This window comes from Pantherophis guttatus, chromosome 1, assembly GCF_059756535.1.
Source record: "Pantherophis guttatus breed Tessera chromosome 1, ASM5975653v1, whole genome shotgun sequence".
In the NCBI taxonomy this organism is placed as follows: Eukaryota; Metazoa; Chordata; class Lepidosauria; order Squamata; family Colubridae; genus Pantherophis; species Pantherophis guttatus.
In genome coordinates, this window is record NC_142063.1 from 305,433,705 (window position 1) to 305,505,581 (window position 71,877).

At 38.2% G+C, this 71,877-nt stretch overlaps 4 protein-coding genes across 12 annotated transcripts in view; 2 read left to right on the plus strand and 2 right to left on the minus strand.

The window, feature by feature from the left end:
• The first annotated feature begins 662 nt into the window (after nt 1-662).
• Nucleotides 663-30,278, plus strand: RHOQ (ras homolog family member Q). 3 transcript variants are annotated; one of them, XM_034427642.3, is made up of 5 exons: nt 663-1,465; nt 2,505-2,563; nt 23,393-23,557; nt 26,184-26,279; nt 28,265-30,278. In XM_034427642.3, the coding sequence occupies exons 1-5, from the start codon at nt 1,315-1,317 to the stop codon at nt 28,418-28,420; spliced, it is 627 nt and encodes a 208-aa protein (XP_034283533.2). In that variant the 5' UTR covers nt 663-1,314; the 3' UTR covers nt 28,421-30,278. The 3 variants fall into 3 exon arrangements, with proteins under 3 accessions (XP_034283533.2, XP_087739369.1, XP_034283534.2); XM_087883243.1 differs by having other exon boundaries at nt 805-1,465; nt 2,444-2,563; XM_034427643.3 differs by lacking the exon at nt 663-1,465 and adding an exon at nt 1,947-2,076.
• On the minus strand, nt 28,598-50,550 carry PIGF (phosphatidylinositol glycan anchor biosynthesis class F). 7 transcript variants are annotated; one of them, XM_034427640.3, is made up of 7 exons: nt 50,304-50,427; nt 49,371-49,457; nt 48,745-48,995; nt 47,158-47,249; nt 43,840-43,956; nt 36,735-36,843; nt 28,598-28,961 (listed from the first exon to the last, which is right to left on the minus strand). In XM_034427640.3, the coding sequence occupies exons 3-7, from the start codon at nt 48,970-48,972 to the stop codon at nt 28,848-28,850; spliced, it is 660 nt and encodes a 219-aa protein (XP_034283531.1). In that variant the 5' UTR covers nt 48,973-48,995; nt 49,371-49,457; nt 50,304-50,427; the 3' UTR covers nt 28,598-28,847. The 7 variants fall into 7 exon arrangements, with proteins under 7 accessions (XP_034283531.1, XP_034283528.1, XP_087739368.1 ...); XM_034427637.3 differs by having other exon boundaries at nt 50,182-50,404; XM_087883242.1 differs by lacking the exon at nt 50,304-50,427 and adding an exon at nt 50,090-50,248.
• CRIPT (CXXC repeat containing interactor of PDZ3 domain) lies at nt 50,435-57,374 on the plus strand. The gene is made up of 5 exons (XM_034427644.2): nt 50,435-50,685; nt 52,795-52,860; nt 54,711-54,765; nt 55,339-55,442; nt 55,560-57,374. Exons 1-5 carry the CDS (start codon nt 50,670-50,672, stop codon nt 55,622-55,624), a joined length of 306 nt encoding a protein of 101 aa, XP_034283535.1. The 5' UTR covers nt 50,435-50,669; the 3' UTR covers nt 55,625-57,374.
• A 4,588-nt stretch (nt 57,375-61,962) lies between these two features.
• The window catches only part of LOC117671618 (GTP cyclohydrolase 1-like), an 11,432-nt gene continuing 1,517 nt past the window's right edge, over nt 61,963-71,877 (minus strand). Inside the window, exons 1-6 of the mRNA XM_034427634.3 lie at nt 69,972-71,877; nt 66,221-66,330; nt 65,785-65,840; nt 64,567-64,598; nt 63,829-63,913; nt 61,963-62,538 (exon numbers count right to left, since the gene is read on the minus strand). The exon at nt 69,972-71,877 is cut by the window's right edge and continues 1,517 nt beyond it. Of these exons, the coding sequence (XP_034283525.1) occupies nt 62,412-62,538; nt 63,829-63,913; nt 64,567-64,598; nt 65,785-65,840; nt 66,221-66,330; nt 69,972-70,284 (723 nt within the window). The 5' untranslated portion in view covers nt 70,285-71,877 and the 3' untranslated portion in view covers nt 61,963-62,411. The remainder of the gene's footprint in view (nt 62,539-63,828; nt 63,914-64,566; nt 64,599-65,784; nt 65,841-66,220; nt 66,331-69,971) is intronic.

Consider the following 71,877-nt stretch of genomic DNA (forward strand, 5'->3'; position numbering starts at 1 on the left):
GTGCTGTTATGAAAATAAATATGTTTGAGTTGGCATAAAATATGAAAAGTTAATACAGTATACAAAAATAGAACAACTTTGCTAACATCAATTCCATTTTGCTGATGTTGCTAGCTAAAGGATTTTAAATTGACATTGATAGATATTTTCCCGATGGTACAGTTTATAACCCAGCGTTCAATTTTTAAAAAGGGCTTCCAAATTCATATAAATATACATGACACCCCCCTCCTCTCCCCTCCCGCACTTAACCAATGGGAGGAAAGACTCTGAGGAGCAATTCCTCACTCGCAATCAAGAACGATTTCTAAAACATTTTACCAATAGAAAAGTGCAAAAAAATAATACTCTGTTGTGGGAATTGCGGGGAGGGAACCCTGAATCACATTCAATTGTTAGTATGTCTTGATTATTGACATCATCGCTCAAACCAGGCAGGCACTTTGCAAAGAGGCGTCGACGTTTCTCGGCGCTGCGGGCTCTTTGGAGAGGAGCCCTCAACTCTCCTGTAGCTACAGTACAGTATTTGGCTTCCCTCCTCCTTTCTCCTCCCGAGCGAGGCCGAGGCGGAGGCGGCCTGCTCTCTGCGCGCGTTGGAAAAGTGGTGCCTGAAGCCAAGGGAGGGGAGGGGAGCAGGGGAGGGAGCAGAAGGAAAGTAAAGCGGGGATCCCACTCCCACCCTCGCTCTGGAAGGGAGTCTGGGCCTTCCTCTCTCCCTCCTCCCTTCGGAAAAGCGACGGAGGGAGGGCGGGAGGAGGAGGAGGAGGAGGGCTTACCCGGCACATGCGAAGCAGTTTGGATTCTAAGAGGCGGGGGAAGAGGAGGAGGAGCCGGACGAAAGTGGTGCCCGTCTCGGTGCGGGTTTTGCTGCTCTAAGTTCCTCTTCCAAGCCTGCTGCTGGTCTTATGAAAGCCTGTGTCATCGCGCCTAACTGGGGCGAGCGCAGGGGAGGAAAATCCCTGTCAGCCAAATTTGGTAGAGGGGGAGGAGGAGGAGGAGGAGGAGGACTCCGACCACGGCGAGGGACAGAAGAAATGCCACCTTCGGTGATTTGTGGCGCCTGCTGAAACGGGCGAGCGAGCGAGCCAAGCCCTGCTTGCCAGGCGCAGTCTAAGGCTGCCCAACTCCGGAGTGGCTGAGCTGGAAATGCCACCGAAGGAGCGGAGACTTTCCCGGCTCGGCGCGTGAACGGCTCCCCGGTCCTCTTCTTCTTCTCCTCCTCCTTCTTTTCCCGCACCTCCCCGGCCCCTCCCCGCCTTTTCCCTGCTCGGCTCTCCCTCTCTCTAAAATGACGATCGGCTCGGAAACCTTATCATGGCCAACGGGACGGGGGCGGCGGCGACAGTCATGCTGAAGTGCGTGGTGATCGGCGACGGAGCGGTGGGCAAAACTTGCCTGCTCATGAGCTATGCCAACGACGCCTTCCCGGAGGAGTACGTGCCCACCGTCTTTGACCATTACGCAGGTAAAAAGGGGACGGATTGTGTCTTGTTGGCAAGTGCTGAGTAAGTGTGTCCCTACCACCTTTTCCCGAACCCACCCACCCCCTCCACCCAGCCACCCATTGCCTCTCCCCGGCTGCCTCGGTCGCTCTCTCCCGCCCCTTAGCAGGAAAAGCAGCAAAGCAGGAACTTCAGCAAAAACTTTGCTCTCCCCCTCCGCGTCTTCCTCTCTCCCCCTTTCTCTGCTCATTTCTTCCCATCAGCCGTCCTTCAACGAAAACGCGAGTCAGCCTTCCCCGACTGGGGACTCTTCCAGAATGTGTCAAACGAGTTTTGAGAATAGCTGGGGGTGCACCGAGTTAGGGAACGTCAAGCTGGAATTTATAATGGCTTGAATTGTCTTTTGCTCCTGGGACAGTTTGTGGCAGCTCCTCAAAATGGCTTATTTACAGCGTCCCCCACCCCCACCTCCCTTGGAGGGCTTCCTTTCTCTACATGACTGTGTTAGTTATGGCAGGTGGGAAAGGGAAAAGTGATGGGATCTTTCAACTGTACTCTGGTTTGTTATGAACCAAAAGTACCCCGCCTGCCCCCTCTCCAATGACAAAGCCCCCCTGGAAGAAAGAGCAAAGTGGTAAAAGTTATTTTATTAGCAGAAAAGATCTTTAGTCATACCAAGTGAGACCCGACATACAATAACAAAAACCTTTAGGATAAATATTTCTTTAGAAGCACTTTGATAAGTTGCAGTAGTTTGGTCTTGTTTGAGCACATGCCTGTTAATGGGGGCTGAGAAACATGCACTCTGGACATCTTTACTGATGATGCTGTGACGTTGAAAAAGTGTTAATGTAGTCTTTCATGCTATCAAAGAACCAGCAGTGCATGTGTATTTTTGTATTTTCAATGCCTGATTCCCCCCTTCCCTCCTCCCCCTTCCCGTTTTTTCCACCGAATTGTGATGAGTGATTGAAATAGATCCTTTGCTTGTCCTCTTCTAGAGAGAAGAGACCAAATATGTTGATCCCCCTTCCCCAGTTCATCTTCTCTTTCTTTTTGCAGTCAGTGTGACAGTTGGGGGCAAACAATACCTTCTTGGGCTTTATGACACTGCCGGACAGGTAAGTACCTTTCTGATCTAGTTAGAACCAGACAAGGGTTGTGCTGAAGAAAAAATAAATAAATCCATCTTAGAGTGTGGACTTAAAAATAAATCCAGTTTAGAGTCTAAAGCTTTAGTTGTTTTTATGCTCACTTGCACATGTTGAATTATTCAAAGGTTCTGTTTGTTGAGAAGTCTCACTACAGCAGCTTCTACTAATCGCCTCATTTGCTGTCTTGCTACAGAGCTTTCAAAATGAACCTGCTTCCCCTCTTGTTTTCTCTGCACAGCTAAAAGACATTACAAACAGCTCTATTAATGTGACCGTCCAACTCTGGCCTTACAGTGGAAAAAAATGTAGCTGTTTGCACTGCCCGATGCCTGGGCTGACTTTTGAGTTGCCTGTTAGTTCTCATTGGTGAATGGGCAACCAGAACTGCTGCCTCTGATTGGGGAATAATGGCATCATCTAATTTGGTAGGAAGGCATCCTGTCTGTTTATTGCAGGCCATTGCTTTCTGCCTTGAAAGAAGTCCTTTGAACTGAAACATTTGCAAGGAAGGACTGAATAATTTGAGAGCATAGGAGCCTAGGAAGATTGTGCCTTTCCCCCTCCTTGGGGCACATCTACATGGAGGCAAGGGAAGCAAAATAAGAAGGAAATTCTAAACTATCCCTTTTGCATCCAGAACTATGAATTGCCACTGATCCTTGCAGTTTGTATGTAATGCTCTGGGCCCCTAAGTGATATCGCTCAGAGAATTAATCTAGTATTTATTGTGCCAGAATGCTTTAAATGAAGGAATTCACAGTCATGATGCTTCTAGGATCAAAAAAGATTTAGCCAAAGTATACTTGGGAAATGGTTATGCAGTCTATGACTCACTTCCTTAATGACTGGACATCTGAGAAGCATCAAATACAATTCATTAAAAAGAATTCTGCCTCATCATATACAAAGTCTGTCTTATTCTGCCTTCTCTAATCTGGGTGGGTCTATTAAATTCCCAACTTCCATAGTTCCCTAGGCAGCATAACTGTGTGAATGTTGAGGCTCCAGTGCTTTAGAAAACACTGGCTTTGAAAGGGCTAAAGCTAACCTTTAACTTTTTGTCTCACAGTGGCCAGTCAATAGCAGGATTTAACTATTTAGTCCCCTTCTACCCATATTTTCCATAGATTGGTACTAAAAGGCAAGATGCTTCTGGTTTAATGTCCAGTAAACATTGAGAAGCTTACTCCTTTTTAAAGCCATTTAAGTCAGGTCCTCCTCTCTTCCTAAAGTGGAGACTTATTTATTAATTTAGAAAGGTGGCCACCCAATTTATTTACAGTAAGCTCATGAAGATACAACCCCAGTAAAAAACAAACAAACAATAAATCCCCACATCCTGGTGACACCAATCAGATCAGCTACTTGATGGGTTCCATATCACTCGGGAGTCCCCAGGCCCATTTGCAGAATCTGTGTGGAAATTGATTCATTGTACTTCCGGTAAATAGTTTAAGAATGTTTGAATACATAGAATTAGGCCTGTAATCTGAACTTTTGTGCTTCAAAGATTTATGTGAAGATCTAATACATGAACCATGACAATTTATGGTTTGGGTAATAAAATTTTATTCTTAAAGTCACAGAGAATCAAGGTATGACATATGTAGAACTGGACATTTGGCTGGTAACTCCATATTAATATATCAAATCAATCTGTTATTTAAAGTTCTTTAGAACATGTTGCAATCATACGATCAACCTTTCTCTAGAGCTGTTCTGACTCCAAAGGCTTTCTTTTAACAGCTAAAGCATTAATTAAATGTCTAAAAAATAGCAGGGCTTGATAAAATTTCAAGGACCCAGACTTTAACTAGAATTAAATATAGTATCCTGTTTCTCCCCAAATAAGACATCCCCTGATAATAAGCCCAATTGGGCTTTTGAGTGCATGACAATAAGGCCAAGCACTTATTTCAGGGTTCAAAAAAATATAAGACAGGGTCTTATTTTGGGGGAAACACAGTAAATTCTATAATTCGATTTATATCAACCCTTTCGAATTCCCTCCTTTTTTACAAGAAAGGCAGCAGAGTCTTAGTAATCGACATAAAACATCCCAAATGCCAATTGGAGATTTGCAGTGCTGGATTTGTGTTTGTTTTTGGGGCTCTTAGGGGCCTAGTGGCTCAATGAAGCAATACAATGCAATAGTGGAATATTTATCTGAAATGTTTGTAGCCGCAATAGCTATTGATTTAGGATTTCATATGGGGTTCAAGTAGTTGGCATACTTGGTGGCAGTCATAAAAAACAATAAAGATTCCTGTAGCATCTTAAAAACGAAGGCTTTCGTTGTGATAGATTTCAGCAGGTGGGAGCAACTGGCTCATCTTCTTTGGGTTCAGAAACTAAACAGGTTTGGGTCTGATTAATACTTTAATGGGAGAATCCCAAAGAATCCTAAGCCTATAGGCATTCTGGAAATAAAACAAAAAAAACCAATGTCCTGGAAAAAAATAATTGTATTTGTGGCAAGGAAATTTCATCTATATATCCACGTAGAGACAAAGAGTTAAGCTTGACTAGAAGACATCTCTATTTTCCTTTGTTACTATAACATGTAATGAGGAAATTTAATGCTATAATAAATCTCTTAGTCTTAAAGTTGCTGCAAGTTTCATTTTCTTGCAATGATTAATATGTAAATTGATGTTTCAGAAATTATACATGAAATGTGATAAATATCTCCAGAGGGCTGAAAAAATAAACCCATCTGGGTGATAGTTTATTCTTAATTTTACTTTTAAAATCTAAACTTAAATAGTCCTATAAAGTAGATATTTGGTGGCTCTCTCTACAGTTGAGACATCCCAGAGTTGGGAGACTCCCACAGAAGAAGCCTGTTCCTGAGGAACGATAGCCCTGATTCTAGAAATTGATTAGGCACTTCTCTTAAGAGGCATTCCTTCTCACATTGTAGCCCAAAGCTACAAAGGGTTTTAAAGGTAAAAAATCACAGGTGCTGCTAGTCAGAGCATTATCAAGTTATTAATAATGATCTTATTCAATGTTGTTTCATAAGAACATTGCAAAGGGTTTTTTGGGTTAGTATTTGAGTATGTAATATTTGGAGAGTGTGAAATAATATAGGTGGGTATCCCACAGGGCAGCCCCCTTCAACATCATGCCCTCTAGATGTATTGGGAGAATTCTCAGGTAGCGTTGCCAATAGCCATGCAGTAGCATAGTATATAGTACTTATCTTTGCAGTCCAAGACTTTGAATTCTGAAGTAGTTACAGCATACCTGTAAAATAAACCAGGTGGACAAATTCTACATTACAAATGGGAACAGAGAAAACATTGCTTGTAAAATAAACACCCACTGAACCCAGGCCAAAAAGTTGAACTAGAAAATTATGAAACATTTCACCACTAAGCCAGGACTGATTTCAAAATTTTGTGCTTTATCAACATATGAGAAATGTAAAAGAAATAAATTGAACATTTTTATAGTTGAACTTTTTAGGAGTTGCATGTATAATATCAGAGCATTTGTCAGGAACAATTGTGCTAAGGAAACTATATTGTAAGTTGGCTGTCTTGCAAAAGAAAGGAAATTTAAACCATTGAGGTCAAACAATATGATCTGTAAAATCACAAGTCAGTCTTTTGATGACCAAGACTTCCTTTACAGTTCTAGACTACAGCTGAGAAGCGACCAGCCACTGATTTGTCATAAGGTTTTTTTGGCTTGAGACCAGATGACATTTTCATAGCCTGATGGACATCTTTTACTAACTGTTTTCATGACAAAAGTAGGGATTTTTCAGTATCAACTCATGTAGTTGGAAAACAGAAATATCTGCACTTAATTGCATACCTCAGAAAAGTAATTGTTTTAGGGTATCAAACTTTATTAGACCTTCTGCTAAAGCTACTTTGTGGCATATATGATGCCAGACTTCTCAGTCTGATGACCATTGGAGGCCATAGACTACATATTGAGGAAGGCTGTAAGCAGAAGGATTCCTAACATGTTGAATACGCTGTTTGTCTTACTGCAAGACATCCAAGACAGGAAACATGTGTATGCTTAAGGTAGATATTGAGGACTTATGGCCTTTCAGTAATAAATATTTCTTTGCATGAGTGTGCATAATAAATGGGAATCAGAACAGTTTCTGAGGAAGATGCATGTATTTAAGTGTGCCATAATGTAATTTATTTGATTTTGGCTTAGTGTAGTTTAAGATACTGCAAATGTTTTACAGGTACAATCCCATTATCTCTCTCTATTGGCCACACTGACACGGGATGTTGGAAATTGTAATTTAGCTATCTCTGGATGGCCAGAGTTTGCTTTATCAATGCTTTAAGTTGAAATGAGTATTTGGCCTTATCTACGGTAAGCGAAACTCATTATCTGATGTTTAAATTAGGAATCAGTAGTAAATATTTATTTATTTAATTAATTAATTAATTAATTAATTAATTAATTAATTAATGTATTTATATGCCGCCCTTCTCCAGAAGGACGCAGGGCGGTGAACACAAGTTAAAAACATGTACAACAAAATCCCATTTTAAACCAAATTAACTAATAAATAATAAGTAATAAAACCCAGAATCAGAGTCAGCCTATTTGCTTGAACAGCCAAGTCTTCAGGTCCCGGCGGAAGGAGTGGAGATCAGGAGCCGTCTGGAGCTCAGTAGGCAACTCATTCCAGAGGGTGGGAGCACCCATAGAGAACGCCCTACCCCTGGGTGCCGCCAGAAGACATTGGCTCGCCGTCGGAACCCTGAGGAGAGAAGCCCTATGTGAGCGAACAGGATGGTGAGAGGCAGGCAGGAGAAGGTCCTGCAAATATCCCGGACCTAAGTCATGTAGGACCTTATAGGTGAGAACCAGCACCTTGAAGCGGACCCGGAAAACCACTGGTAACCAGTGCAGCTCACGCAGGAGAGGTGTTATATGGGAGTAACGAGGGGCTCCCATAACAACCTGTGCGGCTGCATTCTGGATCAGCTGGAGTCTCCGGGTGCATCTCAGGGGCAGGGCCATGTAGAGGGAATTGCAGTAATCCAAGCGGGAAGTAACCAGGGCATGAGTGACAGTGCAAAGGTCATCTCAGTCCAGGAAAAGGCGCAACTGGCGCACCAGGCGAACCTGTGCGAAGGTCCCCTGGTCACGGCCGTCAGGTGGTCTTCTAGGGACAGCCGAGCATCCAGGAGGACACCCAAGTTGCGAGCCCTATCAATGGGGGCAAGTTTTTCCCCACCCATCAAAAGTGATGGGGTCTCTGAAACCCGAGATGCTGGCATCCACAGCCACTCAGTCTTGGAGGGGTTGAGTCTGAGTCTGTTTCTACCCATCTAGGCCCGCACCACCTCCAGGCAACGGGACATCACGGAAAGGGCATCTCTGGGGTGGTCTGGGGTGGAGATGTATAACTGGGTATCATCAGCATATTGATGATATCTCACCCTGAAGCCACAAATGATCTCACCTAGCAGCTTCATATAGATGTTAAATATGCTCTTCCTAATTTTCAAATAAAAGCAATGCTTGTAAAAGAGTAAATTCTCCCTCTCCCTTCAAATCTTTAGTGTATAAACAATTCACAATGTTGATGTTTTCTGCGGTGCTGTTTATGTATTGTTTTCCCAAGAATATCTGTTTTTCATCTCGTCGGATATCATGAATTTCACAGTGAAGTAATGTTTTAATTGCTTACGGCTGTACAATGATTCCTGATCACTGATGTCAACACGACCGATTGAAACTGAAGATACTATTTCCTGGACTCTTCACATGGAAGCTTAACCAATGAGAGGGGGGATGGTCATATAATGAACCCCATCAGGTTATTGAGAGCAAATGAAATTTATTCAGAGTAACTCTACTTGAATAGGTGTAGACTTTCAGTTTTTTGCATGGTAATTTAGAACAATGTTTTCTATTCTCCTTTTGATGCTGAGAAATATTTTTGTAGTTTACCATCATTTTCTTTTTACCGTCTGACAATGGAATGTGGCAATTGAATATGTTCAATCCTCTTTGGAATGTTCTGCCCCTCCAACCACATTTGTAGAAGTTCTGTTTGTTATGTCTTTTGATAGTTTTTCAGTTTCCCCCAGCTGTTGATACCTTTGTCCGATGAATGGAAGGTACTGTTTCAGTTGTTTAAAAATTGTAATTCAACAGATTCATGTCTTGAGTCATGTTTGCTTCTGATTTTATATATTGATTCAATAGGGCTGCCCCTTCTTTTCCATAATGTTGGATCCCATATATTTCTTTAGAGGAATCCATAATTCCTTAGAGTGGATTTAGGGAAGGTGCTGAAAAAGAGAGGTGAGATCTACAGAATAAAACTCTTCCACTGCTTTTTTAAGCACACACAATAGGTTATGGGTGATTTAGCAGGTACATTGAAAGAATAGTAGTGTTTGTGTGTATGAGTGCACCCATATATAGATGCACATCCAAAAACAGCAAACTATTGACTCTAAAATGCCCCAAATATTCTAATGTTTTAGACTGAAGAAAACTAGAAAATAAAGAATATGAAGCTGAAATTATTAATGTTGTAGCAAATAAAATGTACCTTTGCTTATTTGAATATTGAAACATCTAGAAGAAAACATTTAAAAATGTTCAGGGACAACTAGATCAGGGGTCTCCAACCTTGGTAACTTTAAGCCTGGAGGACTTCAACTCCCAGAATTCCCCAGCCAGCAAAGCAAATCTGACTGGGGAATTCTGGGAGTTGAAGTCCTCCAGGCTTAAAGTTGCCAAGGTTGGAGACCCCTGAACTAGATGACAGCGGACTCTATAAGAACCTAGCTTGTGTTTTTTTTTTTTAAAAAAAATTATCATAAAAAGAAATGTCTCTCTAGAAGAGAGAAGAATTGGTTTTGAATAAGAGTGTGATTTCCTAATTCTGTATAATTCTTTCTCGCATAATTACAAAACATTTTTAACGGAATACACTTCTATTAACACAATTATTTGGGATACTGTCTTGAGGATATTATTCCATATTCTGAAAGAAGAATGATGCCTATGGAGATTCTTGGTCATCCAAATCATAGTTGTCCCAAAAGTGCTTTTTCAAGAGGCAACTGGACTTTCTTGTTTTTCTTTGAAGACGTTTTACTTCTCATCCAAGAAGCTTCTTCAGCTCTGAAGAAGCTTCTTAGATGAGAAGTGAAACGTCTTCAAAGAAAAAGTCCAGTTGCCTCTTGAAAAAGCACCTTTGAAAGCAGAGGGATCTTCTACTGGAATAGAATCGAAAGGAGGGGATTCAAGAATGGGTGGATAGGAAGAAAAACACCTGTAATCTCCCAAATAGGTTTCTCTTAGGTCTTAACATTTTTCTGAGGCTTTTTTCTTTAATGTTTAATGAAATCAAATAATAACTAGTATTAGTGATGAAATCCCAAATTTTTCCCTACTGGTTCTGTGGGCGTGGCTTGGTCATGTGACTGGGTGGGTAGGTGTGACCAACTCAATGTCACTCCCACCCAGTCACATGACACACATTCACAGCCTGTATGATCAAGCTGCATCATTGTCCCCTCCTGTATCTTTTCCCCCAGGAAGAAGCTATAAAAAGTCTTGGGAAACTCCAGGAAGTATCAGCTGATCACAGAAGTGTTACTTAATACTCTTTATAATGAAAATGTTTGTAATCTTGCCTTTCTTCCTGGAAAAGGTTAATCCCATCCCTAGATGGGTGATTGATGGGTTTCCCTGCCCTAATCCTGTCAGTTTCTGTTATTTATTGACTTGATTCAGCGTATATCGGCTGCATTCCAGCTCCAACTGTTAAGTGGAGCTATTAACTGAACGGAGAGAGAGGGAAAAAAAACCTCTCTTGCACTTTATTTTTAACTGGTTCTCCGAACTGCCTAAGCAATTTATTAACGGTTCAGGCGAACCGGTGAAAACCAACTGGATTTCACCTGTGACTAGTATATATTATAAATTGTAAGTATTGTGTTCGCAGCTTCCAACTTTGCTCAATTGTCCATCTGTAATGTGTTCTATTTAGTTTGAACTTTGTAAAATGCTTTAGGACCGATTTGCAGAAGATTTTTAAAACACGCAAGAGAAATCACGTATTTCATGCTTTGTTTGCTTTGTAAATGTTTTTGTAACATCAGTTCAGAAGATATTATGAAAATATGTAAGAATATAAATCCATATCACCAACCAGCAATGTGAGTGGGTGGATAAATATGTGTGTGCATACACATGTACGCACAAAAGTTCATTTTGTTGCTAGCTCAGCCACCTTATCAGTTGAAATATTCAAGGCTCTGTGGAGCAAAAAATAGCCACTTGTACATACACTTGCCGATCAAAGAATCCTTATTTCATTCTGCAGCTGACTAGCTCTTATTTCTAGGAAGTAGGTGGAAAATGCCACTCTTTACCAGACATAGCATTCTACCATCAGTTCCTAGCAGAGGCATTTTTTCCTTTCTAGTAACAAATAGAGTAGAATTAAGGATTTTTTAAGCCTTTCTTGATTATATAAGGAAACTTGTAATATATTTGGAGATGGTAGAAAAAAATTAAAAGTCTGCAGTGGTCCAACTTCAAAACTATATTGGGTGTTACTTTTTTGGGAACCAAGCAATATGCCATGAAGTAATGAACAAAATGGTTCTCTAAAATTCTTCAGCAGACTACTTGATAGCAATAGCACTTGGATTTATATACCACTTTACAACCCTCTCTAAGCGGTTTACAGAATCAGCATATTGCCCCCAACAATCTGGGTCCTCATTTTACCATCCTTTGAAGGATGGAAGGCTGAGTCAGCCTTGAGCCGGTGAGACTTGAACTGCAGCAGCTGGCAATCAGCAGAAGTAGCCTGCAGTACTGCATTTCTAACCACTGTGCCACTTAATACTCAACAAATTTAGAGAGAAGGGAGGAAAAGACAGGGAGGAAAATAAAAATATGCAAGGATTGGGCCAGATGTTGTGGCTGTGAGGTCTATATTTTAAATTGCATCTCAAAAAGTAGTTTGTATTAATTTGAAAAGCATTTTCTTGATAAGCTGTAAAAGCAGAAACACTTAAAAGAGTTGTCAACATGAAGTCAGTGGAAAACTTGGATTTTTTAAAGACATACATCAGTTAAGTAGAGTATGAATTGTGTGTTTTCATTACAGGGGCGACAACATACCAATAAGATATGAACTTGTGTAATCTGCTCTAGAAAATTTTGTGTTCAGTAAAGGAAAACCAAGTGACCAAGAAGGACATTTTGTAAACTGGAAAAGATTAATCAGGGATTATTTAGTGCATTTGAAGATGCAATAACTGTGGCTGCACAATTAAGTCTCTAAAGCCACTTTGTTGTTGTTAGTTGCGAAGTTGTGTCTGACCCATCGCGACCCCATGGACAACGTTCCTCCAGGCCTTCCTGTCCTCTACCATCCTCTGGAGTCCATTTAAATTCACGCCTACTGCTTCAGTGACTCCATCCAGCCACCTCATTCTCTGTCGTCCTCCTCTTCTTTTGCCCTCAATCTTTCCCAGCATTAGGTTCTTCTCTAGTGAGTCCTTCCTTCCCATTAGGTGGCCAAAGTATTTGAGTTTCCTAAAACCACTTACAGGAGGTTGAATGTAAGCTACTTCTGTAGGGCTCTAGCTCAAGCACGTTTGTGCAATACACAGACCACAGAAGTGAGTTTAGTGAATCCCCTATGCTTAGGAAATAAATTACTTACATGACCACAGTGTTCTTGAGCTGACTAACTTATGCAGGATGGTGGTTTGGAAGCACAAACTATGGCTCAAAATTTATCAAATACCACTAGTACAAACAAGACTTTGGGGTGATACCTGAATTATTTTTTTATTAGAAGATTAGAGAGCAGGCATGCACACACCTAAAGGGGAAAAGGACATTGATAAATTAAAACTAATTGCAGTTTGCAAAGGAATAGCTGTTTGGTGGCTAGCAGAGCAGCAGCAGAGATGGAGGTAGTGGTGTCAGTGAGGCATTGGAAGTGCCCAGCTGTGGGTTTTTTGGGTAGTGATTCCTTCCTAACAATAGTGACATTTGGCAGTGATGAATTTAGAGAATGCAACAGACTGGCGAAGCTCTTTTGCAGGCTTCATGTTCTGCTGTACTTACTTCATGGCTCAAAAGAAAAATAAATTACCCCCAATAATTAAAAATTAGTATGAACTTTATGTTAACTTGCATAATCCAGAGCTTTGACCTTTGGCGTTTAGTCATGCAGGCCACATGACCATGGAGACGTCTTCGGATAGCGCTGACTCTCTGGCTTTGAAACAGAGATGAGCACCGCCCCCTAGAGTTGGGAACGACTAGCACATATGTGCAAGGGGAACCTTTACCTTTATCTTTATGTTGAGATTATTACAGTCCATTTTCTTTTTTAGACTTGCCATAGTCTCCAACTCAGTCTTTATTTGAGTTGCAGCTTTAAAAATTTTGCATTCATTGTGTTTTATCTGTAGAAGATTATATACTCTTTATTCTCTTTAGAATAAAGCAAGCCTTGCTCTGGCTTTTCTGCAACACCATCAAAAAGCAACTTTAAAGCACTGAACTTCAGACTAGGATCAAAAGAGAGGAGTTGGATGAATCATCTTCTGAAGGATTTTGTAGGTCCTCATTAGTGAGTTGTACTGTGGAAAGAGATTATAATGTGGATCCAGGACTGGGACTGTAGCTCTCTTAAGCCGGCAACCTTGAGTATAGAGGAGTGTTTCCGTATAACATTTTTAGCAGCACTAATGGCTACCCTTCAGCACAGGCTGGCTGGCTTGTTTCACTAGCTTTGACCAATTGCTATTTTTGGTTCTATTTCTAAAAACAGATGATTCTGATTGAGAACCTTTGCTTCCTACAATTCTAAGCAATAGATGATTGGCAGTTCAGCAGTTACAAAATCTAGAGAAGTTTCTCAAGAGTGTGAAGCCTTGTGTAATATTTGATAAGATTTGCCCAACCCAATGTGTTGATCCTTTGATTTTTCTAAAGACATTACCATAGTATAAAATGATACATTTAGTATGTTGAAAGAAACAGGAGGGGAAAGGAGAGTTTTTTTATTATTTGGTGTGGATTGGAAGAGAGTGGGAACAAGGTTGTAACCATTCATTCATTCTTTTAGGCAGGTTCTTAATTTTATCACCACCCACTCTTTTCAGAGAATATGACCAACTATTATGTACTGACTCATGGAATGATCATTCTGTCAGTTGACTGGTACAATCTGGAATATTGAAAAGGTTTTCTTTTGTGCTATGGAAGTCTTGGATAATTAGACATTTGCCAAGACCCTACCTTTCCCAGGAAGCCACTGTCAATCCCTAGATTATCCTAGCTATGTATGCCTTCCATTTTACAGATTTTGTTTGTTGTCTTTTCTAAATAGGTAAGTAGAAGTTTTATGGAAGATATTTTATCAAACCATTCTATCTGAACTTGAAACTAACACAATCTCTTTGTTTACTGTCCCTTATATTCTGTCTGTCCTGAAATAGTATATTTTAGGATCTCTAGAACTGTATTTCATACTGCAGAATTTCTGGAAATTATAATTCCAATGCATCTGGGATTTGCAAAATTGGGGAAAAGTAGCGTAAGAAATGTCATTTAGACATTTTCCCAATTACCCTAATTATTAAGAATTGTATTACAATACTGTAATACAAAATAAAAATAGAGACCTAAGAACAGGAAGAAAAAAGAAATTGGAATTCTGGAATTAGTGCCTAACAAAGAACCGTGTCTTTAAAATCCTTTAGTTTAGTTGCTTTTTTCCACATTAAACAACATAATTAATTTTTTAGTGTACATAAGAATTCTTAAAAGACCTCAAGAAAAAGATGTGTATGTATGTACATCTATCTATTTGAATATTAAGAAATTATTTCTTCTATGTTTTATCTTCATCCTTCCATATTAAGAATGAAGGAAACCGCCCCCCCCAAATGAAAAAAAAAGTGGAATTCACATTAATCAGCAGTCAGATTCAATTGGGAACAATACATTTAGAGTTTTGAATGTCTGCAAAATAAAGGAACTATTTACCATTTTAGTAGTTAGTGATAACACAGTCATCTAAGCATAGCTAAGTTAATTGCTATAGTGACCCAAATGAACAAATAGCTTTAGATGTTACACAATGGAGTCTCCCTTTGAAAAATGTCTAATGAGAATGGAAATAGAGATACAAAGGCAGTGAAAGCTATTGGGAAACACAGATATGCAGGGGGTTTTTTTGATAAGTGGGGGGGCCTTCAAGGTAGTGTTGACTCCTGGTGATTGCCTGGACAAGTAGCTGCAGTTTTCTTGGCAAGATTTTCAGAAGTGGTTTGCCTGCTTCCTAGGGCTAAGAGAGGGAGTTACTGGCACAAGGTCAGCCAACTGGCCTGGTGCCTTAACCACTACACCAAACTGACTCTACACACACATGCAGTATTTAGGACACCAGGATATTTCTGTGGCATGTATCAGTTCAACTCCTGAAATAAAATTTAAGAATTATAAAATCCATGAAGAATTTCAGAATAATCAGATGTTGAATTATTCTGACTTGTTGCTATCATTTTGAAAATGTGTCTTTTTAAACTAGGTGCAGAAACCAGTCTTATGTTGAAGCTACTAGAGCATGGAGATTAAAGGATCTGAGGGGTCTTTGCTGCTCTCTGAGCTTGGTTGCTTTCTTGCAGATGTTTCATTACCCAAACTAGTGCAAAATTGTTTGGATAATGAAAGGTCTACAAGAAAACAACCAAACTCAAAGAGTACCAAGGATCCTTCCTTTCAGCCCCAGAGCTACAAATATTCTCCTTTATGGTTAAAGGCTCTCTTTTAATTGCCAAATGGCATGATATTCTGGCAGACTCTTCCAAATCTCAGCATAAAATGTTTGCCCTTTTCTGATATATACAGAGAAATTAATGAGTTCTATCTTTTTTTTAAAAAAAGAAAAGTCTTTATGTAGTGTGTTTAGTGGCTATAAGTTTATTTGAACCCCTATGGATGCTGTGTGTCTTTTGTCCGAGCTAACAGTTGAAGTTGCAAGGCAGCCTTTAAAAGTAAACATGTTGAAGCACATACTTAAAGGCAAAAGCATATATAGATTACCGGTAAACTACAATTAGGTGTTCCAGCCTAAGCATTTCCTGGGTTCTGTGTTACTTACTTCTCAGCAAGTGGCAACAACTGGCTGACTATGTCTCGGTAGCTAAGCATGGTTCGGCTAGGGGACTATTTGGATGAGGGGATTCTAACTATAGTATACTAGAGCTGTTGATCAAACTGGAAAGATAGGTAAAATTAAACATCCTGGAAGGCAGCAATACCTAATTATTTCTATGCCTTATTGTTAAAATAATTATATAGATCTGTCCATAAAGTGGCCAGAAGAAATACAGCTTGAAGGACACAAAACTGAGTGTTTCAGATTTCCTGTTGTATGAAAATTCAGAAATAACTTGGGTAATATAGGGAATACTTTATCATGTTACCAAACAGCTATCCAGTTTCCATTTAAATACGAACCCTAGATGTTGATATATAAGAATTAAAACATAAAAGAAACTTTATGTTCGAATTCCTTATCTCCAATACCTTTTATGCTTCCTATTCCTTTTTTTGGGGGGGGGGGATTTTGCTGTGGACATGTTTTTATCTGACTTCACAGCTACAATAAAAAGAAAGTGGGGACAATTGCTTCAGTCCTTTTTTCTGTTTACCAAGATGAACATAGAGCAGGGGTAGCCCAATTTCCATTGGATGACAGCCCACAGAGATTATTGCATGCTATATCAGTGGAGCAATTTTACTCCTCTTTTTGTAGCTTTTAATTTTTATTATTTCTAAACAATTTGTTTTCTTGCACAAAATAAGAAGAAAAAATACCTTGAATTTATCTCACTATCCCAGGACCGCATGAAGTGAAAGTGAAAGATACCTATCGCACATATCTCCAGGGTGGCCTGCAGTGCACCTCAGCCCTTTCCCCAATTCTTCAGCCTTTTCTTTCTTCTGCACCGTTTAAGGATGGTCCAATATATTCTAGGTAATTTTCCTCAGAAAGAATGGAGGAGACTTAGATGACATATGTTGGAGCTAATATATTCCACAGATGCCTCCCTATAGAATACTTCTACTTAGAAGAACGTTAATTGGGTTATCATCTTTCTCTTATGAATTTATTTTGGAAAAACAGATGAATTAAGTATGGGGGAATATGGGAGGGCAGGTTCCAACAGAGAAACACCACCATTTTGGGTTTGATACAGGATGAATGAACTGTTAATGCCCAAGGTAGTACTGCCATGTGATGTTGGACTTGGTTTGTAGTGATTGGACTAGAGGGAGTTAAGCAATGATGGGGTTTTTTTTTTCATATTGTATGATTTTTTTAAAAAAAGTTGATAATGCTGTGGATTGGAATGGAACTTTCTATTTCAAAGCATGTGCTTTATCAGAGTTCTTTGCCAGTTTTGGATTACCATACTTCCTCCACAGAATTACTAAATTGTTCCATAGAACTATGCTTTTAGATATCCAATGCCATTGAGAAAATTCAGTACAGATCAGGCTGCACACTGATTTCCAGAATTGTGACCGATGAGACAACTGATTAATCCATTTGATTTTTAAAACAACTTCCCTATATCAGAGCACAGTTTAATTTTTCCCTGAGAAAGAACAGGGGTACAGATTGAAATTCACTGAGCGGTTTGTCATCCTTTCTGTAGGCTCTCAGTTATTGATTGTAGAGTTTTTGGTTGAGGATAATTTTCTAGGGGATCATACTTGGAAGACAGTGTAGCTGCAGTGATAGAATTGGATGCTGGTTTGTCCAGGTGAAAGCCAGTGTTCAAACTTCCCCAACAGCTTGCATGTGTATTTTATCAGCAGAGGAATTTGGCAATATATACTGACAATATGTTTTTGGCAAGATATACATACTCCTGGAACCCCGTATGTTGTAGATATTGTGCTTTTATCAGAATATTTAATCAGTGGTCAGGATTGGTGAGACAATATCTAGGGTTTCTCACAGTTGGACTGGAGTATATTCTTGAACGAGACGCTTGAATAACTTCTCATGCACTCTTTTATTTTCCTTTTTGCTTATTTTAGTACAGGTAGGCCTCAATTTATGACCACAATTGAGCTCAAGATTTCTGTTGCTCAGTGAGTCAGTTGTTAAATGAGTTTTCCCCATTTTATGACCTTTCTTGCCAGAGTTGTTAAATGAATCACCACAGTTGTTAAGTTAGTGACACAGTTGTAAAGGGAATCTGGCTTCTCCATTGATTTTGCTTGTCAGGTCACAAAAGGTGATCACATGACCCTGGGGCATTGCAGCCATCATAAATATGAGTCAGTTGCCAAGCACGGGGATGCTGCAAAAGGTCATAAACATGAAAAATGGTCAGAAGTCACTTTTTTCAGTGCTGTTGTAACTTTGAACAATCACCAAATGAATTGTAATTGTCGAGGACTACTTGTATCCCGTTTCCTTGCAGAAGAGTGGCTCCATCACCAGAATTACTTTGGTTGTCCTTTTTCACCATCCTTTCCAGTTCTCAAATATTTATTTATTTATTTATTTTATTCGGCTTATATGCCGCCCTATCTCCCAATGGACTCAGGGCGGCTCACAATAATAAAAACACAAGCCACAATACAAAATAAAATCTAAAATCTAAAAAATTTAAAATTTAACCCTTAAAACCCCCCATCAGACCAGGTCAAGCGATTTAAAAAGCCAAGTTTTTAATTCACAACAGAAGGTGCGAAGGTCAGTCGCTAATCGGAGCTCCAAGGGAAGTTGATTCCAGAGGGTGGGCGCACCCACCGAGAAGGCTCTACCCCTGGAGGCCGCCAGCCGGCACTGTCTAGCCAACAGCACCCTAAGCAGGCCCTCTCTATGGGCGCGAACCGGGCGATGGGATATCGTTGCTGGCTGTAGGTGGTCCGCCAAATATCCTGGACCTAAGCCATGTAGGGCTTTATAGGTCATCACCAGGACCTTGAATCTCACCCGGAGGGCAACCGGTAACCAATGCAAGCCGCAAAATATCCTTTTAGAGATATAGTAAATGGAGTTCCATACAGTTCTCTAAGTATAGTAGTGTCAATAAAGATTTGACTATCCGCCCTCTCATGAATAAAGTCATAATAAATGATATGAAATGGTTTAAGAAAGAGAGGGAGGGCAGGAAAGAATAAATAATGCAAAAGGAGAAAGATTAATATAATCTTCTTTAGTACATTTGATAGAAATCGTTAATTTGTATTATTGTGGACTGTAAAAAGCTTGTCTGTGATCTCGGGAGTGTGTGCACAGACTTATCAGAATCTCTGGTTTCATGGGATTTGAGGCGACCATCCATTTGCAGAAGATTGTATGATAGCTTTTTGCCCAAACTCTTGGATTAACCTCATGTGCAGATCAATCCATTATGCCTTGTGTGTAATTAGGCCACTGTGCCTTGGTTAAAAAAAAATAAAATCTGGCATAGTGTTCTACGCAAATATAGCCACTGACTGATAACTGTTCTGCAGCTCTGCAGAAGTTCCCCCAGACCTATTTTGAGTACTGAAAATAGAATTCTCTGTTTGCAGAACTTATGTTCTGCCATGTAGTTAACATCTCCAAAAAAAAGGTATACTTTGCTGTGGGAAGTGCTCTGTGTTTAATTGTCCAGTACAAAATTCCCAACTCCCAAGCATTTTTGTCAGTGATAATTTATTTCTTTGGTTCTAAAGTTTTTGCTTAATAGAAAACAATGCACAAATTTATTATTTGGTGAGAGGTAAAGATAATGGTTCCCCTCGCACATATGTGCTAGTCGTTCCCGACTCTAGGGGGCAGTGCTCATTTCTGTTTCAAAGCCAAAGAGCCAGCGCTGTCAAAAGACATCTCCGTGGTCATGTGGCTGGCATGACTAAACGCCAAAGGCATACGGAACACTGTTACCTTCCCACCAAAGGTGGTTCTTATTTTTCTACTTGCACTTTTTACATGCTTTCAAACTGCTCGGTTGGCAAAAGCTGGGACAAGTAATGGGAGCTCATCCCGTTAGGTGGCATTAGGGATTCAAACCGCTGAACTGCCGACCTTTTGATCGACAAGCTCAGCGTCTTAGCCACTGAGTCACCACATCCCCCTTTCAGTGAGAGGTACACACATATATAAAAAAAATCAGGTATAGACACTGCATTGCCTAATATTTTGAATGCCATATTTTGAATGATTAACAGATCGCTTTTTAAAAAGGGGATGGTCAATATAAGGGGAATAGATATATTAGTAGCTATTGACAGCTAAATCAAAATTCTGTTGAGCAGAGGCCATGTACCTGTGAGTATCAAATGAGTAAACAGATGAGATGTTCTTTCCATACCTGTAAGAATTCCACTATCCAACCAAAAACTGATCGTTGTCTTTGATACCTTTTTGGTTTAATTCTTTTTTTTTCTCATCTGCTTTTGGAATGACACCTTTTAAGACAGTGAAAAATATACTGACTGAATCTACTTTTCAAAGCATGTTATCAAATGGAGAAAATTAGAATGAATATGGAAATATATTTCACCTGTAGGTGAAGATTAACATATATATCAAAATACTTTGCATTTGTTGAAAATTAACATGTCAAACAAGAAGCTGCTTTCTTTCCCTGGCGTATTAATTTTTTGCATGACATAAAGATTTTGCATGATCTCCATGGAAGTATTCCAATTCTTCCATGCTTCCTGAAGCAATACAACCAGTCAATTTAGTACAAGTGGAGCCATTTTCAAAATGATGAAATGTACACATAGAGGGGCTCCAATACATAGATAGCTTAGCTTATTCTCAACTGGAGTATGTTTGCTGCTGATGTTGTCTTTTTTCACTGTAAATGAACTAATCTCCAGATGGTTCCAGTAAACATCATGTCTTGAACAATAGATGAATAGCTTTCATCCTCTTATCTATTGTAGGAGTATTTGACAATTCAATTTAAGGCCCAAATGCTATATAAAGTCTTTTGGGGCTGGCCAGAATGATTAATCTTAATCAGACAATAAGAAATCGTTTGCAGTAGGTGCATAGGATGACAACTAAGTTTGGACATTTTTTGTTAAATAGTATTCTTAGTCTGGAGGGACGTGGTGGCTCAGTGGCTAAGACACTGAGCTTGTCGATTGAAAGGTCGGCAGTTCAGTGGTTCAAATCCCTAGTGCCGCATAACGGGGTGAGCTCGAGTTACTTGTCCCAGCTTATGGCAACCTAGCAGTTCGAATGCACGTAAAAAATGCAAGTAGAAAAATAGGGACTACCTTTGGTGGGAAGGTAAAAGCGTTCCATGCCCCTTTGGCATTTAGTCATGCCGGCCACATGATCATGGAGATGTCTTCGGACAGCGCTGGCTCTTCAGCTTTGAAACAGAGATGAGCACCGCCCCCTAGAATTGGGAACGACTAGCACATATGTGCGAGGGGAACCTTTATCTTTACTTTATTCTTAGTCCATAAATTATTTTTAATGAATTCAGTAATGTATGTACAGTTTTGGTAGCTTATGTTGCTAAAGTTGTTGGATTGTAATTGTAATTATACCAATTCTGTCTCTTGCATATTTTTGATTGTGAGCAGATAGGAAGAAGAACGTGTGCATTCCACGCTATCCATATCTCCAGTAGAACATCTGAAAGAGGAGCCCAGAGTTGTTCTTTCTTAGTTAGAGATACAGGAGATACCTATTTGAAACACCTTGCAGTTTTAACAGATGCTGCCAATTCGTATTTCCAGAATGTGCTGCAAACTGACTTGCCCTTAACATTGAAATCCATTCCTTTTAAAATGTTGCAGTGCTATCAGTAACAAAAGCCAACTAGAAATAAGCTAAAAAACTACCAAAAAAAAAAGCCCTGCATCCTTATTCAGACCTCACTTAAAATTATGGTATATTTAACAAGTCAGTAATAAACTGGCTTTAGTCTGAGGCTTGCTGCCCTAAAACAAACAATGATTTATTCACTAAACCCATGTAGATATGCCAAAGCTTAAACAAATCACATTATGATTTAGTTTACAGTATCTATTCAATCATATTTTTCAAAGAATTAATGCATATTTAAAGGGGATCAACCTTTGTCATGTTTACATTTACCCGTCAAGGTATCCCTTTGACTTGTGTAGATATTAGATTTTTGAATAATTGATAAAGTGATAAAATATTGTAAAGTCTACATATCAGTCTTCCCCAACCTTCTGTTGTCCAGGTGTGTTGAACCAATCCCAGCATAGATATGGTGCTCTGTGTATTATTAGAATTGAATTCCAATACATGAGAGAAGGCAGCTTTGGAATGGATCTTGAGAAATGAGGTCCTTTTTACAAGACTTTCAGTTCCTTAAATATAACTTTATCTTCAATCTAACAACAGTTTGAAGAAGTACTCTCTGAAAACAGATTTAATTTGCAATTATGGAGTTACTTTCAGATTTTGCTGTGGTTTCCCTCCAGAAAAAATCATGTTTTCCTGGAAATGACGACAAAACAGAAAGCTAGTCTTGCAAGTGACCGAACAGGAGTTGGAGTTATGATTGAGAGGTTCCAATAGAAGAGAATATATATAGCTCAGGGTTGAACTGTGGTGTTCTTGATGCTTCTGAGCTTGGTTGTTTGCTTAAAGCCTATTTCGTTACCCAACTAAGTAACATCACACTGATGATGTTGCCTAGTTGGGTAATGAAATGTCTGCATCTCCGATAGCACAGTAGAGAGGTTAACGTACAGCTGCTGTGTAAAAAGGAAATTCCATCCATATGGAAGGAAGTAATACATTTTACAACATATTTGTATTACTTGTCTAGTGCGGCAGAGAGGCCGTAATCGAAGCAACATGTAAAAGAAATGAAGCCAATGAGGCAAGGCTACAGTGTTTGAGATACCATGTAATCAAAATGTTATGAATGGAGCTGAAAAAGTGGACAGGGATTAGTTTTTATCGCATATAATAAGAATATCCAATCCCTTGCAAGAAAGCTGCATAATGAAACATTCAAGACAGATATATGATATGACAGTTATGTGATATCAGAAATTCAAACAATTATCACAAGATGTTGTGGCTACTAACATGAATTACTTCAAAGAGGAATTAGATAAAGTACAGCTATTGGTTGTGACAGCTGTTTTAGGCTATTTCCGGGATCAGAGGCAGCAGGTCCTGGGTATCAACTGTTAAGAATATCAGGACAGGCACCCATTGTGCTTGAGCCCTGTAGGTGGACTTTCCATTGGCATCTGATTGGCCATTGTGGATAATGTATTCCTAAATGTTTGATTTGATCGAGAAAAAATTCTCTTAATTTATTTTGGTGAGGACCTCACCAAATAAACAAGCAGTTCAATTCAGGGTTTTTGTTGTTGTTGTTTTAGACACTCCTCAAAAATATTAAAATCAAGCATAAAAATATTAAAATCAAGCTTGGCTTAATGTCTTGAAAAATAAGAAATTTTTTTTGTTTACTATGTGTGAAATAATTCTTAGAAATATATCTATTATTCCATATATTGTAGAAGCCTACAGGGAAGGTAACTGTCTGATTTTTATAGTAGTACTACCACCCAAATGGACCAAAAGTAGGAAGAAAGGATAATTTGCAATACATTGGAAAAGCCTTTTAACTCTCAGTTTATTTAGCATGAAATACTGAGAACAGTGATTGCTTAGAAACACCATCATGTATATCTATTAGAAATTACTGCGATCAAAATTCAAATTTTTAGTGAAAAGTAATATATGTATATATATCTGTCTGTCTTCAGGAAGACTATGATCGCCTCAGACCACTGTCATACCCCATGACTGATGTTTTCCTCATCTGTTTCTCTGTGGTAAATCCGGCTTCTTTCCAGAATGTGAAGGAGGAATGGGTACCAGAACTTAAAGAATATGCACCAAATGTACCTTATTTATTGGTTGGAACCCAGGTACGTGGCTCAAAATACCTGTCTCTCTATCTCTATCTCTACCTACCTACCTACTTACCCAACCGTCCGTCTATCCATCCATCCATCCATCCATCCGTCCGCCCATCTGTCCATCCAAAGTAGCAAGATATTTTCTTCTTCCATTACAAAAGTACATGCATTGCGCATTTTTGCCTTTGAAATATTCTCAGAACCTTTAAAGATTACTGACATGTTCCTTCCTATGATCTTTACCTCTCTAACTCTACTACTATCAGCTGTTAAACAGATTCCTAAGTTCTTCAAGGGCTGTGTCCATTTTAATTGTTTCTTGTGTCACAATGCCCTTCGCAGTATAGTGCCATTTTTATTTTGCCCTGAACATTCTTTTCAAATCCATCCTTTCCCATAAAATCTTTGGCTTAACCACTTACAATTCAGAAGAAGTCTAAATACCTATAATTTCCTTTGTCACATAAATGTAGCTTCTCCCTCTTTCCAATCAAGCAACAGTTTCCTCACCCCTTGCACACTCCAAGCATGTAGGCTTGCATTTCTAGTTTGCAACTAAAATAACAAGAAATGCATCCAAAGCAATCTAATTTTAGAGCCAGAAGGGACAACTGGAGCCCTCTAGTCCTTCTGTGATTAACACCATTAGTTGTAAACAGACCTTGAAAGATTAACTATGGAATGGAGAAACCCTCCCAATGAAGAGAGAAAACAAAACTGCATCTTAATCTACTTTTGTTGCTCTTGTTAGGGAACCAAGCCCTTTGAGAAAACCTCCATCCCTTTTGTCCTCTTTATGAATTTTTAAAACTTCTTTCAGCATTTAAATTGAAAGCAAAGCTGTGTGTTTTGATGTGCTCTGCCTATGAACAAAAAGGGTATTTGCTTACAAACAATAAAGCAGTAATTATGGGATCCAAACAGCTGATTCAGACAAGCGTGGGTATCACATGCTGCAGTTGGATGGAATGAAGAGTCTTGTGGTTTCCTTTGCTGATAAATATATACACAGATACACATCTCTGTGTACCCTCTGGGTGAGAATTGGTTCACCCATTTTTACCCATGTGACACTGGCAGTCTGTGGGCTTAGTGCCCACCACTGGCTTTCCAAATAGAAATGTGGGGGTACCCTGTGGGTAAGAAAGTACCATCCTCCTTTTCAACCACCCCATATATAGTTTCAGATATATATTACTGCAAAAGCAGACCCTGCTTTTTTTTCTCCCAGTTTTTATTCACAATTTATGCATCTTACCATTTCCCTCTTTTTTCATCTTGAAAAGTTAACCATGAAATTAATTCTGAATTTCAAGATAGAGCTACACGCTGAGGGAGTATCATCGGTAATCCTATTCCCTAATTCCTATAAATCAGGTAGACTTCATGCACTGAAAACAGTGAGCAAGTATTTTCATGTATTCACTGCCCTGCCACTGATGCTAGAAAGCTGGAAATCTCCAAATTCCTTTTCTGCACCAAGGAAATTTTAAAAATGCTTGTATTCCCACCCCCACCTATCTGGTTATCTCTATGCAATATATCTAAATGATTTCTGTGAATGAGTTGGCTGCAAAGCCATCAGCTCACTCTTACCTTGAAAGACCTGCTTGAATCAGCAGTAGGGAGCTCACAAATATAGAAACAAACTAGCTCGATAGAGCTGCAGCAATTCTAAAAGGCAAGTTTTACTATGGCTTCGAATATGCCAGTTGAGCCAGAAATAAATTGGCTCTCAATATCTGTATCCCTGAAACCACAAAGGCCCATAATATATTCTGAAGCTTCAAAGAGTAGTTGTGTCTATGAAATAACTGTTTCACAAGCACCAGTTTACCAGTAGTCATGCAGAGACACTTTCAAGTTCCCCCTCAGATGATGTTCTGGAGGCCTTGAAAACCTGGCTTTTTTCTCAGGTTCTGACTGAGATGGATGAAGCCCGTTGCTGGGTGCATGAGATATGTTTTGTGCCTTTGGCTGGATTTGCAATCTTGTTTACTTCTTTAAAAATAAGTGTAATTTGTACATCTCTTATGTTTTCTGTAGTTGGTGGTGCCTAAGTGAAATAAATCAATGAACAAATATGTAACTACAAATGGCCTGGGGATCATTTAGTCTTTCTTCCAGCTACCAATTTTCTTCTGCACATTTCCTCCAAACTTTTTCCTTAATTGATTTCTGGTCTCAGAATAAACAGAAGAAAGAAAATAAGTAGGAAAATTAAAAAATCTTTGCCTCTCATATTCAAATTATTGATTCTTCTGTGCTCTTGGCTTCTTGTATGCTGAGCTAAAATTTTGGGAGAATGCTTTTTTGAGGGCATTCTCTGGAAATGTCATAGGGCCTTTTAATTTGCACACAGTTCATTTGAACCACAATGTACCTTACGGAAATAGGCTTGAGATTCCAGTTAAAGCAAAGGTTATAGATTGAATTAGCCTGAGTTAGTGCGGTTAAATCTCACCAAGTTCAATATTAATCATGCCTAATTTAAACCCCAAGGTGTTCTGTGAGACATCAGCATTGCTACCTTGTATTGGAGTCACTTCTATTTTCTTTTTTGATAAAGTCTGTGATGTAAAGTTTGATTCGTATCATGTAGAAGTGTACATATCTTCTGTAACTTTCCTAACAGATTGATCTTCGTGATGATCCTAAAACATTAGCACGGCTAAATGACATGAAAGAAAAACCAATATGTATGGAGCAGGGCGTTAAATTAGCAAAAGAGGTAAGCTGGACATTTAAGAGTTCAAATCTTCTTGGTATTACCGTATGTGTATTATATTTCCCCTACCTTTATTTTATCTTTCTGTATGAAAAGACTTGCAGCATCCATACAAAAGGATCAGCCCAACCTACAAAATCCTTGACTTAAATCTATTCATTCAGCAACTGCTCAGAGTTACAGCGGTGCTGAAGAAATGGGCTTATGACCAGTCCTCGAAGTTCCAACTGTTGCAGCATTCCTGTGGTGATGTGACTACAATCCAAATGCTCAGGTGCCCAGCTACAATTACAGAGTCAATAGTGTGCCACGTCACATGATTGCCATTTGCAATCTTCCCTGTCATCTTTCTACAAGCAAAGTCAATGTGGAAGCTGCCAGGGAAGGTTGCATGTCACCCCAGTAAGTTATTCCTGCTGCTTTTTTTCCTGAGGAGCCCACTAAAGAGTTCAAGATCCTATGGAACTTGTACTCCGTAGCACATCCACACGTCATAACTCCTATCCACTATATTGTGCACCCCTTACCCAGCACTCTTCACCTGGCCCACTGTGTGGTGCAGGCCCACCCCCACCCCACTTAATAACCCAAACATCCTGAGGTTGCAATGGTTGCCAGGAATGCCGTCATAACTCAAGGACTACCTGTACTTTGAAAGTTGCTGTTTCATGGCAACAAGAAAGTGTATCTCCATGTAAATCCCTTTGAATCCTTGGATATAGGATATAGAGGACGTAATGAAATGTCCCGAAACCAACCCACAAGATCAGAGAACAAACCTTCACCTTCATAGAGGACATAACTCTAAGAAGTAAATAAAAATATAAAATCAGTACAGCATTTTCAGTAAAAGAAAAAAGAAGAGTCAAAGAAAAGGGGGACAATTGCCCTTTAGTTCAATTATTTCCAGATAAACTGCATAACCACAATACTTCCCTAATCCAATGCCCTCCTGATGATATGTTATGCTATGCATCACATGGATAATTGTGGACAACAAGGGCCATAAGGAAGCTGATGTGGAGGATTTGCATTTAGACTAATTGCAAACAGAGATTTTTCTGCATATCGGTTCTGCCTTAACTTTTCTTACATTAAATTATCCCTAAAATTTAATACTGCATTGCTCCACATTTTCTTCTATATGTGACTTCTTTCCAGACTTCCTGCATTGCCAGCTGCCAGTATTGTTTGGCATGGGCAGCATGTGCTCCCAAAATTCTAGCTGTGCCCACAGTTTCAGGGAATAAACGTCTAGCATTTCTGTTTTTTTCAAATGGACTAGTGCCACTGAAAACAATGAGCAAGTATTTTCGTATTTCCTTCTCTTTCAGTGAGAAGGAGCAGCAAGGATACAGATTTTTATACTACATTTAAAGGCAGCTGTGTAAGAATTAAGCAGTACATAAATCTTATCTGTTAATACAGCTGTTTTGTTTGTGAATAATATATAGTATTAAATACTATTAAGTAAGAGTTCATTTAGTATTTTTCAATAATTGAAAGATAACCTACTTCAATATAAGGCAATGGAACACACTGAGAATACGTTTGAGAAAATTAAAATAATCATCTGAATTTGAAGAGTCTCCAAAGTATAATATTTATATCAGGAGTGATAATTTATTTAGCCATAGAAAATTTTCTGAAATATGGTAATTCCTGTTTGTGCCTTCCTTTAGACCTTCCTAAAATGACTCGGATACAAATATACTGCCGAAAGTAAAACAAACTGAAAACACCAGTATATTTAATGTTTTTTTTCCCAAACCCTGAATGTAATGAAAAGAAGTCTATATCTGTCACCAAAAGACAAACTTCTTTTTCTGGAAGGTAGAGGGCTGGAATGTTTTTCCCAGGGCAAAGACAAATAAAAAACCAAACATTGATGTTTCAATAAAAATGAAAGCCCCCTGAGTTCACTAATAGAGTTTGGGGAAGATGCCGACTGTCTATGTAGCTATTAAATGCATTTGTTTTCTTGACAGATAGGAGCCTATTGCTATGTGGAATGCTCAGCTTTAACGCAGAAAGGATTGAAGACTGTTTTTGATGAAGCCATTATAGCCATTCTAACTCCAAAGAAACACACAATGAAAAAGAGAATAGGTTCAAGATGCATTAATTGCTGCCTGATCACATGAGAACTGCTGGGACAATGGCCACATGTACTGTGAAACTTGTGACACTGTGCAAATATACACTTCAAGACAGCAACACCTTATTAAGAAATCCACTGATTGACAGGGAAGCGGATTTTAGGAACTGGCATTTGGTGAAACCCAGAGTGGGAGGGAGAAAATCACAAATATGCGAAGAAGTAAGCATCATCTACTGTGAAGATTTTATTCATATGGGAAGGAATGTACAATCTCTCAGGGGTAATGTAGTTTAGGACATACAACAAATGTATGATCACATTGCCAGTGCATGTTGACCATGCTGTAAAACAAAAGAAGAGTAAAGCCCAACAATGCTCTGAAAAGATTTGGAAAGCCTTTTGCTTTGACCATAGCCCTGTGCAATCTTCATGGGATCTCACAATCAAAATGCCTTTCCTCCTTGCGCCAGTTATCTGCTTTTGTATGTAAGCTGCTTCCTATTCCAATATATCCACAAAGATGCAATAAGGAGACCGGCCACGTAGCCAAAGGTGGCTCCAAGTGAACAGGAAATGGGCCACACCTGAAAAAGGAAAATGCTGCATTAGAAGAAGAAAAGGATGAACTTCAATGAGCACAAGTTTTTGGTATGACTGAAAGACACCAAAACGCGGTACAAAATCCTTTGCAACACTTGACGTGCTTTTACTCAGAATGGTAAAAAAAAGGGTAATAGCCATCAAGCATGTGTTAGGAATATGAACAATTGTACAGTTTTTAAAGTGCATTAAAGTGTAACTAGCTGGTGGCTATTGCATATGATGCTTGATCAGAACCAGGTAAGAAATATGTGGTGTATCTGTGGTCAGAGCAGTTGATGTATTCTTATTTTCCAGTTAATTTGCTATTTTGTTTTTAAGCTGCTCCTTCTCCCTTCCCTGCTGCATTCTTTCAGTCCTAGGTAGCTGGGTAACAGATTTGACATTGAAGCACAATGGAATGAAACATATTAAAGGAGATCATAATCAAAGGGAAAGGCAGGGGCATACATCATCATGACTGCTTCATGCAGTGACTTTTCATTGCAATAGCAATGAATATTTTGCAAGGTGAAGTTCTGCTATCATGCTAGAAATTAGATCTGAGCAGCTATCTTCTGTGGATAGAAGGTTCTCCATCATTGGTGACTTCTGATCCAAGAGAAGAATCCCTGTAATAAAATGGAAGAACTGCTGGTCTTTCCCAATTCACCGCTTTTCCTGCAGTTTTCTGAAGCTGCTTATGGTCCACAATATTAGGGGAATGAAACTGGGTTCTATACCGAAATGCCCCCATTATACCAGCAAGAGAAATGTGAGCAGAAATTGGTCAGGGAATGCTCCCATGGTTGGAACTAGATCCAACCATCGTTAAAACAGTTGAACTCTCTTTAACTCTTCCTACCTCTCAGTGCTGTTCTCAAATGAAATTAATTGGCATTAATTAATTCCTGAAATGTTTTTGCTGCTATACGTGCACTTGGAATTTCAAGTTGGGTAGATAATGTGGAGCTGCAGTTAATATCCCAATATTCCTCTGAGTTTAGTCAAGATTTGAAACATGTAAGGATGAAAATTCTGGGAGCAGTGCCAGATATTTATGTGGAATCCCCTAGTCAGTATTACACAGCTGAAGATATAAACATGGCAGCAAAATCCCCCATTTATGCAGCACTAACTGAATTTAAGCCTTAAAACTGTACTCCGAGATCTGTTTGTGATGGGTGAAATCAGAAGTAGCTAGCCAGATCCACCCAGAAGAAAAGATAGAATTCTACTTGTATGTAAGAACTCAGGCTATCAATCAGTCAAAGACATAATTAAAGAAGCCAGATAATTGATCAACTGAAATGGAGTCTAAATGGAACAAAATAACATTACAGAGAAAAAGCATACTTGTTATTTTTTAAAAAAAAATAACATCATAGCATAGCCTAGGGGAGAAAGCTTCAGAATGTGAAAAAAAAAAACTTCTTCCAAGATAGTGCCTGCTTCCTAAATTTTTTTTAATATATATATATATATATACAGTATATACACACAAAAAATAAGATTAAAAAGTTGGTCAATTATGCAGGGTACCTTTTTAGCAATAAAACAGTTTTGATTGGTTTTACTGATAAACTCACTAAATGTCACAGTGTAATAAAAATGAATGCATTGCAAATGAATACTTTAAATTCCAATGGATATGTAATCGAGTTCCTTAATTAGACGGGATCATTTTGATCATTTTTCTCTTTTGAAGTGAAATCCAGTCCAAGCTGGATTTATTTGGGCAAGACAGGAAATATTTGCTGCTTAACAATAGATGGAATTATAAAAAGAGAATTTTTATACATAACTCTAAGGAGGCACTTTCCTCTTTCATTTTTGCTGCTCAACAGTGACGGGAGGAAGGGGTTGCTGGCACAGAGGGAATGGATGAGTTGAGGTTCAAACAGGACTGCATTTTTATAATTATGAATGTGTCCTGCAGCTGCAAGTTCATTCTTAAAGCATATTGAAAATGATTTAAATTTTTAAAAAATGGTTAGAGTTTATTAATGAGCTTTCAGTTTGAAATTTACAAGCGATAAATATAAAATAAAGACATTTCAGTGAATATTTTAAAGAACATAGTCTCGAGCGAGCTACTTACCCCCATTTTGTTATAAAAGATAAAATTAATTGCAGATGGGAATATTTACATAAATGTAGATAACATGAAAGCACATTAAGAGGCATTCATTCATAGCTCTTTTGCCTGAGCTCTACATGTGACAAAAAAAGAGGAATGGGGGCTAGCTAGTTCTACTATTCTTTTAGACTCTTCTTGCTTCTCCACATTGAAATCAATTGTTCAAAGATTCTGTAACCCAGGGAGGAGTCTTACTGTACAGCTGCCCTTCACATATAGAAGGTACTGAGAATAAGGAAGGATTTGTTCATCCCATCTCTTTACACACACACACACACACACACACACACACACACACACCCTGTGTGAACAGGGCTACCTCTTGCTTAACCAAGCCTACATTTATTTCCACTCTGCTGAATTTGCTGAGTCTCTTAGCAAAGGGTCTCTTAACCTATGAATGCAAACTGCTGGCACAATGCCATTCCTTGGCATGATTCACATTCTGCTATAAGATAGCTACTCTAAAATGGTTCTTAGAACGATGAACTTGTGGCCAAAACCCAACTTTGTGCATGCATGACCATTGCACGTAGTGTAAATAATCTGGCTTTTAAGAACTGGGAATGTCTTGCTCTCACTTTTAGTGTTGCAGATATAACATTGCAGCAATCATAGTTATCTGCTCCAATCTAAAAGTTATCACTGTGTGTTCTTAATATGGATGATATACAGTGACCCATACTATTTCTATGGTATTAAAAGTATGCACAGATATTTTCAACAATCATTGCGATGTCAGTGGGACCCCTTAGTACATCAGTGGGCTGACCTGTAGACTTCTTTCAGCTATTTTCATGTAATACCCTATGATTACATCTCTCAGGACAACAACTCTCATGGTTCTCACCCATTATGATTAGGAATTTGGCTCTTGCAATGAACTACATCCAAAGAATTGTGCATCCAAGCTTAAAAACTGATCTACCTGTTTGGGAGTTCATACAGACAACTATTTACTAGAATTTATTTTATATATGTTTAAGGCAATGCCCAGTTAGACAAACCAGAGAACTGCTATCGAAATCCATGAACTTTAACTTTCTTAACCTATAGTTTATTTTGATAAAGACTTTTAAACATTTAGGGAAAATTAAAGATTAAATTATTTGATTAATGAATTGGCTTTAGTTCCAAAGCCTGTTTGCCCAAATAGCACACTAGAGATCATCTTTTAATTTAAATGAAGAAAAACACTATGTTGCAATTTATCTCTCCTCTTTTGTAGAATGCTGTAGGTACAGGCCATCTTTACCTTTTGCTATGTTAATGTCCAGGTACACACTTTATTTCCCTAACCCTTATAAAAGGCACAATTTACAATCCTTTGTCCTTCATCTTTTTTTTAATTCATCTCCTGGACTACAAATGAAATGTAATCCAGGTAATATAATGCAAAACAGTCTGTGTGTGGGTGGCATTTAGCTCCTGTCTCCAGCTTTTGCAATATGTACGCATACCAACAAATTCTAGAATATCTTTCCTTACTGTTGTTTTGGAAACATAATTGACAGACGTTTGAGATATCATCCTATTCTACCTGGGGAGGCTCCAGGTTGATGAAAGCTATTTCAGTTTTGAAAAGACAGGCAGAAAAAAGAGTCAACTTATTCCATACGTTCTCCTAGCTGTTAGATTTTCCATCATATTCAGCAGGTAGTCCTCAATTTACAACCACAATTGGGACAAGGAAATTCCTCATTAAGTGGTATAGTTGTTAAGTAAATAGCGACTGCACTCAATTTTGCAACTTTTTTTTTTTTTTTTGCCACGGTTGTTAAGCAAGGTATCGCAATTTGTAACCTTCCCTGCCAACTTCCGTATTGACTTTGCTTGTTGGAAGCTAACTGGGAAGGTCACAAATTATCATCGCATGACTCCGGACCACTGCAACCATTGTAAATACATACCGGTTGCCAAATGCCCAAATCACAATCATATGACTTTTGGGATGCTGCAATAGTCATAAGTGTGAGGATTGGTTGTAAGTCATTTTTTTCAGCGCTTGTAACTTTGAACAGTTGCTAAACCAATGGTGGTAAGTCAAGGACTACCTGGAATGAATCAAACCAGCTCCTTTGTTGTTTGTAATCTGTTTTGATTTGATCTTTTGTGCTTAATCTTCATATCACTAAATGTGCATTTAGTGTTTTATATATCGAGCATTATTTGGAGGTCTTCAGAAGAGCAGTCAAAATAATAATATGTTCATAAGGTGCCTTAGGGACTCTTACTGACCTTGCTTCAGCCTTGTATTTACAGCCTGAGAAAGGTCACCATTTCAATTTGTCATGCCTGCTTTTTCAAACCAAAGATTTGCTTATTCATGTTCAGTAACATGGCATTGCATATTTTCTGCAGAATGTTAAATAGTGTATATTTCAGTACTAACATACTGCATTATTTGGTCTGGTGAAGGCTGAATTTCTAATGGACATTTTCTTTCAAAATAAATTCAATCTCTTCAGGAATTAACCAGACATTAAACAATAATAAAAAATAATCTAGGCAATGGTGTTTTTAGTCTTTGTATGCAAAACCTGTATCATTCATTCCCCTTATCTCCAACATATTTGAATCTGATCAACTACTATTAAAAATGTAATTGGTTTGCTATGTTCCTAGCTATCACCTTGATTACATCTTCCTTCTCCGAAGTCTATCATAAAGGTACAGACCAGATTTCCCGACAAAACTCAGAAAGGAGACAAGGCAAATAGGTTCACACAATCAAATTTAATGAGATTAATACTGCTAAAGGCTGTTTCTTGTTCCTTGCATAACCAGGATTCTTTGGGGACCAAAGCTTAGCTAAATTGAAAATGAGCCGATTTTGGCTCAGGGTATTTTTTTCCCCCAATTAGGTCAGGAAAGAGAATATGGTCATGGAAAAAAAGGGATGCATAGTATCCTTTGGTTCATTTTCTATTACTTAGATACAAGGCTGCCCTAAACATGTACTGATTTACAGAGGTTAGCACTATCAGTACAGACAAACTGCATGGGAATTCATTTGGGATTAACTCCAAAAGTTGTTATTCCAACTCTAATTTTTTTAAAACTCTATCATGCCAAATCCCTCTGCTACAAAAATCATTTTCCAAACTAGGAATACAAAAATAACTCACTCCCTCTGTAAGCATTCTTCTGCTTCTCATACTGTGCAGTCATCATTTTTCCATTCTCCCACACATTTTCTTTATTAAACATGTTAGAGGCATTGTAAGAGCTACAGAGTTGACTACACTACTCTAATGGATATTGCAGAAATAGTTTGAGGACTGGAGGTATGATCTCGAAATAAACGGAGACAAAAAAATGTAACAGATTAATTTGCAGCAGCTTAAGGCAAATCTAAAAAACTAGAAAAGGGTTACTTGGATATAAACATATTATTATATAATCCAGGAGCTGCAGCTTTCAAGGCTTCAGAAGCTCTCAAAAGTGCATTATCAAGAGGATCATTTCGCCTTATAACCAATGCCAAGAGGAAGCATGAAGTACGTGAACTCCTCTGTATAGGTCTTGCAAGTTTCTGCACAGGATTTGCTGTTGCAATGCTAGACTTTCTTTCGTTTGTAAAATTATTCCTTTTTCTATAAGTCAATTCTCTTTTTTCCCCCAAACATTTATTCTTAAAACAATATAAATGATCCAGCTGATTATTTCTTGAGCCTTGTTTCTCCAGCACAATCCTGGTGATTCATCTTGATACATTTACAGTTTTGAGGTAAAGGCTCATTTATAAGTTGCTTTTGCAACATTAATATACGAGAGTGAAGGTTTGTTCTCTGAGCTTGTGGGTTGGTTTCCGAATGTTTGGTTACCAGGCTAGGTAACATCTTCAGCGGAGTTTAGTTTATCCCCTGAACTCCGCTGAAGATGTTACCTAGCCTGGTAACCAAACGTTCAGAAACCAACCCACAAGCTCAGGAGAACAAACCTTCACCCTCATCCTACACCCGAGTTACAGATATTCGCCACTATTATACATTAATATATGCACGAACACACACACACACACACACACACACACACACACACACACTTTTATTCAATGACCCTTATTAAGAGGGTGATAAAATAAAGCCTGGGAGTGAATTTGAAAGCTCTGCCAATTTGTACCACACCTATAATTACATTTGTTGTTATGTGCCTAGCCATTTCTAATAGCTTCTGAAAGGAGAAATGGTAAAACAAAATATTGCTGACAGGATGCTTTCTAAAACTTCCAGGAACCTAGAGGCATCTTAAGGTATCATTAATGTAGATTTAATGAACTAAAAACTGTTTCATCCATAAATTTAGCTCTAATACATGAAAAGTGATATATCCCAATAAGTCTGTTCAAAGACCCCTTGCTCAACAGAGTCCTCTTCCCATCAAGCATTCTGCTGATGGGAGATTAGCTCTGAGCTTCTGGTACACAAAGATGGTGAAGGCAGCTTTTAAAGTCTTCCTCTGAAAATGGAGGAGGGAAGCAGCCTTGCCCCTTAAGGGGAACTAACTCTACCTCATCCTGTTTCTTGGGATTCTCCCCTCCCTCCTGTAGCCATGACATGTTTGGAAATTGAACACTAGTGTGCCCCTGTAATATCTTGGGTTTGGGAGGGTTTGTCCTCAATCTGATTTATATTTTGATATATCTCATTTATGATAGTTCTATCTAGTGCAAAAATATGTGAGAATATAATTAGATAATATGCTTTTTTTAAAAGGGGGAGTAACCAATATCCCAAATTTCCATTATTATTTCTGAAATATATATCAAGTTCATTTGCATTTAATATGAGGCAAAAAAGGTACAAGAATAGTAATTAAAACTGGACTACATTCATTTACATCAGACATTTTGTTCAATTTAGCAAGATTCAGAATGCTTAATGCCAAATACCCTTATCCTCTGGTTGTGGGTATACCTGCTTTGAGAACAGTTTAATCCACTTTACATTATTAGCAGATCACTTTATTCTCTCCTCCCTTCCCCAACAATAATGTTGGCAGATGAATGTACAGTTGTCCTGCAATCCTGCCAGCTTCTCATTTTTTCTACAAGCAGCAAAATGCTTAAGGGCTTGTTGGAAAACTACAAAACATGTTTTCGGCACAGAGTGGCTCAGCTAAGGCTGTTTCAAAGATCAATCTGAAGCCAATAGCCATTTCAAATGCATTTTGTTAAGTGCTTTTAATGGAAGGTAGCAGCACACCACAGGCCACGTTCTCAGATGGCATAAGAGGTGTAGGGCCTCCATGACATTAATGGGCTGGATGCTGACTGGCTACTGCTTGAACTTGAGAAATGTCATTAACTACATTAGCAAGCAGCAAGGCCTTGCTTGCACTATTCTGACAACCATGTAACTCACATTGAGGAAGTAGCTTCATCCACTTCCAGCTTGTTAGAGAAAATATTCTACCATGTTGCTTTCAACAGTCTTTACAATGGAATTACAATTAAATCTTAAAGATCACCAGTCTATGAACAGGAAATGCTGGAAGGCAAAATAGAAAAGACCCTTAGTACTTTGCTTATAAGCTTTTATAAGGGAGTTAGCCAGATAATTATAAACTAAATACAGGACTGGATGGAGCTGGTCTGATCAGTTTTATGTAATTTATATAAAATAGAGCGACCAACCTGCCATGGACGGTCCCAATCCAATGGAATAGGAAATGCTCCAAGCCAGGCTCCCACCACACTGCATATTGTGGTAATCTGGAGATTGTTATCCCAGATGGACATAGCCCTATAAAAGTGAAAGAAGGTTAATCTTTAAAACTGTGTGTTCTCTATTGCTTGATTTGTTTACTCACCATATGCAGGACTGTATTACTATTACTGAACTTCAAAATTAGATTTTAATATTCTATCACCACCAGTCTCTAATGGGATGCTTTTTAGATGGATTCATCAGTCAGGATAATCTGCTAAAAATAATAATAAACTCCTTTTATTTTTTTCTCTAGTCATATTAATTTATAAGTTATGTTTTCCATGAAGTCCAAAATATGGACTTCATGGAAAACATTAAGTCTTCATATGCTTCTAGATTGAACTATAATTTGTTTTGCTGATGATAATTTCAAAAAATAGTTTTACTTTTTAATGATCCTTATAATAAATATAGTATATTTAAGAACTTGTGACACTGTAAAATTCATTAACTATCTGTCACAAAATAAACGACCACCCTGGCAAAGTTTCTATATAAAGCAGTTCTTTTATTTCTGCTGATTATGGAAATTGTTTTTTCCTCCCGCAGCATGAAAACTTTGCATCTCCCTCAATTAGGATAATTTCTGCAATATGCCTTTTTCCTACTAACTCTGAATCAATTTAATTCTATGCTGATAATAAAATAATGAAAGTGCTAGCAAGGGAGACAAGTGGTAGTTATGAAATTTAAATATGATTTTTTTCCCATACTGAAAACATAACTCTTTAAATAATATTTTCTATATATCCAATGCGGCTCATTATTTTCTAAGAAAGGATAAAATGGTCAAAGATTTTGATTTTTTTTTAAATAAAAAATTTCTTCATGCACCTGCTGTTTTATTGCATCCTCCTGTAGGAAAGAAATTGTATGATGCAGTTAAGAAGCATATCATTTTATTGCTAAAGTACTTCTACATTGCTGATTATTAAAATAATCCTTCTGTGGCTCCTGCCTGTTCCCATCTTCTTTCTTCTTGGCTTAAGGCAAGCTCTAAGGCAAGTCTGGCATTTTGTTCAAGTGCATAGGCAGGAAAAAAGGGAAGGAACTGTCACTTGGGGAAAAAGAGACAATATATGAGCCATACACTAAATCTTGGTTTGATGTAATGCTTGTACTACTTTATAGAAAATTCTTCCAGAATTGCCTTGAATGGTAAAATTTTGGTTAGCTTTATGGCTATGTCGGCTCAATAACTATGGCATGGTTAACTGAATAAAAACAACTTTTACTTGAGTTTGTACAATGCACCAAGCCATAAACCAGACAACACCCTGCCCCCAACTGTACTGCCTCATTGTGATGGTGTTCTTGTGGGGGATGAGGAAAGGAAGTCAGGAATGTATGCCAAGAGTATATATTGCCAGCAGGGACACTCAAGGCGTGAAGGTCATGCTAACTGCGGAGCTAAAGCAAACAGATACTTATTTGGGGTAGCAAAGATTTATTATTTATTAATTTGTTTATTAATTAATTTGTTCCTTCATTTGTTCATCCATTCATTTCATATGGCTGCTCATTTCAAACATTTTACTCTGGTTGATTAACAGGGAATAAAAACGAGATTAAAAACATAAGAGCAAAACAATTTTTTTAAAAAATGAGCTGAAATTAAAGCAGCAACACTAAACATAACCAAGTTACCAGGTCAACCACATAGGAAGATGCTGGAGGTGGAGGATCATCAGAACAAAGACATCAATTCATACTGCATTGGAGAAGGCAATAAAAAGTCATTCTTGTATTTTAACCAAGAAAACTACACGAATAGGACATATATAATGATTGACAAATGGAGAAAATATATCTGGTCGCTAAAAGTCAACGTTGACTTGATAGCACACAAAATAAATCACAAGATGAGTCCAAATTTTATATTCATCTTTTATAATTCTGAGAAAAAAAATATAGTAAAAAATGTACCTTTGTTGAAAATCACATTGCAAAAATGCTGCATCATAAATACTGGAACACATATTCTGTTCAGCAAAACTACTGGAACAGAATCTGTCAACTGGACAAGAATCCCATCCTCAGAGGCATTGATGCAATTTAGGGATTCCACATGCATAGCAAGATTCACTAATTAATTTTAGATTTGGAATATACTGCAATTGCAATTTCTTCATTATGTTGGCAATTATGTTCAGCTGGGAACAAAAGGCTCATAAACTGAGAATTTAAATTCACAACTGAGAAATAATTCAATTAAAATCACTAACTTTTTACACAGGTGAAATCTATATTCTTGTCAGATGGTTATGGAAACTGTGAATAGCACTTATGTGAAAAAGCAACAGAGCTGTTGCATTCTGCAAGTGAAGCCAGATGTCTCCCTACTCAAGTCTGAGGGGATTTCTGCTTATTTAACAGCAGCCATTGGGTTTTAATTAAAATTGGTTGAGTTTCATTCCACACCCTCCAGAGAAAATTGCTGGTTAGGAAAACATATTGGGTGGGCAGGAAGAAACTTTGGTAATTCTATGCCTCCAGCATAAAAGAGGAGAAGCAATCCGTACCATATATAAGCTGAGTTTCTGGAGCCAGCACAGGCATTACAAAATACACATGTACAAGTATTGAGTACGCTCTTCTCTATATTAATATAAAATGATGCTATCTGCCCATGATGAATAAGGCCCTCTTTCTCTTCAATTAGCTAGAAAGACTCTTGTGCACATCTTCTATTGAGGTGCTCATGAATGAATATATTAAGGACCCTGTCTTGCTGCAATGCCAAAGCAGTGGAACTCCCAGCTCCAAAAATCTGGAGATCATGTCTACTAGTGTTCCAAGAAGTTTCAAAGCATGATTATTTTTTAAACTCTTTTCATTGAAATGATTATATAGATTGTTTTTCACTTTTGTTTTGCTTATGAACTTTTGTTTGTTGTTTTGTTTTTTTTGTTTTGTTTATTGAATTTCTATACCGCCCTACTCCCGAAGGACTTAGGGCGGTGCACAGCCATAAAATAAAACACATAGATATACAAAATTTAAAATCAAATAAAATGAATTAAATAAATTTGGCTGAATTAGTACCCATAATTTAAGATACCCATTTTTTAAAATACATTAAGAATTTAAAAATTTAAAATTTACACTTAAAAGGGAGAAGATTTAGGCGAGGCCAGATTGATGAAATAAAAACGTCTTCAACTCGCGGCGGAAGGTGCGCAGATCCGGAATCCTCCGTATCTCTGGGGGGAGCTCATTCCAGATCGTCGGTGCCCCCACAGAGAAGGCTCTCCCCCTAGGGGCCGACAGCCGACATTGTTTGGCCGACGGCACCTGGAGGAGCCCCTCTCTGTGGGAGCGTACTGATCGGTGGGAGGCTGTTAATGGTAGTAGGCGGTCCCGTAAGTAACCAGGTCCTAAGCCATGGAGCGCTTTAAAGGTGGTAACCAGAACCTTGAAGCGCACCCGGAAGACCACCGGGAGCCAGTGCAGCTCGCGCAGGAGAGGTGTTACATGGGAGCTCCATGTTGCTCCCATAACCACCCGCGCGGCCGCACTCTGCGCCAGTTGGAGCCTCCGGGTGCACCTCAAGGGGAGCCCCATGTAGAGAGCGTTACAATAGTCCAGACAAGAGGTGACGAGGGCATGAGTGACTGTGCGTAACGAGTCCCGATCTAGAAAGGGACGCAACTGGCGAATCAGGCGAACCTGATGAAAAATCCTCCCGGTCACGGCCGTCAAGTGCTCTTCTAAAGACAGCCGTGAGTCCAGGAGGACGCCCAAGGTACGAGCCCTTTCCGTGGGGGCCAATGATTCGCCCCCAATAGCCAGCGATGGCGCCAGCTGACTATATCGGGACGTCGGAAACCACAGCCACTCAGTCTTGGATGGGTTGAGCCTGAGCCCGTTTCTCCCCATCCAGATCCGTACGGCCTCCAGGCACTGGGACATCACTTCAAGGGCATCGTTGGGGTGGTCCGGGGTGGAGATGTACAGCTGGGTGTCGTCAGCGTACAGATGGTACTTCACCCCGAAACCACGGATGATCTCGCCCAGCGGCTTTACATAAATGTTGAACAGAAGGGGCGAGAGAACCGATCCCTGCGGCACCCCACATATAAGGGGCCTCGGGGTCGATCTCTGCCCCCCTGTCAACACAGACTGCGACCGGTCAGAGAGAAAGGAGGAGAACCACCGTAACACGGTGCCTCCCACCCCCAACCCTTCCAGCCGGTGCAGCATGATACCATGGTCGATGGTATCAAAAGCCGCTGAGAGGTCTAACAGGACCAGGACAGAGGAACAGCCCCTGTCCCGAGCCCTCCAGAGATCATCAACCAACGCGACCAATGCCGTTTCCGTGCTGTACCCGGGCCTGAAGCCCGACTGGAACGGATCTAGATATTTTGTTTATTCACTTTCAGAAATTAAATGACCAAATATATATAAAATACAAGGACTTCAGAGCAGAAGAAACTTTTTGGATGAGAAGTGAAATGCCTTCAAAGAAAAGCAAGAAAGTCCAGTTGCCTCTTGAAAAAGCACCTTTGAGATGACTGAGTCAGGCACCAATAATTTTGTCCTTAAACACTCTGCAGGTGGTTTTAATTCAATTTGTGTATGTGATAAATAAAACTATCATGATGGCACTTAGTTAATACAGAAGAGATGCTTTGACACTTAACTGTTTGATGTTTTACAGGAGTAGTTCTCAAAATGTGGTCTCCAGACCCCTGGAACCCAAGACCTTTCAGAAGATTCATAAAGCCAAAACTATTTGCCTAATAAAATGTATTTGTCTTTTTCACTATCATTCTCTGACAAATGTACAGGGGACTTTTCGAGAGGCTACATACATTTCATGCCATCATGTGATGGCTAATGGAATGTGTGCTTGTGTAATCTTGTATTTTTAAATTCTTCTAAGCTACAGGTTTAAAGAAAAACATGTGTTTTCAGAAATTAATTTAGTTCCTCTTAGTACTTTTATTGTGCTTTTACTAGATGTCTTTGGTTATACCTACTATAATCTTCGTAAGATCATTATCATCCAATCAATGTTACTTTGAAATCCCAAAGCTTTCCTGTGCCTATTCAGAAATACAAGAAGTACACTTTGTTGTCCTATTTGCAATATTTTTTTAAAAAAATCTAGATATTTACATTTTATTTCAAGTTGATATTGTTTTAGAATTTCATATTATTTTATACAATGCATCTATATTGTTCTTATACTTAAGGATGGACTTGGCTTAAACCAAAGAGATTATACAACTTGCTTTCTCAACCCACATCCGCATCATTTATGTCTAAAGATGCTGAAAAAAATGAAACTGACATATCACAGAGTTCTCTGACTCATGGAACGAAGCAATCTATTTCGCAGAAACTGGGGGAAATGCAAATGAGAAACAAAAATATGATAAAAATTATTGCTCCCTGAGCTGTAAAGATGCTAACAATTCATTGTTATGCAACATAACATTTCTTTTTAGTATTACAGTGCCAGTTAAATAGTATCATTTCAGTCCAAACTTTCAGAGTTAAAGACAAAAAAAATCAAATATTTTAAAAATAGATGTGATGAGCTTTTCAGCCAACAATTGTTTTTTTTTACAGCTTTTCAAACCAGAAATGAAAAACTCACTGAAGCATTTTATAGGGTAAGTTATTATTTTGCATTGGCTGGAGAAGCATACACAATAACTGAGACTAATTAAGTCTTGTACAGTTGACATGACTGAATGCCTTCTGGATGAAAAGTCACTAAAAAAACCTGCAGTGCCACTTTACAGTATACAGTAACATGTCCTGAAAATGGCAGACACACAAATGGATTGCTGTCGCTAAATGATGCAGACACGTGACATCATAACTCAAGAGCTACCTGCATAGCACCTCCAATCTAGCTGGGTAAGTGGAAGGCATAGCTATCAGAGGCATCTACTCAAGGAAGAGTATAAACTTATAAGGAAATCTTTCAATTTTAAACAGGTGAATTGGGAGGAACAATGGGCTGCCTTTAAAATAAATGGGTTCAGCACATGAAAGACATTATTAGAGAAGATCCAACAAGCTAAATTTCAAGGCTCATTTAACCAAATTGTTTCTACATCAAGATCTGACCTTTTCAACAAAATGTCAAGTTGCTAAGAACAGAGCAGCTTTTGAGATACTTCAGCATATACCTAGCTTTGCATCTTTATATTTAACAGGAGATTTACAAAATATGTAAAAAATTATTAAAATCATTTCATTCCCAAAGACAGTTGTTATTGAAAGGATGCAAGATACAAACCCAAACTCTTAGGAACATTTTTTCAAAGAGTAGATTTTTTTTACAAGTAAAGCAAAACATATTAAATAAACAATGAGTACATACTAGAATTAACTAGCATAATATAAACCTATTTAGACTGTTTTATTATGAGCCAGTGTCTTGAATAAGTATGTTTAGCATTATGAAGAAATGGTGCAGAAACCCTCGACTTCTAGACTCCAGCTATCTAGTATGACCATGCAATTGGACATATTAATCAGTTAATCTTACATGTGATTAGTAAATAAGAAGCCAGCTTCATATCCAAAATTATGATGCAGATTTGTTCTTGCATCACAATTTAGGGTTTGAATGCTAAAGCCTAATTCAAACACCACACTAAGCTGAATTCTGCAGTATGGTGCCTCCTATTGGTAGAACTACTTACACAAATCAGAGAAGTACCGTATCTATATAGTATGACATGTGAACCTAACTGTTCAGAACTGGAACCCAGCAATAAACTCTGGCTTGTTAAGATTTTTTTTAAAAAGGTACGGATTCTACTTCAAATAAATGATGGAGAAGAGAAATCACAATTGTAAGTACTTCTGGTGGCAGAAGAAGGAGCCATTGAGCAGTTCTGCATTAGATTATTACTTGGATCTGCTAAGCCAGAATGTAGCAACTTTGTATGCCTTGTCTCAGATAAGAATATGGCCACTATTTCACTATGATTAAACTATTAAAGAAATGCCTAACCTCAACTGCACTAATGCCATTGCAAATTCCAACCGCATGCAACTTACCCATTTTTACTGAACACTCTCAGCCATATTTGAAAGTTTGGTCCCAGCAAACATAAGCAGGGCAAAGTTGTAAAGGTGGATAAAAGAACTGCAAATAAGAAGGTCTCCCAGACTGATCTGGAAAAAAAAGTGAAGCTATTTTAAAGGCCTATCTTGATAAACACATTGAAAAGGTAAAAACAATAAACTGTAAAGCTTTTGTGTTCAGACATCATGTGAACAGTGGTTGCAGTAGGAATGAACCTAGCCATCCCTAAGGTGTTTTTTTCAGGAGGCAACTGGACTTTCTTCCTTTGCTTTTGATGACATTTCGCTTCTCATCCAAGAAGCTTCTTCAGCTCTGACTGGATGGTGGGGAATGGAAGGATTTATATTCCTTGCAGACAGTTGGTCATTTGCATTGTTTTAAAGAGTTGTTAAGGCCACTTGGAGGTTTATCTGTGTCCTCAGGGACCCCTGAGTAGTGCAGATGGGCGTGAAGCCATTGGGACAACAATGACGGGGATGACTGAGAATCTCCATAGACTTTTAGCTATGCGCTTTGGGATGAACACCGTTCGAATGGTGTGGGAGTATGAACTGATTTCCAGAAAAATTGCAAACTACAGGAACCATTTGCACTTCAGTCTGAAGGGACCCAGGACAAAAAAACATCCTGCAGCCAAGGTGGCTCCATACCAATCTGCACTACTCAGGTGACCCTGAGGACACAGATAAACCTCCAAGTGGCCTCAATGACTCTCTAAAAGAATGAAAATGACCAGCTGTCTGCAAGGAGTATAAATCCTCCCATTCCCCACCATCCAGTCAGAGCTGAAGAAACTTCTTGGATGAGAAGCAAAATGTCTTCAAAAGAAAAAAGAAAAAACAAGAAAGTCCAATTGCCTCCTGAAAAAGCACCTTTGGGACAACAATGACCTGGATGACTGAGTATCTCCATAGACGAATGATCCTAGTCCTTCTGTGGGTTTGCATACTCATTTACTTCCTCTGGAAAGGTTATCAAAAGACTTCAACTTTGCTTTGAAGTTCAGTTAATCACAACATACTATTATGCTTAAACAGTAATTAATATTCATTCTGCTTTTCTGAAATCAGCCAGATGCATAAATGAAAGCCTTTATAGCCTAAGAGCTCTGAGAAAACAGGATTGTTCCAGACATTTCTAAAATTTGTACCTAATGATAACTTAAAACATAATGAGAGAAGTGGGGTTGGAAAATTATGAAAAATGACTGGGTAGTATATTAACTAGATTAAATTCTAATTAAAATTAAATGTCAATTAGAGGCAAAATGTTCTGTTGGAAGCTGTGGGAAGACTCTGGAATACAATTACTTTGCAATGATTAAACATTTTTCTTGACTTCTCCCTAATTCACAAGAGTGATAACTATCAACTCAAGCATATTTTAACCTGTCAATCTGGACCAGATGTTTTGGCTATGTCTGAGAAATGAAAGGTATAAAAATATATATACTTGATGGATTCGATGTTTGAAATACAATTTTTATACTAAAAATGAGATAATATTTTTAAAGTTCATGTTAAGGGCATTAACATGGTTTGCAGATTAAAGAACTGGAACATCTAATAATATTTTAAGATGTAAAATTTGTTTTAGTGGATGTAAAATTAAAATAGATTCATCAAAAAATCTTAGTTCACATTTACTGAACTGTGAATGGATTTGAAAAGATTGACATATTTTCTCTGTTGACAACAGAAAAAATTGAGGTGTTATTGACTCATAATTTGATCTTGTGAATGAAGGACATGCTTTAGAAATAACATTTTAATGTACATAAACAGCTTTATAGGGAAATTGTTTAATTATTAAAGAAGTTAATTAAAATCAAACTTGGGGTTTATTCTACCTTATCTTTTAGTTTTTAGAAAGTAGTCCCTAACATCCTACTTAATTCAACTGTGGCATTTGGCCTAGAAAAAGTTGTGTATTGCTAAAATGAAGATCTAAACAAATCTCAATAGAGATTTATCCATGTTTACCAAATTTGAATATCATAGCAGGCTATAATGAATTCAAAATAAGAGCAAATGCCTCTGATCTCCTTCTGAATTCATAATCTGGGGCATGTGTGATTAATGTTTAATGTGACATCCAAACAAAAAGAGTGTCTGATTCTGAAGCAGTTTATACCTCTTATATAAAAATTGAGTTTTTGCAATTCTGAAACTCAAAACTTCCACATGGTGATTGTCACACATCTCAAAAGCGTTTTTCTCATTTTATTACTTTGCTATAATACTGTGATCATCAGTAATGATTTGAAGAAGGAACACCTTTGGAATATTTCGCCTCAGAACACATCAAAAATTACCATCTTTGCTGTAATGCTGACATTTGGATAATCATGTATGAAAAAAAATCACCCCACGATCCTGATTTTTTTCTTATTTAAAACAGTTCAATATTGTTGTTGTTTTTTTACTATAGTACACAGTTTTCAGTGATTAAGGACCAGGCTAGAAATCAGGAAACTGAGTTTAGTTTCACCTTAGACATGAAAAATAGTTGGATGACTTTGAACCAATCACTCTCTTTTTCTAGTCCATCAGTTCCTTGTCCCACATGCCTGTATGGTCAACCTATTTGGGCCAGAATTGATTGGCTGCTGCTATAACAGCCTTGATAGTACAGTGGTTTAGTGCACCCTGTTATTAACACAGCTGCTTGCAATTTCTGCTGGTTCGAATCTCTCCAAGGCTCAAGGTTGACTCAGCCTTCCATCCTTTCTAAGGTAGGTGAAATGAGGACCCAGTTTGTGGGGGCAATAAGCTGACTTTGTATAAAATATACAAAAGAATGAAGGCTATTGCTTAATGCATTGTAAGCCGCTCTGAGTCTCCGGAGAAGGGCGGCATATAAATCAAATTAAAAAAAAAAAAATTGAGATCCATGGTAATTTTACTAAATGTCATCTGATCCATAATTTATCCTCTTTCTCATTATCTTGTCTAACTTTGACTGCACATTCTTTCTTAAATTATTGCCCTCTTTACTTCAGCAATGAACTATCATCTTTATTTATTCTTGAGACTAGGGAAACAAAATTGTCATTGACTTTTTTTTTAAGATCAACTCTAAGTTCACTAAACAGATGGGTCATATCATTTTTACTTCATCATTAATATTTAATATTATTCCAGAACTACATATCTAAAAGCAAATCCACATTACCTTTTACCACTAGACGGTCTTATGTGGGACACTGTAAATCCAGACTGATTCATAGTTCAATTTCCTAAAATTTAACTTTATGATTTACCAGGTGGAATTGTAAGAGACATACTTACTCTAGTAACGGTGCTCCATAAAGAACAATAATTCCATGGAAGAGGATACAAGATATGAAGAAGTATACACAGCATTTTACAAATCTTGTTGCCTTTTAAAGAGAATGAATATAATGCCATCAATATGCATACTTTTTTTATAGAAGACAACCTCTTGTACCATAAAGTACTGTACATGATGAGTTATACTTAGATTAAATTAAAACCCTTGTAAACCTTTTCTAGATCATTAACACTGAACTAATATTTGGGTTTTTACAGTCTCTTGATAGCAGAACCAAAACTGAGAATGACTACTGTATCCTCTACTCCCTTTCTGCCTGACTCTCCCATCCCCATCCTGCAGCCTCCTAGGCAGGAAAATATATCGCTTGCTAGAAGTCCAATCTGATTCCTAGCAAGGCTTTTAAAACAAGGCTGAGTTGCATAGCGCAGTGCTCATTGTTGGGCTATAAATCCTTTCAATATAAAGTAAAATGCTTGTTTAAACTTGTTCAACTGAAACAAAATACCCAGACTGAAATCCTTTTAAGTCACATTTATTTTCATGCAGAGGTTTAATAATGTGGTTCAATCTCTTGTTGAAAGTGGTAAAATTTAAATATTATCATCTGAATTAGTTTTACACCATATTGAATATTGTGATACTCTCAAAGTTAGGAAGATGCTCCTATAGGGGATATTGTATTGTAGTTTCACAGCTGATTCAATATGTCTGAAACAGACTTACAAGCTAAGGATACTTTTGCAAGCAAATTTCACAATATCAGTCAGTGTCCTAAGCAGTTTTATTACAGTTCTTCTGTATCATAATAATACATCATAACTTCTAGAAAGCTCTTATGTTTAATTCTGGGGGGGGGGGTTTTGTAAGCTCCACAACAATATTCTGATTACTACACTGTCGCAAGATAAATCTATACACAAGCTATACAATGGACAAGGTTACACACATGGTCTTGGAAAATTTCCCATAAGAGTGCACTATCATAGCTCCCAGAAAATGCCAGGAAAACTACCTAACCTGTTGAGGTTTGTTGCCATTCTTTGGGAAATATGACTAGAGTCCTTTTAACACTAGAATGCAGTTTTATTTGATATGCAATTTTGCTTGATTATGATAGGATTCTTTTAAAACTTTAAATGCAATCTAACATGGACTTTTATAAAATTCAAAGTTTTATAAGATTATATCACAACAACTCAAATATTGTCCTATAGTCAAAATACTGAAAAATATACTCAAATAATAGCAAGGTATATCTCATTATTCAAAGGGGGGAAAATCAGCTTCCTTAAAGCAGAAATATTAAGAGAGCATTTAATTACTTACAGAATATTTTAGAGTTTTAGTTGAGAGAGAAATGGTATGGAATAATGCTGAAGACGTGGAGTTTTGAGTTTTATTGTGACTGCAACCATAAAGTTCCTAAAGAGCTGAAAGCATGCAACCATTCATTCAATTTTACTTTCACGTGATCTTCCATGTAGCATTGGAATAGAACATTATTGAGAATCAAAAAATGTCAAATAAAAAAGCTATCCATGCCTCATACCAACAGTTAAATTTTATGAAACATAACATACCTTGTGAGCAAGAGAATATCTTCTTGTAGATAAATATGGCTTAAAAACCATATGTACAATTATATTTATAATACCAACACTTGCTGAACAGATGCATAGCCATATCAAGTGTGTGTCCAGAATTGAGAAATTCTTCCAGAACAAAGAAGGAACAATAGTAGTTACAATAACAGAAAAGATACAGATGACATTAGCAGTCAGCAGTCTCTTTATTTCTGTATCTTTCATGTTGTCTTATTTTTAATTTCCACCTGTGGAGAAGCAAATTAAGGCATTTATATTAATATTGGTAGTGAAGGCAATTGTCCTTTGTATAAAAGATAATGCATTCCTACAGAAATTAAAAGGGTTTACAGCAGGGGTGTAATCTGTGGGTCGGATGCGTCACATGCTGGCCCCGCCCCAACCCAGTTTAGCTAAGAGAAAAAAAGTCCCGATACATCACATGACACCGCCGTGACAACGCAAGTTTGACACCCCTTGTTTATAGCATAGAAAATTTTCCTACAGTAACTTTTAGGCACATGAAAAAACAAGCAAGCTCCAAAGTTATAATTTGTTGTATGAAAGAAAATAAAAATATTTAAAATAGTTGCTAAAAATGGCTTTTAAGGCCTTCAACATACTTCCATTTAAGAAGATGCCACTCCAAAGTAATGACTCCAGGTCTTTCCAACTTCTCCTATGCGCTGGGTTGGTTTAGTTGCAAACACCTTAATTCCAAACGAAGAGGACAGGAAGTAGCGATACATCCTCTTTTACCCTCAGAAAAAGAATGTATCTCTCTGTCTGAACCACTGTTCAGATCTGATCTCCTTCCAAGCAACCTGCACCATTGAAGAATGGAGCCTAACAGATACACCCATAGATACAGGTAGACCTCAGCAACAGTTACAACAGTTCGCTTAGTGACCGTTCAAAGTTACAACGGCACTGAAAAAAGTGACTTATGACCATTTTTCGCACTTATGACTGTTGCAGCATCCCTGTTGCCACATGGTTTACATTTGGATGCTTGACAATTGACTCACGTTTACGACGGTTGCAGTGTCCTGTAGACACATGATCACCTTTTGCGACCTTCTGATGAGCAACATCCATGGGGACATCAGATTCACTAATTTAACAACTGCAGTGATTCGCTTAACAAACGTGGCACGGGAAGTCGTAAAACGGGGCCAAGCTCACTTAAGAAATGTCTCACTTAGCAACATATATTTTGAGCTCAACTGCGGTCGTAAGTTGCGGACTACCCGTACAGGTGAATTATTCAAAACGGAGCACCGAAAGGTACTTGCAATAAGTTCTTTAAACAAACCAAGTTTAAATGAGCTATTTTTCCTACCATCGATAGGACGGGGTGAAAATGTGCAAGGGACTTGTAATCAACAGAAGACCACTAAGGACGTAAGTCTTTCCCAGTTTCCCTTCCTTCACCTGCATGCGGGCTTTTAGGAGGCTGCTATCCGGAAAAACATCGAGGCAGGCGGTGGCAGGGTGGCCCCTATAGGACAGGCAGGAGACAAGGTTTCCGAGGCAACGGCGCCGATCCAGCTTACCTGCCGTTTCCCAAATGCTTTCGTTTCGCAAATACGTCACACTCCCACCTAGAAACAACCGCCGCGCTCCTACAGCGCGCGACTGGCCGCACTCCAATCCCCCCCCGCCCCCTCCCGCAGACTCTTACGTCATGACTACTTCCGTACAGCAATCCATCGGCCGGTTGGCGAAGGCGCTCTCACGCCCTGGACGTCACGAGGAAACCGGAAACGGAAATGGGGAGGCTCACGGAGGTTCGGCCGTGGAACGTTGTTGTTGTTGTTGTGGTGGTGGGGAGGCTCGAGCCTCTCTCGGCTGGCTGACGGTTTCAACTCCCCCCCCCAACCTCTCCCGCCGGTTTCGGTTGGGTGTTTTAGGCCTTCGCCATGGTGTGCGAGAAGTGTGAGTTGAAGGGACGGGTGAGGGTGGGAGAACGCGCGGTGTAAAGTGAGAAGGCTCATTTAACAACTGTAAATGCAGGGTTCTTTTGGGTGGGTGGGGGGGCTCTTCCTCAGAAAGTAAAATTCGGGTTGCCCGACGCTTGTAGTTTTGGTCCCACGATTGTCCTTCAAGGAACGATTACTTCCCCCTCCCCCCGGTAAGGAAGTCTAGTTATATGTCTGAAGGAGTCGGGACCTAGTGTGTTCAGATCAGTTGTTGTTGTTGTTCAGTCGCTAGGTTGTATCCGATTCTTCAAGATCCTATTGGCACGACACACACACACACAGAGAGAGAGAGAGAGAGAGGGAGAGGGAGAGGGAGGGAGACTGTCCTCTACTGTCTCCCGGGGTTTGCCCAAATTCAGGTTCATTGCGGCGATGACACTTACCTAACGCAGAAACTCAGATCAGTGCCACGGGCAAAATTGGAGGGCTGCCTGTTCTAAAGAGCCAAGGGTTTATTTCTTTGTGCGGTACTTAAAACAGAAATTTTGGGACTGCTGCTTTATGATGCTGTGCTGAGTGCGCTTAATGCAGAGGTCTTCAAACTTGGCAGCTTTAAGATTTGTGGACTTCAGCATAGCTGGATGGAGAATTCTGGGAGTTGAAGTCCACAAGTCTTAAAGCTGCCAAGTTTGAAGACCTCTGGCTTAATGGGATTTGGGTCTGTGAATACACCTGCATCAGATTATTGTGTTTGGAGGTATTGAATCAGGTGTACAGTACCCATATTATTATGAGTATACTATGAATGAGGGCTCAGAGCACTTAAAAGTGATTTAAAGGAGCAAGTATCTTGAGGTTGCTGTTTATTGGATGTTTTGATCCCCCAAATAGTGAATACTGTAAAGTTTTCAGTAAATCCTAGCAGTGACGGCTGTTCTGAAAATCACTAGTAAGAAAATGCCTAGAATGTATTGATCAGGTACAAGAGTAGGAGAGGTTTGCTGTGCTATAGTTTTTTGTCAGCTTTTGGGATTATTACAGAATTCATAATGCAGATGGGAAAAAGAGAACTGAACCTGCAAGATACCAGCTGAGCTCATTTCAAAACCAAGATTCAAGATTATCAATACACCTTTTCTTAACCCAAAGAATTGTGTATAGGGTTTACAGTTTTACCATTCTTACAACTTGACCACACAAAAGTTATGGTAACTAGATAATTATACTGTAGTGACTAAGATTTTTTTCTCAAAATTTTTAATATTAATGTTACTAATATATAATAAGATCTGCATAAAAAAACCTAGATCCCAAACTATCGTTGTTTACATATACACTAGATAAGCCATGACCTGTCGGGTCATCTTTTCAGAAATATTGCCTTGCTAGAATCTTCAATGCCTTCCAACAATGGCAGAGCTTCTAATGTACTACCTTCACAGGAAAAATACTTACAAATTCAGGGAGATATTCAGAGATGTATTTGCCTTGAAAATAGCCTATGTCGAATTATAAAACACAGCGAAACATCAGAAGTTGACCACATTAAAAATGTTTTATAAAATTTGCCAAATTTCAACTCCATGAGAGTCATGGGTTCCAGATTTTGGATCCATTCTGTAAATTACTGCAGCTGGTTTGTGGTATCTTGCTTCAAAAATTGATATCCTACTATGCAAACATGAAAGTTTTAGTAGTAAATAGATAATTACTGTTTAATTTGATATAATTCAGTGGCAGTGGTGGGTTTCAACCGGTGTAACAACCGCTTCGCTTTGCGCACACACTGTTTATAGTAATTGATAAGTAATCCCTACTGTGTTTAGAAGGATCAGTACCTCACAACTTTAAAAACATGTATTGGCATCAAAACTTATTAAATCCCAAAGGGTAATTTCTAGAGTCAGAGGATAGATTTTATAGATTCCATGCATCTTCAATGGTTTCCAATTTTCCTAGAGTTATAGTTATAGAAAAAATAAGTTACATGGAATGCGGTACTTCGTATTACTAATATTTGTATTATCATCAGTTCTGTGAAATGATATCACCTGAACATACTGTGCTGTTGTAATCTATTATATTATCATAATTTTTATTTTGTCTTTTCAATGCTACTCCATAGGTGAAAGAAAACTTGGTACAGTAATTACACCTGATACCTGGAAAGATGGTGCAAGAAACACAACAGGTATTCTTAAATATCACAAAAACTGCTATCTATTTTTGATTATTTCTCATTTCTTGATCAAGAAAGTGTGTAGGAAATGCCAATAGAAAAAAACTGCAGATCTTCATATCAAGCTGAATGTTCCTTAATGTCTCTATAATCCTACACCTCAATAATCACATTTCTTTTACCTTTGTTCATAAATATAAAATTATGAAATAACTTTATAGTCCAATTATTATTAAGCAGTAAGCAATCTAAACCTGGAACTGCCATGTGTAATATATAAACTAGTTTTCTTTCTAGCATGTGAACATTATGGGCACCTTTGTAAATTAATCTTTCTTGAAAATAAGTACTGGTGCTAAAAACCTTTACAACTTGACAATTGGAAAATGACTGAACTTTATATGGTTGAACTGAACATGCAACATGACTGAACTTTATATAGTTTAAAAGGCTCAGTACTTCTACCTGGATCATTGTAGGATATTTAGTATTCCAGTTGTGGTCAAAATCTGGCTTCTTTAAAGCAACCAAATCACACCATAATACAGTATATCTTGGACCTCCAACAATGCTTTGATACTTTTCTGAACTGCCCTGAGAAAAAGCAGAACCAGGGCTTATGTATTTTTGGCCCAGGAAATTGCAAGTCAAAGAAAGAAAAAGAAAAAGGCTGATACAATTACAGCATGATGTTGGAATATTTCAATATTCCAGCAGTTTGACTTATTATTATCCCTGCCTACTAGGTAAATAGAAACAATTTGGTTTATTAGGTCACATGTTCCTGTCTGATTTTTCTACCTGTCACCACTCAGCCATGAATATTGAGAATGTTTTGAAGGGCACGTTATTGGGGGATCTCAGACGATTGGCAGTGAATGCAGCTTTTATGTGTAATGGGGATAATGGGGATACCTATAACCACCACAATATAATCGTACATAATTTAGATCTGCATTAGACTTCTATTGATTTAAGTAGTTGTACAAACATTTAAGTATTGATAGCAATATTACATGTCCTATGATGCAGACATTCTTAATCAGATTAGATTAGGGAAATCTGTTGAATATCCTGATTTTAGTTAAATATTTTCCTGTTTTGAAGTAGTTTTTAAAGGAATGTGACTCCCCCTGCAGTTCTGTTTTGATCTTTAGCAGTGTACAATTTCTGTTTTGGCTGTTCAAATTGCTAAAGAGAATGGGATCTACTACTGAGATTAGCAGAGAAAAATCAATCACAGAAATTATTAAATTGTGGAAGGAAGATGAATGCAAAATGTATCCAGTGATATGTCACACAGTGGAATCAAAACCAAATTCCGTCAGTTCATATTTAAAATGTTATCTAATTCTGGGTTTTATTTAATTGACCAAACTAAGTAATAATTTTAATTAGCAATTTTATGATGTTTGTGTGTCAAAACTTTTCTTGACTGTACACCGCCTTGAGTCCTATGGGAGAAAGGCGGTATAGAAATATAATAAATAAATAAATAAATAAATAAATAAATAAATAAATAAATAAATAAATAAATAAATAAATAAATAAATAAATAAACAAACATTTTTAAAACTTAAGAGAAAAAATTTGTGGACTTATATGGACGCAGAAGAAAGGCAAAATCCCATTGTATGTGTAGAAGTCTACTTAACTAGATAGGTCTCACAAATAGTTAGGTGGTAGTAAAATCTGAAAGGGACATGATTAAGATGTGGTTGGGGAAAAAAATTCAGCATTCTCAGAACGTCTTGTTCAACTGCTCATTTTCATGTTTATTGCTGGGTATTCTAGGCATTCATTTTTCTTTTTAATGGCTTCAACTTTAATTTGGTTTCAAAATTATATCTTTTTATTTATAGAAAGTGGTGGGAGAAAATTAAATGAAAACAAGGCATTGACATCAAAAAAGGCAAGGTAATTAAAATCTTTATTCACTTACCAAATGAGTCACATGCTGGAAAAATTGTTAACTTGCTTATTCATTCTTCTGAATTTTAGTCTTTTTCATATTTCCACATATAGTCACTCCTACTTCCTCCAGCCTAGAGTTGGCATAGAAGTTTTTTCCCCACTGCACTGTACTTTTAGCAACTGTAGCTCTTTACCAATATCACTACATCCTGAAGAGTAATGGCTAGATCAGTGTTTTTCAAATTTGGCAACTTTCAGATGTGTGGACTTCAACTCTCAGAATTCCCTGAAGCCCATCTTACAGTTGCCAAATTTAAAAACTCTGGGGTAGATCATGGTAATTTTGTAAGGCACTGGACAAGTAAATAAAAGACTGGGAAATTATCATGCATATGTTAATGCAAATTGCATTTTGATTGTTTTATGCAACTGCAACACATAAACTCTCTTGGGTCATTTATTAACTTTCCTGGGGGATTTGTGTCCATCTCCCTCTATCCCCATTTACTGCAAATATATGAAAGTAAACAAAAATTATTTTGATAAACAGCTAATTCACTTTTTTTATCTTCTCAGATTTGATCCTTACGGCAAAAACAAATTTGCAATATGCCGGATTTGTAAAAGTTCAGTTCATCAGCCAGGCTCTCATTACTGCCAAGGATGTGCATACAAAAAAGGTGAGATATTTGCCATAAACCCAGTTTCTTCCCTTTAAAGTGTATTTGGTTACTGAGAAATAAGTTATACTGGATGATCAAAAGTAATTTCAGTATTTCTGTGCTTTTTATTAACAGGTATCTGTGCAATGTGTGGAAAGAAAGTCTTGGATACAAAAAACTACAAGCAAACATCAGTTTAATTATTGTGATTTTTTTTTAAATTGACCCACTTTGAACTTTGAAGCAATTGCTAAACATCATCATTACTGATAATACAATGACAGACTTCTAGAGAACTTGCATGGGATAATTGTGCTATCTTAGATCTAAGTTTTAATCTGCATTAATGGCTATATTTATTTGGAGTAAGAAATATTTGTTCACCATAATTATTTTAGAAAAACTTAAAAGTATAGCAGATAATTTAACTTTCCTAACAACTAAGCTACTCTTACATCAAGGATTACTGAACATATCAACAAACTCTCAATAAAATTGGCATATGATGATTTATAGGATAGTTGAATATTTAATACTATGTAATTTTGGCAATCCAACTACAGCAATAGGCAGTTCTTCCATTCATTTGTGTTACATACTTAGAATTGTTTGCAACAAAGGCTTTCAATGCATCTGGCAAATAACAGTACATGAGCATTGAATGTCATTCTGCTGGATTGGTTGCACATAAATACTGTACCTTGGTTGATAACTGTTTTTACTTAAATTGATATCATTTTTAATGTTAAATTTTTAGTGGCTTAAATTTAAGATAGCGTTAATATTTTTAAAATAAATATCTAGCTTGATTGTGTACAATTAGTATAGAGGTATTACTTGTTAAAGAGAAAGAATGCAGAGTTCCTAATTTGTTGTGCTCGTATTTTGGATTTTATTTTGTTAGTCTCTCATACGCATTTCTACAATATTTGATGGTTAATATGTTGTTTGTGCATTTTTATCTGTGTTACAAAAAACAAGCAACAGTTTTTAATTGGAGAGGGAATTACATTGGCCTGTGGACTACATGACTGAACTGGATAGAGTTGTATCGGTTTGATTCTTTTCTGCCAAATTGTAGATGTAATGTCAGAATTTTAAAGAAATGATTAAAAAGGGGTAATCATAATTCCAGTCATGTTTAATTAATAACTTTTATGAAGTTGAAAATTTTATTGTGATAGTATTCAGTTTGATTGTTTTGAGGCTCTATCCTAGTGCCCATATCTGGCTTTTAATTTTCACAAACACCAATGGCTCTGAGGCCAACAAAATGCTACTTTGAGTTGAGTATCTTAAAAATGGATAAGCCATATGAATACTCTATTTCACTTTGATCCCAATAACTGCACCATAGGATATAATTGTCAATCATAATGTGATAAAATATCCCCCGCACACCCATATGAGCTGCATTCAATACCAAACCTATGGGATTCCCTCATCCCCAACCAATACATTGTAAGAAAATATTTACAGCAAGCAGAATTGACTCTGAATAGCAATAGGGGGAAGAATTAGACAGTAAACCAAATTGTTTATTTTTACAGACAATATCTCAAAAATAGTATAGCCAGCTTACCAACCTAGTAAGAAGTGATAAATGTTACAAAGATGGGTTCATTAAACATTCCAGTATCATTTTATTTATTTGTATCCCACCTTTATTATTCATTTTAGAAATAACTCAAGGTGGAGAACATATCCAACACACCTCCCTTCTCCTGTTTTCCCCACAGCAGCCACCCTGTGAGGTTTGTTGGCTGAGAAAAAATGCCTGACCCAAAGTCACCTACCCAATTTATCCTGTGCCTTTTTCAATTTTCCTTGTCTTTGAAATGTAAGAAGCCAAAAGCATATAGGCTTTTGGTCAAGGCTGCCCAACTGGGACATGAGTCCAATGTATATTATTTTACTGTTTTTATGCTAATAAATTTATATTGTATCTTCGGTGTGATTTGGAACAGAGTTCTTTTCAGGTGGGGAGGGGGAGTAGAATGTCTAGCTCCTTAGCATCAGAGCGTGTGAATATAATACTGTGTATGAAATACTAATGATCTGATGGTCCTTTTGAAAAATCCTTTCTTAGCGAGAAAGCCAACAGGAACATATGTGCCAAATTTCAAGTTTGTAGGCTTTACAGTTCTGGAGATTTCATGATGAGTGAGTGGTATTTGGCTTTTATATAGAGAGCTTAGGGTTAACAGCAATAGCACTTAGACTTATATACTGCTTCATAGTGCTTTATAGCCCTCTCTAAGCGGGCTAAAGAGTCAGCATATTGCCCCCAACAATCTGGGTCCTCATGAACTTGAACTTGAACTTTAATGAAACATAACGTTCAGCACAGTTATATTTAAGACATGATCTGCTCAGTTTAGCTAATTTAGTTAAAATGGCTATCTTAAACTTGTATGGTTGGTAGTCATCCTTTCGTTTTGAACATGTATGTCATGCATGCATTTTCCTTGTATTTTAAAATCAGAGGCTCTATTGCGCATTCATTTTGAACAAATAGCTTACCTTAAATATTAAGCAGCAGCATCTTCTAATGTTGTAGAATTCAACAACCGAAAAGGAAAAAATCATTTTGGGAAAAACAGGTTGCTTTTCCAGGTATGGTATGCAGGCTTATTATTATAGCCACATATAACATAACCATTGTTTTATTCCTCTGACATAAGCAATATTATGCAAATCATAGTAAATCATATGTAAGAAGTAATAATTTAAAAAACGAAAGGAACATAAGTCAGATCTAGTTCACATCAATTTCAGGTATCAGGTTTTTTGAAAATGTGTTCTGCAGAATTCTGGGATTCTGCAAGATCTTGATGAGGTTCTATGAGACATTAAGAGCCAAATAAATTTCAGTTGAATACAGCCAATTTTCTATCACAAAAGTGTTGCTCTCAGGATCAGGAATCCTGGGATTTTTAAAATTAAATTACAGGTTTTATAGCCTGAAAAAGTTTGAAGCCTTGCCTTATACCCAAGCTAATCTAACTCATAGGTTGTTTTGAGATTGAAAGGGAGAAGGACATAATACACATTATTCTGCTGGATACAATAAAATAAAATTTAAAAACACTTAATAAAATAATTATTCATTTAAGATTTAAATTTGGACCTGCTTTTCAGTTTGGCAAAAAAAAAAAATCTTAAGACATAATATATATATTTTAAAAAGCCATTGAGAAAGGAAATATTACAGGTGCAAGGTGGTACCCAGGTTCTATCTGCCATATGCCATGGTCTGGTGATTCAGAAGCTTCTTTGTAGACTAATCTGTACAAATTGTACAGAAACATCCTGCAATAAAATTGCACTTAACTGATTTGATCTTATGCTGATTTAATGTAATAATAATATAATACAGCTAAAAATAAGAGTCAAGGAAACACAGCAATATGTGATGAGTTTTTTTTAATCATTTGAATACAATGGCACTGCTTAATAAACTATATTTTTAAAGATGACAAATGAAGCAGAAATGTAAAATAGGTTTTGTATTACAAACATTTTATACATGCAGAATATGATGATCTAAATAAACTAGTTATGTGCATTTTAGCACCACTTTGACACAATCATATTAATAAAACTACTTTAAAGAACTTGGTAGCTAACAGAAAAAAGAGAGGGCCTCACATTTATGAATAGGACAAGTGTTTCTGCTGCTAACATATGCAGTTCCCGGTATATGGTTATGCAGGCAGACACTCTTTTAAAATATCATAATATAATAGTAGCCCTTTTTCCCTCTAGCGAGTAGATTTTAAAAATATAATTATATATTGAGAGCCCTCCCCTTCCCACAAACAACACAGTTTTGCATTTAAGAAATGTCAACATTTTCTGCATCTTTTTTGCATGGAGTCTATAAGGCACATTTCAAGTTGTATGACAGTTTTTCTGAGGATAATACAGTAATGTTTACAGTACTTAATAACACAAAGATCTAAAGGTCAAAATGGGGGCAGCAAAAATACGTACTATTTTTTGTTCCTACTCAGAGGTGGGTTTCAGCAGGTTCTGACCAGTTCGGGAGAACCAGTAGCGGAAATTTTGAGTAGTTTAGAGAACCAGTAAATACCACCTTTGACTGGCCCCACCCCCATCTATTCTCTGCCTACCAAGTTCCAGCTGATCGGGAAGAAATGGAGATTTTACAGTATCCTTCCCCTGCCATGCCCACCAAGCCATGCCACGCCCACCAAGCCACGTCCACAGAACCAGTAGTAAAAAATGTTGAAACCCACCACTGTTCCTAATGTTGTTTTTTTAAATGCCATTATGCAAAAAGTAACTGCAGTTGAAAACATTTCAACCCAAAAATCGATATTCAGCACTGTCCAATATGTCTTAGACAGAGGACCTCTGTGTCCTCTAAGATATGCAGTATGACAAGTTTCCTTCCGCCTGTTCTCAGAATAAGACTATATACTAACTAGCACAATCTGCTTCCCAAATTTATCCCCTAGATTAAAAGTGCTCAGGACTGCTAACCATTAGTCATTCTGGCTGAGCACAGCAGCATAGCAGATATCTTAGTTTCAACCATGAAGGAACATCCTTCCCAACACTTGTTCAATAACGTGAGAGGATGCTATTGCATTCATGTTCTGCTGATGGCCTCTACAGATATATTTGGATGGCTACTGTGGGAAAGAAAAGCTAGACAAGACAGTGTTTTAAATCTGATTCAATTTGATTCTTACATTCCTAACATAAACGCTGTAGCTCTATAACATTTGAAAAGTTGAATTTCACTTGGTTGAATGTATAGGTGACTTAGAGTGACCTAGGTTTGAACTGACAATGCAGCATAACTCAAAATATATCTTGAATTAGAACAAAGATCTGCCTTGTCCATCAGTATAGAAACAGCTTAGTATAGGAAGAACATATATAACAATTTGGACCCTAACACCCATCAGTGTTGACCAATGAGGCTGATAGTAGATGTAATCAGTATGTCTGGAAGTCACCAAGATGAGGAAGGCTGGTATCTAGGAAGTTGCCTTACTCAAGGCAGATTATTATCCATCTAGCCAAATACTATGTATTATAACACCTTTCCAGTCCAAACAGAGAAAATGCTTCTAGCCTAATATTTGATGTTTACACTGAACATGTTTCACTTGGGATGATTTACTTACAAAAGAAATGTTTTTGTCCCACTCTCTTTTTCATATTTGAAATCATTATATCAAGGTCTTAAAACAAAGGCCTTTTTAAATCAGCCCTATCATATTGAGGAAATGGACTGATCATCTAATATATATAACGTTTTACCAGGCATAGATGTCTCAGAAATTGAAATACTTACTCCTTTTTTTTTGAGACTTGGCATGATTAATTATGAATTAATCATAATTAATTCAAGAAAAAAATCAAACCACATATTGTGCAGCACACATGAAATAAATCAGTATTCTAGGCTTTAGGTTCTAGGTTTTTTCCTCCCACTTTAATAGGTATTTGGCTGCTTTTGTTTTGTTTTAATAGTTTTGGAAGGCACCCTATTAACATATGGTTCTGTTTAGCCAGGGAAATACTGGGTCCTGCCTAATCAGTTTCATTCTTTGCACAAAATGTTAAATAATAATTTTCTTTTTTAGCTAGATGGCTTCAAAATAAATTGGCTTTAGCATACCATAGCTCTTTCTTCGAGACTGACTTCTGCCACCAATAGCCTCCCACCAGCCAGTTCGCTCCCACAGAGAGGGTCTCCTCAGGGTGCAATCGGCCAAGTTATGTCGGCTGGCGACACCCAGGGGGAGGGCCTTCTCTGTGGGAGCCCCAGCCCTGTGGAATGAACTGCCCCCGGAAATACGTAAGATCCCCGACCTCCGGGTATTTCGCTGTGCACTGAAGACCCTGTTGTTCCGCCAGGCCGGGCTATCGACATGATAATTTTAAATTGGGGTATTTTAAATTTCTGGGATTTTAAATGGAGCCAAATTTATTTAATAATTTTAAATTTTAAATTGATGTTTGTCTTGTGTTTTTAAACAGGCTATACACTGCCTTGAGTCCTTCGGGAGAAGGGCGGTATAGAAATAAAATTATTATTATTATTATTATTATTATTATTATTATTATTATTATTATTATTATTATTATTATTTTTTCTAGATTATAATTGCCAAGAATAAACATCTTGCCCTTGATCCCCTAGAAAGCGGAACTTGTTAGGACACCAACATTCTTGTGGTTTTCTCTAAAAAAGGGAGTAGCAATAACTGCAAGCTAGAGGTAGCTCTGTGAAACTTAAGGAATTATAACAACAGAGAAATGCCCTGCATGAGATTTATGTTTTTGAGTTTTACTATTTTGAAATCATCATCTATTTTTCTCCCCATGGCTTTGTTTTCACTGGAGCCCTAGATCTCCCTTAACCTCACCATCCAACTTTCAAACTGAGAGTACCAAAACCAGCCTTCCCCAACCTAGTATCCTCCAGATGCTTGGACTAAGTCTCTTAATCCTAAAACAATATGGGATTTAAAGACTAGTATCTCTGATGGGCTTCGGGTTGGGAAAGCAGATCTTATACAATTTTCATTTGGGAAGTGGGATAGGTCTCGTACTTTATTCTCATTTGCGTATATCAAAAGATGCAAGGAGATCTGTGCGATCATATCATATATGCTGCCATATGAATAAAACCAATTTATTGGTATCTGCACTGCTTGGGTAATATTTCAACACAATTCTTGGGTGTGTTTCCTCAAACTTACACACCTCAGAAGTGCTAGGTATAAGTACTGCCATTCCCAAAGGAGCCAATTGCAGAAGGCTATTAAGGGTGTTATGCAAAAATGGGAACAAAGCTGTGATACAAGTATGAACTCTGTTTTCTCTCTGTTTTTTTTAATTATCCAGCTTCTAAAATAATGGCTCACATAAGGCAATTATAATCATCAATTGTGTATGCTCCAAACCATTGATATATCCGCAAGCTGCTGCTGCTGCTGCTGTTTAATTCTTGATCAAGGCAAGAAATTCCTCCCTTGCTTTTGAATCTTCCCGGAGGATGCCGAGCATAGTGCTAGTGAGTGTTGTGCTGTTCATTTTCTGAACCCCCCTCATGATCATGCACATGTGTCTGTCAAAAAACGTTAAAAGAAGCATTTTTAGAACATTAGCAAACACTGTGAATCCAACAATATTCAAGCCTCAAACCCTTGATACAAGTCTGATTTAAAAAATAATAATAAAACCAATAGCAAAATTAAATATAAATTCTAGGACTACATTATCCCAGAATGTAGAAGCATGTATTTTAATATTCTTCCTAATATAAAACTTTTTTTTTTAAAGTAAAGGGGAATATTTGTAGCTCAGGGGTGACATGAAGGGTCCTTGATGCTCTCTGAGCTTGCTTGTTTTCTTGCAGATGTTTCATTACTCAAACTAGTATTGACTAACACTGATGATATTACCTAGTTTTGGTAATGAAACATCTGCAAGAAAACAAGCAAGCTCAGAAAGCATCAATGATCCCTCATTTTAAAAAATCCACGTATCCTAGGAAATCTACAGTATCTTGGTGACATTACAGTTCATACGTAAGGTAAAGGTAAAGGTTCTCCTTGCACATATGTGCTAGTCATTCCCGACTCTAGGGGGCGGTGCTCATCTCCATTTCAAAGCTGAAGAGTCAGTACTGTCCAAAGACGTCTCTGTGGTCATGTGGCCGGCATAACTAAATGCCAAAGGCGCACGGAACGCTGTTACCTTCCCACCAAAGGTGGTCCCTATTTTTCTACTTGCATTTTTTATGTGCTTTCGAACTGCTAGGTTGGCAGGAGCTGAGACAAGTAACGGGAGCTCACCCTGTTACGTAGGACTAGGGATTCGAACCGCTGAACTGCTGACTTTTCAATCAACAAGCTCAGTGTCTTAGCCACTGAGCCACCATGTCCCTTTACAGTTCTTATGTAGGACTACTTAAAAACAAAGTTGAGTTTGATAGAGTTCAATGGAAGTCATTCTCAGATGACATATTTTCTTATTATCAGATATAATGATAAAGAATGGATAATTGCCCCCGATACTCTCGTTTCCATGATAGAAGCCTATTCTGGATCAAAGTGTTTTCCTTCAGTGAAGGAGCACCAGAGGAAGTAAGATCAATTGTGAAAATGTTGAGATTTGCACTTCTGGGTTGCATAGTAATACCAGGCTACACACTTTGACACAAAACTGGACTCACTGAATACACACACTGTTCCACTGTAAATATATTTCTATTCCAGTACTTCTATGCTTCTGAAGTGCTATTGCATTACTTTTCAATAGTACTGAAAAGAAAATGGATAGGGGAATAAATAATTGACAGCTGAGGGAAAGAATTACAAATTCAACTAAACCAAATAAGGAATGATGAACTTACGAGGCTTCTATCACCACAGCCACTCCAACAGGTTTCAGAACCTCAGTAATTGCTAAAGCAATCTGTTTTGTAAGTCGCTCCTGGACTAGAAATCAATTAGTGCTTTATGAAAAATTACGTTAGTCAGAATGAATTGACAAAGTAAACGCAAAATTGTTCATTAAGGATAAGGCATACAGTTCACACTGGACTGAATCGGGTCGAAATGTCTTCAAAAAGAACTTTTAATCCAATAAAAGAGAAAACTGTGAAGGAAGGGAGAGGCTTCCCTTCTTGCACATTCTGTTGGTGGAAACAAAACTCATCTATTTCAGTTGCTATTACAAATTTTGAGTTTTTCAATAAAAATAATAATTTATTTAAACAACTTATATAGATCTCCCATCCTGGGGCACATATATCTGGGTGACTAACAATAATAAAACACAAGCAATGAAATCAATGCAAAAATTAAAAATCCCTGGAACCTTTGCCTTGGGTTAGCACAAGTTTATGTCCTGCCTTAAGTTATTTGTTTCTGGAATGAAAACTTGAGTTTTCCGTTTCTTTGCACACAAATCAACTTCTGGATTTCCCTTCAAACAGGCTAATTGGAGAATGGAGCCTTTCTCCTGGTCAGATAAAGTTGATGATCTTTTACAGAGAACTGTCAATGGGTCCTGGTCTGCCTTTAGCCCATCCTGCTTTATGAATTGTGGAATTTATTAAGCAGAGCACAGTGCCAGAAAAAGTACTAACCTTGGAGCCTTCTGCTAAACATTTCAACAATTCTGGAAAAAGGAGAAAAAAAGATGCATTAATGAGAGAGGGACATTGATGGAAATGCAAATCAGAAAGTGATTAAGTTTGGAGTTGTTCGGATACCAAACAAGGAGAATATTCCACAGCAAAGAAGAAAGAAAGGAGAGAGGAGTAGAGGGTAGGAAGTGGAGAGGGAGGGAGAGGAATGGAAGAAAGGGAAAAGGAGAGGAAGGAAGGGTAGGGGATAGGAGTAGGAGAGAAGGTGAGTAGGGGGAAAAGAAGAGAGGAGTGGGGGAAAGGAAGGGGAAGTAGGATGAGGTAGGAGAGGAGGGAAGAGAAAGTAGGAGAGGAGAGGAGGGAAGGAAGGGAAAGAGGAGAAGAAGAAGGGTTGTTGCGAAATGAGGGAAGAAAGGGTAGAACAACAACTCCGAATGTAATTAAAATGCCTTATTTTAATGCTTTCTTTAAGGAAAACATGTATATGTAGGATTAATTATGTATAAGAAAATGTACATTTTATATTATGTGTATAAGAAATAAAACTGAAAAACTTTTCCAAAAAAAAAAAAGAAAGAAAGTGATTAAGTTTGTTTATAATTGATCTCAGATGTGATAGTCATCAATTATTTTTACCTCGGTGATATCTCAGTGTGAACCAACCATGTTTTCTGAGTGCAGAGTTAAAACTCATCAATATTTCTTCTGGCTCCTGCCAGCTGATAGCTGCACTTTCAATGCCTGAAATTCCCTATAAAGACACTATACTGTAGCTCCCTTCAAGCGTTTGCCTGAATGAATGAGTGCTTGAAAATGGGTAAAGAATAAAGCTGTGCACAGTTGGGCGGTGCAAGTTCTTCAACTTCAAAGGAGAAATGGAACTTCTGTGAACATGGGTGCTCAAATATCAACTGACAGTCATTCCTTAAAATAGTTACATCTTTTCCTGCAATTGCATGGCTGTCATCTATCATTGGTAACCGTGCATTTCATAGCTCAACTATGAAATAGTTGTGTATGATGAAGTATTGTGTGATGTACAGTATTCCTCCCCAGTGTCTACACCCATTTACCTTTATGGATATTTCAAACAACTCTCATATCTAATAGCTATTCCATATAAAGAAAATCAGACACATTCATACCGTAATCTAAACTATCTGTTACTGTTGCCTTATTGAATAATGATTTATTACACAGAAAAAGAGTAATAAATACCTTGCAAGTTTACTTAATCCAACTACTTTTTTCCTTGGTAAATATCCAATGTGTACCTGCAGATATTAAAGGAAGATGAAGAATTATTAGTATATGCGTTCATGTATTAATATTCAATCCATGACTGCCTGTATTTCATGCTATGAGTTTTTCAGTTGAACTTAGAAATCAGTTTTCCATCCACATTTACTGTTGCACTCTACATTCAATTTTTCAGCATTACAGTGAAGAAGAAACTGAATATGTAACTGACGCCTATTAATTTCATCCGGAAAAAAATGTTGCTGATACTGCTGTAGAAAATTAGTATAATTGATTATTACTCAGTTATTCTGCAAGGCATGTTACAAATAGCAACAAATTTGTTCCATTTATTATATGGTTCAAGATTATGGACATAGAATTCAACATGAGTCAATGTTTCCACTGTCATTACCTTGCCAAAGAAAGGAACCAAGTGATGTTCACAAAGAGAAAACATATCAATGCCCTTTACGATAACCATCTCATCATGGTCTTCATCGAAAACAGCATCATTGAGTATCTCTGGAAAAGAAAGAAATGGAAGAACATGATTTTTTCTCTAAATTTTATCCTTTACTGCAGAATAACTAAACAAGTAAACTGCTTGGCAGGCCTGAAGATGCAAGGAGAAAGATGACTGCTCTATAGCAACTTGCTAGATTCTTTACAAACTATTTTTTTCTTGCTCCTATCAACACTTTATTTGGGCACTTAATTCACATATAAATTTTATTTTTTCTGACTTATTTGCTTTATCAATTTTCCCCCAATTCTCTGTCTGGTTAAAGTACAAACCGACATCACAATCTGGTTCCACATGCAACAAAATTTGAATACGATTCCCATATTTTTCTGGGCCTGGTTCCATGATTTTTATTTCTGCTATTGACATCATTAATTTTAATATTTATTCAAGGGACTGCTATGAAATTATGTTACCTGGAAGCTAAGCTAATTATAAGGGATGGCTATTTAAAAATTTTAAATTATTTTAACAAAATTATTTAGCTCTTCAGGATTCTTAATTGAAATCTCCATTTGATTTACCAATGAAACTGGAAATATTATTCCCTTAAACAAAATTTGTTTTTTCTTTGCCATTACAGTTTTTGAGATCAAATAAACTAGGCTTGGTTTACCCCATTTACGTTTTGTATATGTATGATTACTGCAAGCAGAATGTACAGAGCAATTGCTTTTAATAATTCATGAATAGACAATTACTAACATTCTTTAGATTTTTTTAAATTTTCCAGAATAGGCAATTCTAATGTATGTGTTTTAATTCCATTACTGCAGCACTGGCAAATTATCAGTAAGTAAAGCCAATTTTAAGGATCATGAGAAAGTATGCAAGTGGTACAAGTCAAAAAGTGTTTTATTTATTTCCACTTTGGTGTTGCCTGACTCCATACCAATTCAGGGCTGTTCACACTATCAAAATAAATGCAATAAGATGAATTTAAAAATGACAATGTGGAAAATAAATCAAATGACAAATTTGGTCTGCTGAACACCCTACCCTTTTCCTAGAATCATATCAGAATTGGAGCCATCTCGCTCTCATGATAGACCTCATTCCAGAGGGTAGGTTGGAATAATTGCATTTTTGCAAAGTTATCCTTATAATTGAAAAACATTACAGAAATGTACAAAACACTATATTCGTTTTTTATAATGAAATTGTGTAGAATTAGGAGGCATGTTTTATAGCAAGTCAGACAACTGACGTTGTTTCCTGTTTTGGAATGGAAAAAAATAACAAAATATAAATTCATGATTTGGTAGTGATATTACATAATCTTATATGATAATAGTCAAGATGTATCAAATCAGGCATATTTCAGTTTTTCTAGATCATTACATGGCAAGATATTCTTGTTAAAATGTAAGCTTGTAAAGTGTTTATTAGATTGACAAATCAGGAAAATCCACCACTAAAACATATGCCAGCAAATTCAGAAGACAATTTTCTAGATGTCTACTCAGATGTCCTATTGCCAGAATGCTTATTTCTGTACAGACCTTCTGTACAGAGCTGTACAGAGGTGAGGGCTGGGAAGAATGGCTATAAAGCAGCCTATGAACCAGAGTGTGCAAATGAACTAAAGTAGGTGGAAATCTGGGAGTCCATCTGAGCAGTGGAAGCCATGAGGTAGGAGGAACATGCCTAGCTCTACCTGGTGTACCATGCAGTCATTCATAGAAAAGAATGCAATAAAGACAGGCATGGGTGCTAATGTTATTTCTCAATTGGTGTACTGTAATCTGCTCTACACAAGCTGTCCTTGAAAGCCTCCTGGAAACTTCAAATGGTGCAAAATGCAATGGCCTATGTCAGTGATGGGTAACCTTTTTGCCGTCGTGTGCCAAAAGCGGAGGGAATGTGGGGGGGTTGCACGCGTGCGTGCCCACACCCATGATTCAATGCACCCCATCCCCCCACTTATGAACACACGACCCTCCCACGCTCCCCACGCTTTTGGCCCAGTGGGCCCGGTAGGCCCATTTTTCACCCTCCCCAGGCTCCAGAGCCATTCTAGGAGCCTGGGGAGGGCGAAAATGGCCTCCCCCCCCCAAAGAGGCCCTCTGAAGACTGAAAACAGCCTGTTTCCCGACTTCCAGTGGGCCCAGAAGGCCTGAAAATCAGCTGGCAAGAATGCACATGCATGCCGGAGCTGAGCTAGGGCAACGCTTGCGTGCCTACCAATATGGCTCCGTGTGCCACCTGTGGCACGGGTGCCATAGGTTCACCATCACGGGCCTATGTGCTTACAAGTCAGACCCATTACCGTCATATAATACCATTACTATGGAAATGCAGTGGCTATCAGTTAATTTCCAAATGCAATTCAAGACAGAGTCTGGCTATTCTGGGTAGAACCCAATATGCATGAAAAGATAAGTGAGGGTAACCCATTTATTAACATGTTTGGTAAAAGGAAATATGTAAGTGGGGACTCTCTTTGGATGACCCCCCTCTTATGGAATAGTATGCACCTGAAAGCAAATGGCCCTTCTCTTACACCTTCCAAAAACCTGTTAAAACATGATTAATTCAGAAGGCCTTTGTACATATAAGATTTTGTTGTAAGAAAGATGCAGCACCTTAATATTGGATCAGCATACTAGAATTCTTTATTCTTTATTCTTTATGCTTATTATTTTATTATATATTGTATGCCAGCATTTTGACTGTAAACTGTCTAGAAGTGAGTAATAATGAAGTAATAAAAATAGTTCCACAAATAAAGGAAAAGAGACACTGGCAAAGTTTTATGACTTTTACCCATCATCAAACTGAACCTGGACTTTTGAATTATGATCAAAAAGACCTATAAGAAGACTATGCATACATATAATCATCAGGAGACTTCTGTTCAATTGTATCTAACAAAATTAATAATTTAAACTACAATATCTACCTTATTAACTTTAAATGGCAAATCACCAGGTCCACCCTGATTCTGAAGAAGTAGTGTACTAAAAGCCAGCCAAGAACAGAAAACTGCAGAACACAGCTTGCTATCATCTATAACTCCCAACTAAAATCATTCAAGTACATCATGAACATCAGCCATTCCTGCTATGGTCCATATGTTTGCTTACAGGCAGCTGCCTGATCTAAAACAGCTATTAACCAGCAGCAACAGACTATTTCACCCTGTTAAAGATGCAGGAACCAAATGCTGTGGTGAATCCAGATCTCAGCTCTGCCTCCTACCTACTCTGATAATATTACTACATTTATTAACTGTATCCCTAGCATCAGAGGCACATTTACCTGTCCATCCTTCAACATGGTATATATGCCATCATCTGTAAGAAATAACTCACTGCTATTGACTGGACAAACTACCCAATTTCTACACAAAAAAATGAATGCAATATGTCATCAAGAATGGCAACGTTCAAAAATCAATGTGACTGCTGCAATTCTCACCCTCTGAGGATACTTTGCTGCTGACCTCAAAGCAAAAATTAATGAGAAAGGGAATCATGACTTCAGCACCAAACAGCAGAGTTAGAACCGATTAGAAGATGTAACACTGTTTCTCAAGGACCAGACAAAGTTTGCCTCATAGATGCCAACTAGCTACTTCATGGAAGAACATCTGCTGCTTTGTGGTCTTTCCTACAAGGGATTGAAAGGAGCGACTGACCTTCGACGGTTTCATAGTAGCCCTTGGTGAGAAACTGCATGGCTTTGGCCGCCCTCTGAGGCGTCAGCAACAGCCCTTGCCTCCCCGGGTTTTCGCCCAAACCCTGGAGGATGGTGGCGTAGGCCGCCTCCAGAACCGGGAGTCGCTCCACTTCTTCCGCTTCCCGAGCGCGCTGGCCCTTCTCGTCCACCGTCGGACGCTGAAACTTCAGAGACGTTCTCCGCATCTGGCCGTCGCTCGGGACATCGAAGAGGCAGCTGGGATGCAAGTCCCCGTTTTGGTAGCCCTGCAGGTTCAGCTGGAGCGGTTCCATGGGCCGGCGCTGGCGGCGGGCGCGCGGCAGGGACCGGGAGCGAGGCGGGAAGAACAGCGGGGGCACCGACAACACCCGTGGATTGGGGTTGCTCGGGGTTTGCCACCGCGGGCGCCGGTGGGAGGTGGAGACCGCGCCTCTAGGACAGGTGAAGCGCTTTGATGCGGGAGGGGGGGGGGTGAGAGATTCAGAAGGGTTGCAATGGGGTTTGGCGTGAGCTTTGTGAAGAGAAGGCTGCGTGTGTGTCTCTCTCTGCCTCTGTCCCTGCTCTTCTCGCAGGCTGGGGTGACTGAGCCCGAAGCTTCTGGTATTTATTGCGCCCCTCGATCTTGTTGATCAGATCTTCTCCGTCAGAGGAGATCATCTTGGGACTGTCAGCTGGGCGAGAGGAACTAAGGCGCACATTGTCACCTGGCGCCCCCCCTATTCCTGCTTGCTCTAATCGGAGGAAACGAGCATAGGTCACGAATATTAGTCACGCCGTCCACGCGGATAACCCACGCAGTCTTTCGCCTTTTATCGGCCAGCAGTCTCTTCCCCCCCCCCCACCTTCCTCTTCGTCGTCACAACAGCTCTTCCATCCTTCCCCCTCTCCATTTCTGAGCTCCAACGTGCTGACTTGCTCGGCCTGCAGTGGCGTTGGCTGCAGAGGAGCAATTCACCTCGCATCGAAGGTGCTTGAAGCTGGGATGAAGCCAGTGGTGGGATTCAAGTAATTTAACAACTGTTCTCTGCCCTAATGATTTTTTCCAACAACCAGTTTGCCAAACTGCCCAGAAAGTTAACAACCGGTTCTCCCGAATTGGTGCAAACTAGCTGAATCCCTCCATTGGATGAAGCCCATGTCTGATGCATGCATTGCCTACTGGGCGGATGGAAGAGGCTCGTGGGGGGTAATTTCAGGGCCCCATTTTGGGCTTCGGGCGCCATCCACTGCAAAAGACCTCCGAACCACGAATGTCAGCTATTGTAATGTGTCGGAGTACAGCGTTTTATGTCCAGTCTTGTAGCTGTTGGGCTGCCTTGGCCCCTTTCTGAAAATGGATGGGCTAAAGCAAACTTTTAAAATGTTAATTAAAAGTTTTAATTGGTATAATTAAACACCGATAACAAGATTTCTTTTGAAGTAGTTTTTCAGAGCTGTCACGGCTGAAATTATGGCTTAGTTTAACACATAGGGAGTATGCAGCCTTTTGCTGTATTAAACTTCTCTTTCTCATCCACTTAGAGTCAGATATCTGAAGGACTAGGTAAAAGATATGCCTGTTTATTGTTTCACAGGAGAGAACTAGAGCTAACTGGTAAAGTTTATAAGAAAGTACCGGTAGGTAGGGCTTAGGAGATATTTCTAAAGTGAAGAGTTGTTTTGATATCTTGGTGGAGGACAAAAATCATTTTATAAGTAGTACTTAAGTAAAGGTAAAGGTTTCACCTATGCAGTGGGGTCTGACTCTAGGTGGAGGTGCTCATCTCTGTTTCTTAGCTGAGAGAGCCAGCGTTCTCCAAAAACATTTCCGTGGTCATGTGGCCAGCATAACTATATGCCAAGGAGCACACTTTTCCCACCGAAATGGTACCTATTCATCTACCCGC

Excerpts from the sequence above, each read along its gene's own strand:
- RHOQ (XM_034427642.3), top strand. The coding sequence starts at position 1,315 with ATGGCCAACGGGACGGGGGCGGCGGCGACAGTCATGCTGAAGTGCGTG. Across the intron at positions 1,466-2,504 it reads CGTCTTTGACCATTACGCAG|TCAGTGTGACAGTTGGGGGC; the intron begins GTAAAAAGGGGA and ends TTCTTTTTGCAG. Across the intron at positions 23,558-26,183 it reads ATTTATTGGTTGGAACCCAG|ATTGATCTTCGTGATGATCC; the intron begins GTACGTGGCTCA and ends CTTTCCTAACAG.
- PIGF (XM_034427641.3), bottom strand. The coding sequence starts at position 48,972 with ATGAAAGATACAGAAATAAAGAGACTGCTGACTGCTAATGTCATCTGT. Across the intron at positions 47,250-48,744 it reads GATATTCTCTTGCTCACAAG|GCAACAAGATTTGTAAAATG; the intron begins GTATGTTATGTT and ends TCTCTTTAAAAG. Across the intron at positions 43,957-47,157 it reads TATGGAGCACCGTTACTAGA|ATCAGTCTGGGAGACCTTCT; the intron begins GTAAGTATGTCT and ends TTTTTTTTCCAG.
- CRIPT (XM_034427644.2), top strand. Across the intron at positions 52,861-54,710 it reads TGGTGCAAGAAACACAACAG|AAAGTGGTGGGAGAAAATTA; the intron begins GTATTCTTAAAT and ends TTTTATTTATAG. Across the intron at positions 54,766-55,338 it reads TTGACATCAAAAAAGGCAAG|ATTTGATCCTTACGGCAAAA; the intron begins GTAATTAAAATC and ends TTATCTTCTCAG.